Genomic DNA, 60,303 nt, shown 5'->3' with positions numbered 1-60,303 from the left:
TGAGTTGAACCCCTCAAACGTAAGCGAACTTTGTAATCTATAATCAAGTTAAATCTTCTGCAGTGGTCTTACTTGTGGTTCTTGATATCGGCGATGCCATTCTTGAGGTATCCGAGGCGCTCGGCGGGCACGGCGCGGCACAGCTTCCGAATGAGTATCTGGGCGGACTTGGGCACGCGTGGGTGGAAGGCCACGACGTCGATGCCGCGCAGGATGAGCGTGTAGGTCTTCATGTGGTCGCCGCCCGCCGCGCGGAACGGCGGCTTACCCACCAGCAGCTCGTGAACGAACACGCCCAGAGCCCAGCAGTCAACGGCGCGGTCGTGGCCCTTTTTCAATTAATTTAAAATTTTTACAATAATATTCATTAATTACTACCGCTCTGGTGAAATAGTACGTGTTCCGTGTTGGCGGCGCCTAAACACCGACGGTCGCGGGTTCGATTCCCGCTTGGAGTTGACATTTGTGTTTATACAAATATTTATTTCCGGTCTGGTTGTTAGTCTTTATGGGTCTCCCACCGTGTCGGTCGGTCCCGGTTGCTATCATATAAACCTGCTAGCGATCGTTACTCATAGTAGGGAATATATCCGCCAAACTGGCATTGGAGCAGCGTGCTGTGATTCTTCTCCTACATGGGGAAAGAGGTCTGTGCCCAGCAGTGGGTTGTTACAGGTTGAAGCGTATTATTAATTACCCGTGATTGTATCAAGTTTTAAGAAACACCTCACTATCAAGCTTCAGTACAGGCGCCATAAGCCAACCTGTAGTACCGTTACTTTATGTAACTAGTTCATATCAAACCAGAATTGACATATTATAGAGAGGAAAGATTTGTTATGTTATTTGTTGTTGATTGATTATTCATTTTCCTGTTAGAAACCTGCATAATCCACAGTCAACAACACTTTGTTACTGATATGTCACTCAAAATGATACGCATGAAGCGTTTGAATAACTTAAATTAACTGTGTCGGTCACGAAGAGGAAATGAGCTTATAAAAAGTTAATACGTGTGTCTTTTGTTCGTGGCATCATATACTTAAAATTAAATATTGTAATTGTAAAACTATATTTTATATGCAATTGCAAAGCGTGTCGGAACCTAATGAGCGAGTGCCGTTTGCCGCTTTACAGCAGGCGATAAAATGCCTTTACGTAATATTTCATTCGCTCTGTGTGCTACTGTTCGGTATAATGCATGAGAATATAAATTACGTAGGTATAAATTTTTCCATGCTTTGTGAGCAATCTCCTCCAGGCGACCCTCAAACGACTTACGACAAAAACATGCTTGCAAACGGGTTATTGTATTTATAGTAAATGAAGTATTTTACTTATAGGATATGTAATAAACTATATGTAATAAACTATTACTAATATTATGCATTTAAAGTGCATACAACAAGTTTGACAACTTAAGCTTTATATATATATATATATATATAATATATTCTTTATTGTACACCAAAATATAAACAAACAGTAGTAATTACAAAAAAAAGATGTACAAAGGCGATCTTATCGCTGAAGAGCGATTTCTTCCAGATAACCTTTGGGCACAGGACATGATATAGTAGTGACGGATAGGAAGTGTACAATATTCTTAAGGATGAATAAAAATAGTGTATGATAGATTCATTAATTCATACAAATACACATATAAGTACAAATATCCATACATAAATAATCAAAATAATATTAATATACGTGTATAAATGTAAAATATATATTGATAATATAAAATAATCAAAATAGTATTAATATACGTGTATAAATGTAAAATATATACTGATAATATAAAATATGCATGTTAAGATTCTGAATATTATTATATGTTAAGGGACATATAGTGCTTCTTTAGACGTTGCTTAAAACAGGCTGGAGTAGAAGCACGTCTTATTGAAAGCGGAAGAGAATTCCAAAGGCGGACAGCTTTAGCAGTGAAGGAATTAGTATAGAAGGAGGATTTATGGGAAGGAACTTTTAGAAGTAAATTGGAATCAGATCTAAGGGATCGCTCATGGGAATTGCAAAGATACGTAAACCGTTCTTTAAGATATTGAGATATATATATATATATATATATATATATATATATGAGTTACTATTACTACCAATTAATGGGGTAGACGAATAATTCCTTTAAAAAGCCGGACCGGGTCGCTAGTATATAATAAATGAAACCTAAAATTCAAGTGAAGAGATGAATACCTTATTGAGCACTATCTCCGGTGCGACATACTCAGGAGTACCGGCGAAAGTCCAAGTTTTGCTATTTGAAGGTAATCTCTTAGCGAAACCGAAATCGACCTGTAAAAAAGAAAGTCGTTACCTAAGTTACAAAATAAATAAATAATATCAGTTGCATTTCTTTTGTTGAAATTTATAGTTTGAATGACAAAAAAAAAAAACGTTTTGTGTAAAATTTAAATTTTGATAAATTAAGAATGCAATGCACAATTGCCTACGTATAACTTTATAACAGTCGCCTGTTTGATCCTCGTCAACGATAAATGTTAAATGGTAATGTTAATGTAAAATATCTGTTTTTCATGGCTTTTTCCTCTGTTTGTAATGGTCGCGTGTTTTTGCTTGTGTTATGATTGTGGAGTCCTGATTTAGAATTTCCTGATCTTTCTGAAGAACGTTGAAGGCGATTAGATTATTATTTACGAAATAGAAATTGTCCCCGTTATGAAATAGACTTAGTGTTTTTATTTTATTTCAAAGAACATAATTATGCATCAACAATATGACAATAGCTTTTTTATCTGATAATAATAATCATGATACCTATCATTTAAACTTAAAACTCACTAATTTGATGTAGCCTTGTTTATCCAACATCAGGTTCTCCGGCTTAAGATCTCTGTATATGATGTCTTTAGAGTGTAGATACTGAAAAGCTTCGACCACGCAAGCGGCCATGAAGCGAGAGATGTTTTCGGGGAAGTACCGGTGCTTTTGCAGTATGGTCCAAACATCACCGCCCAACACGGGCTCCATTAAGAAATATATGTACTTATTGTCTTTAAATGTGCGATATAATCTGTTGAATACAAAATATAGAAAATAAAATGAATCTTTTTTTAATGTCTTTTGAATTTAAACACCAATTTTTAGAGTATTTAGTGGAAGCGAAGGATACTAAAATAACCTAATAAAATAATAAATATCATTAAAATTAAATCAGTTTCATTGGATATATTAAAAAAATATATATATAAAAGGTTGTAAACTTAAATATCAGTAGCAATCATTAATGCATGTTAATACATGTTGTGAGTACAGTGGCGTATTTTAAGATGCAGCGCACCGGACGAGTAAAGCTTGGCGCCTCTTAATATAAGTGAAAAAGGCAAAAGTAGCGTATGTAATAATGATGTGACATTTTGGACAAAAATCGATAATTTTTAGGCCACCCATTCAATACATTTATCGAGTAAAAGGAAAATATCTGTCATATATTTTTGCGGACCTTGCTTTTTACCTAGAAATTGATCATTTTCACATATCTAGTACGTATGCTCGGCTTGTGCCGCTCCTCACCGAATGCCACTCCGGTCCCTGGCCATTTTGGCCCTAGGGTAAATACACCCTTGCACATGTATAGATTTACGCTTCAGCCTGTAATATCCCACTACTGGGCATAGGCATCTTTCCCCATGTAGGAAATGTATAGATATAGCATTAGTATAGAATAATGATTCCTTAGAAAAGTGGTACTCTGGATCTACTAAAAATTCTTGAAAATAATGCATTTCAATGGAATTCATTAATTAATTTATATGTGTGGTTGCTGAGCCATAAACACATACTTATAAATAAAACTGCGTATCAAAAAATTACAGCTTAATTTTTTTTTTGAGTATAACAAAATTTTCTAATCACATTTTTAGTTTAAAACCTGCAATCGATGTTTCAACGTCTAGGTATACTACTAAATCTCGTTCAAGAAACTCAACAACTACTTTAATATTTCCCCACATCAAAATAGATTCCTCAGTATAATAATATCTTTTGATTTATCGAAATTAATCTGTGTTTTACAGTTATACTTTCGTTAGAGTACGGTACTATTTTACCTGCATATAAATCTGCTATTGCACACCATCATAATATTTTTCTCATTGAAAGCGTGCTCTTGTTGCTGTTGCTGTACCATGTCTACTTTTTTAAGACATTTCAATGCAAAGGTCAGTGAAGGATTACGTTTATACTGAACTAGTTCCACGCGTCCGAAACCACCCACACCCATCGTACCGATTATCTCAAGATCTTTCAGTTCCACAAACTCATATTCTATGGAAAAGAATATTTTAATGTAACTTAAGATGTAAATGAGTAGTTCATAATTATAATGTAAATATAATCTTTAAAAAAAACATTACTTCTTATTATTAAATAGAAGGCAGATATGAAGTAGAACAAGTAATAGCCTAAATGGTAAAACTACCTTCGTTTACGTTGGTACATCTTTATGTACATAACCGACCATGCTAACAAACTATACAAAAAATTTGCTGTAAAACCAAAGACCTTAGCATAGCCGATTTTACTTTGATCATTAAGCTTTTAATAAAAATTAAAATTTTTAGTAGTTTGACGTAGCTAAATAATGAAAGTGCGATAATAAAACAATCTGTGAGACTCATATGACTTCAAATTAGTCATTCTTTAAATATCTTATCTATACTTAATCCAATTTTTGGTATGGAATAATAAAATAATCAGTTTTACCGCTTTTCACAACAGATATCTTCTTCTGCTGGGAAGGTCTTGGGTCTGAATGCCTCACATTTTTCAACTCGTCCAAATTACCCAATAATTCTGTGAAAGGACTGTAAAGTAAAACCACATAATCAAAATTACGGTGACATAATTAAGAGCGGCATTCTAACATTATTACCCGACTGCCAAGGAAGGGTTATTAATTTTGTTTAGGTACATAATACTAGAAACGAAAAATAAATATAATTATCGTCGTAGATTCAAATCTAATATTTAGTTAACTTTAATTAGAGAAATTAAAAAATATATCTTTGGTCGATGATACCTGTGTCCAGCAGTAACAGTATAATAATGTGTATACAAACAAGGTACCCGCGTTCTAGTGTTAAACATTCCACGCCAGGTGGAAGAGCAGTGACGCTGGCCAAGCGACGGTCTTCGTGTAGTAGCGCCTGTTCGCCGAAATATTCGCCTCTTCGAAGAGTTCTTACGCGTATCTCGCCTCCGTCTTCTTCCCGTTTCGTCACTACCACTGTGCCACCACGAATTATGTAGAATTTGTCGCCACGGTCACCTTGTCGCACTACAACGGTTCCAGCCGAAAAGAATTCCTGCCGGCGATCGCAAAGTTACTTTAAAGTCAGTTTTTAATTACTTTGTTGTGATTTTTACAATTAGTATTCGGTACGAATGTATTATGGATATACACTCGGTCGGTGAGAGAATCTTCAATATTCAAAAGTGCCTGACCTAGCTGTACGAAATAAAGACTAAACTAAAGAATATTTAATGACACATATGAATTTAGTACCACAAAATTCAAATCGCTTTTGTGTGTTGTATTGTTTCGCGTTTGTTTTAGTTTTGCAATTAAAAAAGTTATGAATATGGCCTTATAAATTATATTATTCTTAAGTCATTATGTCATTAACCCCTTAAGAATGTACCAGGAACCTGACAATGCTTGGAGTCAGAGAAATACAGCGAAAACAGTTGGTGTAAACAGTACCGCTAAACTGTAGAAAGAGTTTTCTACAGTTTAGCGGTACTCCGGCGTTTCCATGAAACAGGATCCAATCTTCGAAGCCCAGGAACAGGCCGAACAAGATACACAACGGCGCAGGAGGATCACTATATGGCGTGGTAGTTGGCAAACAATTTTGAGAAATCAATTTCTTACGGCTGTTAAAGTAAAGAATCATTAGTTACGAGCTGGAAGAAACGATCACGCATTTTTATTTATTTTACTTTTATTAAAAATAAAATTATTATTATTATAATATTTTTTTTACATTAATCTTTATTTCATAAAGCTAGGTCAGGTACTTTTGAAGATGGCACCCCATCCAGGTACGCAGGTTACTCTGGATGGGGTCCCGGTCCGGGTGGGGGCCCAGATGAGGTACCTGGGTCTCACCCTGGACGAGAGGTGGGCTTTCGGCAAAAACCGCGGCACAAAAGTCACTTTTGTCGTATGAGAGCCCCGCCTAAATATTCTTTTGTTTTAATTTTATTAATTATTATTAAAGTAAATATACAGTTAAATATTTTGTGAATATTTCAAGTGCCTACCTGTTACCATTTATTTTATGTGCACCCCCTTAAATATTTATATAATTTTGTTTTTAGTATTTGTTGTTATAGCAGCATGAGAAATACATAATTTGTGAAAATTTCAACTATCTAGCTATAGCGGTTCTCGAGATACAGCCTGGTGACAGACAGACGGACAAACAGCGAAGTCTAAGTAACAGGGTCCTGTTTTTACCCTTTGGGTACAGAACCCTAATAATAACTAACAAACGGATACATGACGCCAGCAAAGCAAATTTATCAAACAAAAGTTAAAATTTATTACATATAATCAAATTCCTTTAAACATACCCTTTTTAAAAATTCTGCAATCTTAGCAAGTTCTATAGGATGAATGCCTTGTAGAAGAGGTACGGATGACAAGAAACGTATGTTATCTTCCTGTTCCTGGCGGCCGCTGCGTACCATAATCTTTTGAAAAACTCGTCGCTCTAGCGTCCATACTTTCGCGTCCGTTATACCTAAACAATATTAAAATATTTTTTTACTACAACTAGTTTAGAGTTTAGACTATGAGCCTTCTTGAAGGTCTATAAGACACCTAATTTATTCAAAAAAAATTTACTTTTAAGAATAATACTTGTATGTATTAATTGAAAACATCTTGAAATAAAATATTTACGTACATCGAATAGAAGCAAATCTTTTGGCTTTATATAAAATTGCAAGTTCTCCAAATGCTTCTCCAGGACCAAAGTTTTTTACGACTTGACCTCCTTTTAAAACTTCGAACTGTCCAAAAGCTGAAACAAACAGATGACTTCCACTTTCCCCTTCTCGTATCATTAGACTACCAGCTGGAAATTCTTGAGGAATCATTGCATCAACAACTGCAAGTAGTCGGTCCTCATCCATTATATTTTTTAAAAAGTCATTGGCCATTATGGCTTTTTTTATTAGTTCCGCCGATCTATAGAAGATAAAAAAACGTAATAAAATTGTAATTGAATTGTGAATGAATTCTTCATTTCAAAAATAGCTTATTGATATTTTTATCTGATAAATTGACGACTTTTGATCTTGACTTTGTAATAGTTAACGAAAATAACTGATGTATTTTTTAATCATATAGAAACTAGTTAAATTCTGATATTGTTTTTTTCAAATCTTTTTATTAAAAAATGATTTTGAATTTTAGTACTTACTTTTCATCTTTAGCAAACTTTTCATAATTCAAGTCAGTCAGTAGTCTTCCAGATTCCAAAGGTGGTTGCGGTGCAATTATGCCTCGCTTTCTTCGCTCGCGTCTTTCCGGATCAGTCTGAACTAAGTCTGATACAGTCTTTCGGCCAGTGCTACTTTTTCTTTCCTCCATATATTCACTATCTGAGTCCCTGAGGTTGCTGTAGGTGCTTTGAACACTCATATAACTTGATTTCTTACTAGATCCTGAGGGTTCTACTGGTACTGTAATACTTTTTTTGTATTGTGAACCGTTTCCATTGATAACAGTATTTTCGGTTTTTGGAGCGTCAGGAACAGTATTGGGAAATCTCTGGAATCATAGGTTAAAGCGTTGCTTTATTTGACAGTATAACATTTCAATATAGCAAGACACTTGCATATATGAAATTACGCTTCAGCGTGTAACATGTGGCATGTGTGTGTAGGCATACGCCTCTTTCTCATGTAGATCAGAGATTAATCCACCACGCTGTTCCAATGCGGGTTGGCGGATATAGAAATTTCGCTACCGTAAAATTTTGTCTACATATATTGTATTGATTTTGTACGATTATGTAATCGTACAAAATAATGATTTCGATGATTACCATATATAGATCTTACCTTCGTATAGCTGGTTATTTTCTATTTTTGTTATTTTTATTTGTAGACGATACCTTATACATACAAAAGTCATCAATGCAAGAAAGTTTGCTTGTATAAAATTAATTTTTTACAATTGTAATTAAGGGAAATAAAACCTAGTAAGTAGTAGTAGTAGTAGTTAATCAATTTGTTTTAAGATATCTGTACATTTATGAGCAATATCTTATAAATATTCTATTGCGTGGAAAAACTTATATAATTGTATATTTTATTTATGTATTCTGGTAAAGGAATGTACTATATTCTGTAGGTGCATGCATATGTATAAGAAATAAATAGTTATCAACTGTTTTATTAAATATAGTATACAAATATATATTTAATAAGAGCTTTATCTTTAATAACGCCGTCAGGTTTATCGTGAAACATTATCATCATGAAATGCTTTGATTTTTAAATAATTGATGATACACCGCTTTGAAAAAAAGATAGATAATTTTAAAAAGATATATTTGTTTTAAATAGTAATTTGTTTCATTTTATACCTTTCCTATTTGAGTAATTTTAGCAGAAGAGCCGGCAAGATAACGAAAAATTAGCTCTTTTAAAATCAATTCGGTACGAAATATTGATATATTACATTTTTATGTAAATCTTACCGAAACTCCAACGAGCATTTGTTCTGTCTTTTCTTGGTGGTAGTAGCTATAAAAAATAAATATGTGTAACATTCATATGGTCATCTGTAAATAAAATAGGCAACTTAATACCTGTGTACCATTAACCAGGTAAAAGCCGACATAATAAATATTTTAACAAATGTTACATCCAAAATCTAGGAAAATTGAACGCTAGAACTTAGAGCAGGGCCACTGCTCATTGGACGGTGGACGCAGTGAAGCCGGTCCTCCGGAAGTGGGTAAGGCGGCGGTTCGGGCCGCTGACCTTCCGTCTGGTGCAGGTGCTTTCCGGACATGGGTGCTTTGGTAAGTACCTGCACCAAATCGCGAGACGGGAGGCGACTCCAGCCTGCCACGAGTGTGGAGCGCCAGAAGATACGGCGCTCCACACGCTGGAGGCGTGCGCCACTTGGGAACCACAGCGGCGCACGCTTTCAGCGGTTCTCGGACGGGATCTCTCGCTGCCGACTGTCGTAAAGGCCATGCTTGATAGCGAGAGATCGTGGCAGGCGGTGGTCTCCTTCTGCGAAGAGGTAATGACGCAGAAGGAGACCGCGGAGCGGGCCAGAGAGGAAGACGCCTCTGCTGGCCCACTCCGGCGCAGACGTACGGGGGCAAGGAGAAGGCGGTTTGCCCACCTCCTCCCCCCCTCGTAATAGTGGGGTCGGCGGCCGATAGTCGGGGGACTTCGGCCGGCCGGACGACACGACCCTATACGTCTGAGGGGTGGCCTTGTTGTGAGCGAGGCCACCCCACCATCATGCCGGGGCCCGGAAGCTTTGTCCGGGCCTACCGCTGAGGCGAGGTGGCGAATGCTAGCGCGACCCCTCTCGCCCCACCCAGGCGGATGACTGCTAACACGTGGTGGTTTTTAGTCAGTAGGAGTCTGACATAACCCTCTGGCGCCCCCGCGCTGGAGGGTATCCATGATGGATTTTCCCCACGTAAAAAAAAGGGCCACTGCTCACTGCGTCAACAGGCTAGATAAATAGGTATAAGTTAATAAGGTTTTATAAATTTACGGGGATTTATAAACACCAACGAGTAGTAAAGAGCAAACAACAATAGTGACAATGACTGTCACTATTATGAAATGTCACAACAGTTGACAAACATAACAAAGTCTCCCACGAGTATGCGAAGAAACGGATATTAATGTAGTTTCCAAGGTCTAAATGTATAATTTTTCATTAAAATGTTCGGAATAGACCTAGCCACAGATGCTTAATCGAAAATGCTGAGTTATCTGTTTAAAATAAGTAATAAAATTAATCCTCTTTTATTAGCTTACAGAAAAGTCTGCGATGAAATATATAAAGAGTAGCTCACTATATCCATTCTTACTTTTGCTCTCTTAAAGTGCTCTGTACTTTTGGCCAGATTCACCTAAGGTTATATATTTCGATGCTCTGAATCCAAATTTGAGTCCGTTTGGTCCCTACACCACCTATTAATCACTACATAGTATAAAACAAAGTCGCTTTCTCTGTCCCTATGTCCCTATGTATGCTTAAATCTTAAAAACTACGCAACGGATTTTGATGCGGTTTTTTTAATAGATAGAGTGATTGAAGAAGAAGGTTTATATGCATAATAACATCCATAAAATAGTGGAGAAATACTGTTATTTTTGAGGTTTCTAATGTGATGTCGTAAATATTTACATTTTTTTCCGCTTACAATGCAAACGCTTAATATATTGTACACATTAAAAAGGTCGACAGAAAACTCCGCTATGGTATATGTCTATCTCTTATGGATATCCCACAATAACATTTTTTTGTCATTTACTTTTTACTATAAATAATGGCTAATTTTCAAAGCGATTTTAAATAATCCTTATCTAATTAAATACCTTAGATACATTGTTGATTTAATATAGATCTACATGGCCCTTTACAGCATATGATTTAAATGAATATTTTCGAAGATATTACAGATTTCAAAATTGCGGTACGTAGCGTTTGCGGCGGTTCCGGCCGGCTTTTACTCTAAAATGCGTGCGGGCCACGGGCAGTAATTAATAAATCAAAAGTACTGGATCGATTTTAATCATTTTTTCAGTGAATGACATAGGCTATAATTATATTTTATACCCGTGAGAAGCCGGAGCGGGTCGCTAGTACATTATAATTACAGTATTTCATTAGTTATGTTGTTGCTATCTTGTAGGTAGGTATATATTATTTACTTTAAGGGTGGCAAACAAGTGTACGGTCTGCCTTGTGGTAAGCTTATTGACAGTTACCATAGCCTATTGACTTTTGCAACACCAGGAGAAGGGGTGGCTTTACCCCCAGTGTTAAGGTTTAGGCCCCATGTGTTAAGAAACACTGAAAGCCGCATTCACAGGCTGAAATATCGATTACAAATAAAAAAAATTATCGACACAGATTATGATTTGATACATTTTCAATGCACCCGAGAGCTACATGGGTTAGAACCGCCCCTGGCGCTGACGCTTACAATGCTCCTGGCATGTAAAACAATGCTCCTGGCATGTAAAACAATGCTCCTGGCATGTAAAACAATGCTCCTGGCATGTAAAACAATGCTCCTGGCATGTAAAACAATGCTCCTGGCATGTAAAACAATGCTCCTGGCATGTAAAACAATGCTCCTGGCATGTAAAACAATGCTCCTGGCATGTAAAACAATGCTCCTGGCATGTAAAACAATGCTCCTAGCATTTTAAGGGTGTTGCCAGCCTTTTTTCGTCCCACAGAGCTCTGCTAGTTTAATTAACACAGGATCAGAACACTACTAGAAAACAGTATCGTTTAGCCGTGTCCTTCTGTAAGATAAGGTACTTCCTAAGTCGGATAATAATCAATAAAATATCTTATAACATATGTACACACACGGTCGTCTGTTCCGGAGTTGCTATAAAACAATAGATAAACATCGTCGTACACTAATTGTAAGAGTTATACATTTCTGACTCGTGTTTAACAACAAAGTAATAGCAAATAATATTTTGTATATATCTCAAGGCAGGGAATTATTAGGGAGACCAAAGGCTCCAAATGCAATTTTCTCTTAAGGGTTTTGGAACGACAATTTCCTTAGTGACAGTCTGACAAAATAAAAGTAATTATCATGTACATCCATTTTTGGTATGTTTATTTTTTCAGTGAGTTCATGTGACACACCCATATATCGAGATATTTTGTATAGCCAGTATTTTTCATATGGGTAGAAACTGTTTTATGGTCAGAAAAAAATACTAATTAAGTTCGTTGCAGACGCACGTCTAGTGTTAAATAGATCCAAGTAATTTTTTTTAGAATATGCATAATTTATCATCCGCTCACCAAACAAATGAATTTGTATAGTTTGTGGAAACTGTGTGTATTAACGGGTTATTGCGAAAAAGATTAGTAGGTACTCCTAAGAAGATTTTGGCTAAAAGATCGGGACAATCTATAAAGTTACTTGTAATTTTTAAAAGATAGATTAAGTCACTAATTTCACGGGGGAGAATATGGAATTTTTTGCAAAGTTGCAGATAGTTCTGAGTTATATGGCTTTCTTTGTATATTCTCAAGACGTGTGATGTATGTGGCGTACTTAGGGTCACATCCAGCATCTACGTTATGAGTAATAAAATGTTAATTATAAGATGTTTAAATGTACGGTTCAGTTTTAATACATACCTATAATATTTTGAGTGTGTAACATTATGTACCTACATAACATGTCTATTACCTTAAAATATGCCACGTTACTTATTATCACAATTATTCAAATGCGAATTTTTAATTTCTAATGACATCAACTGGTAGATAAGAAAATTACAAACAAAAATTGCTCTTCATTAAAATAACGGTTATCGATTTGGCAGTATCACCTTTTTTACATCGAGGTTCTTTTTATTTTAAGTTTGCATTAGTAACTCACTAATCAGTATTCGATAATATTTTCTTTTGTTTTATTTATGTTATTCTTCGACTTGCATAACCGAGTGATTTTATTGCCGTGACAAATAGTATTCCAGGAATGAAAACGAACAAAAGATGTATTTATTAGCTGTTTGAACGCCGACACTTACAATGGTTTCTCGTCGCTGCACCGAGTCATCGCGCTCTCGCACGGGTGTAGCCAGGTTGAATCCTCCCTTAGACGCCCATTTGAACGGCGGACACAGCACCATATTTACTATTTATACTTGTAAAGTTAACATTACCAAGTACAATGCAAACGCGCAATGCATTCACATTGCGAACTAAGACTGTTTCAATCGGCGCACAAGGAGCCCTTATCGCAAACACAAGATAATCTTGCCATACCGATTGTTTTAATTATTCCGAAGTCAGCGATAATTACTATTTATTATCAAGGAACCTTGCAATCTTATCGCCACAAATAATCTCTTCGCCAAATCAAAACTATTCATAATATAAGTTGTAGATATGTTATTAAAAATACGTTTCATAAATGTTATGCATACATTTATGAAACTATAAATAAACTATTCATTTATTTTTATTTATTGCCATGTCGAATTCCCTCTTGAAATAGTTTCGATAGTGTGATATTTTTACCGATATTTTAGTTTCTTAAGAGGAAAGGATAACGGCTCTTTCTCCATACAAACGTATCGACTGTTTCCTCCCTGGATAATGAGACTAGATCAAATATTTTCGTAACATTGTATTCTTATTATCATAGGGAGTAGGAGTCTTCAGAAACTAGAAATATTGCCTAATTTTTTATACATTTTCAGACACTCACTAAAGAAAGAATACACATATTTGCAAAAAAAAACGAGAACATAGGGACATAGCTGAAGGTTTTAGTTCAATACATAAAAAAAAATGGCGTGTTTTGGGGAGAAAAATAGTCGACTATGAAATGCGGTTTTGGTCAATAATTATTTACCCAAAACGATCTGAGCTGCAGTTGTCCCTTTCTTGTCTCGGGGCGCGGCGGCGGCATACAGCGAGACAGGAACATTTTATTCAAATACCTATTTTTCAAAAGCCCTTTCCTCCTAATTCTTGTTATAACACCGTGAGACAGGGTTAGTTTGAAAACTAAAACACATGTAAATTCATACTATAATTTATTAATAACGTAAATGAGTACACAATGCCAGTGGCTTTAAATGATTTACTTCATTCAACATTTCCCATTTGAAAAAAAATATATATTTACAATAGGAGAGAAAATCAGCTCTGCAATCTATGATAAAAATGCCACAAGAAAATCTATTTCATTACTTTATCACAAATCGCACGAGAAAGATCGCTGTGCACTCGACTCGAAAACATTTCGACAACAAAAACCGCACAGCAGCCAGATCTGAGCTTCCGAGCTAGATTAAAACGTGCATCGATTCTATAAAATGTGCCGAACGGAAGACATCCTTAGGTATAACGAACGTATGTTTTAAGGTATATTTAAAACTTTAAAACGTTTAAGTTTTAACATTATACGTACAACATACAGATACGGAAATTGAGCACGGTAACTAGTATCTAGGTCGCAACCGCGGGACCGATCGCGGCGCGGTCGCCTGCGGCCCGTGCGACACCGAGCGACTGTCAGCACACCACGAGCGCTACATTCTAGTGCGCCGCTGTATCTGCCGTCCGTCGTCGATACATACGTCTATCAGAATTTATGACAATTAAAAAACCGTTAAACTCTAAAGTAAAAGCACGACGCATGCACGGGCCGCAGTTCGACTGGCGTGTTTAAACTTCGCGCTAAACATCGGCCCGTCGATTACGGTAGATACTTGGACACGAAGGCGTTAACATCGACCCTGCTAACATCTGAGTAAACTACGCTTGAGTAGCGTCGACGAGTGCAATTGACGAACAAGTGATACTTATTAACTCGCTAAGTTAACAATACGACCCGAGGGTACAATAATGCGGCGACACGCGGCGCCGCTAACACTGAACAGCCGGCGCGCGCTACTTGATATGATCGCCCGGAGCCCGGCGGGCGGTGTCGAGCGGTATCGAGCGGCGTCGAGTGAACGGTTCCGATTTGATTTAACATCTCTTAAAAAACGAGAAACAATTGTCGATACAAAATACATAATATTATCCTTAATTTAACGATTATTATATTATAATACATTGATCTTGATGATTTCTTTTCAAAATCTTATTGTAGCACACTAACCATTTTGTCAGATATGTCATTTAAATTCAGATTTTTCTCCGAGTAACAATTTGGCTTATAATATGAAACACCTAAAATCTTAAATAATTCATTTCCTATATTTCGATTTACACTTTAATTTCATCAAAATCATCTATAAAAGTTAAAAATAAAATTATAAAATCAGCATCGATTTAGAGAGATGAGAGATCAAGTACACGTGGCGAGTTTTGACCGATAGAGAGAACGCGGCCGGAAGGCCTTTTTAAAACTAATCTTGCGACCAATATACGCTATGTGTACTTGCTTTACAAAACAGATAATCAAAAATTCGATTAACACGTATTTGTGACATTGTTCACTTAAAAAAATATTTAAAATCATAATCATCAATAAGATTCACGTGTACTTTTTTGTGTACTTAGATACAAAATTGCATTTAAAAAAATCAGTAATAAACTATAAAACTAAAACCTTAAAAATAGACATTCATACATGAGTATTTAGCAATAAAGCACAGTATTTGTTCGAAGCTGCAACATGACTACAGTAACGTATGATATAATAATAAATTTTAACCTACAACATAAAGCCAGTGGCACTACTAGGTGAGTGAAGTTATACCAAGTCGGCAATTAGAAAATATGACACAAAGAACTTCTACAGAGAACGTTAACTTACAGTTTATTATTCAGATATACCAAAAATGTACTTCGTAGTTATCACATATAACCGGTAGGAGCAGAGCGAGCACCTTTAAAAACTATACGATTGTGCGCGAAAAGACTAGAAATTCTAAAAGTTTGATATCTACATTGGGACGTCATCAGAAACCGCGAATTTCTATTCGAACCCATTGAGTTTATATACATCGGTAAAAGTGAGCGGCTCGTCTTCGTTACGTACGTAATTAAAGCTATTCATGCAGACGGCACTGCGCTATCTTATGACTCGACGTGAGGCGACGCGCGACCCACGACACGGATACAACACAACTAAAGGGACGAACACGCACACTAACTGTTTGATCGTTCACACCAAACGACCTCGGTTAGCACTTCAGATCTAAGACATGTTTTACATAAAACACAACTATTCAATAGTCGAGCTGACGTAACGATTAAAATTAGCGAATTACTTATAGAATTTTTTTTACAAATTATGTGCACAACTTGTAGATTTCTTAAGTTTTTCTAACTGAAAGACTATTAAATCTAATGAAGGGTAAATAATGACATGCAAAGCTCCGCGAACGTATGAATCGATGGGTTTTTGTGCTTTGGTATAAACGTTGAGCGAATCCATAGATGGTTACGATATTTTACAATCCTAATGCAAACATTAGATCTAAACATTACGATTTCTAAGGGGTTGGACCCGTACGCATATTTGTTCCATAAAATGAAGGTTATCAGATAGCACTGTAAAGTTAAATACAGTAGAAGTATTAAACATAATTACAAGGAGAAATCTCAGTGATATGTAGAACTCCACAGAGTACTCTTTACTTACACACTACATCTAAAGCATTACTCGTCTACGATTTAGTTACGTTAGATTTTAGAACTAACAACCGACGAACGATTCGGTTCACTCTAAGGGACCGCAAACCAAATCCAATCTAATGACAGCGAATTGTACAGCGTGACCGAAATAAATACTTATTTATCCGTCGAGCATTGCTTGGACTTGGACTGTCAAAGTCGTGGAATCGTGTCGCACACGGCTCGATAGAAGATATCTGATATAGAACTGACCAACTTCAGTTCGGTTTGATTTAAAATCGATTAAGGTATACTCGTATAAATATAGCACACTAAATGTTAAAACACATAAGTTCACGTCATTTTTGGCGTGAACTTGTGGCGGCCTATTGTCCAGTAGTGGACTGAGAAAGGTTGCTGTGATGATAATGATGATGATGATGATGATAATGAGGAAATATTAAAACAAAAACTCCAAACGATATTATAAATTGACACGAATGATGCGATGATCCAAACAATGCTCGTTATCAATCTATAATTATATTAGGGGGTTACGATCGAAAACGTAGAAGGTAACGTTTGAAAAAAAATACTTGTAAATAACAACCGAGCAAATGGCACCGCTATCTATTCGCACCACATTGTAAAATATCTTATTAAAATATACTACAAAACGATTAACTACATACCGAAACTATGTAGTGGGAGGTCACAGTGTACTCTCATTTGTAATACAAAAGATTTATATGTAGGATATATTAGGTATAAAATACAGATAAAATAAAACACAGTATCAAAAATAACATTTCAAGATAAAACAAAGTTAGGGGACAGCACACCGTATTTTAACCAATTTAGTATGAAGTCTAGGTAGTTAAATTTATTTAGTAACCAATTCATTTAAATTGTTTTTTTTTTTGCATTCTACACATTATGAAAGCGTAAAAATAATGTATTATTAAATTAAAAGTATGCTGTAAAATTAGTAAAACGTGCTCTAATTCAATATTTACAATTTTCATATGATATGCAAGTGCAAAGCTCACTAAATATATCGTTACATGAAATGTTCTATTGTCAACAGTATGAACGTAACAACTACTCTAGGATACCGTACATCAACAACATGTAGGTACAAAGTTCGCCTGCGCGTATTAGTAAAATAGTAACTCTTACAAATATCTAAAGAACGAACGCACCTCCGATAGCTGCTCGCACTTGTACATGTATTTCCCACATAATTTACAATACAGTTCAACTTAATCAACTATTTCTGTTAGAAATTTTAATGACTTTGGTATTCATAAGATCCGGCCCGAGGCCCGGTGCACTCCGGATTCGGCCGGCGACCGCTAACCAAGCTTACTTAAACTCGTAGTAATCGGCTAGATCTATTATTACTGATACATATAATTAATTTTTGTACGTTTACAAAGAGAGTTCATTGTCATGTTACGTAGAGATGACGAAGTTTTCGTATTCGAGTAATAAAATCCTACTTTGTTCCACTGGCTTAGTAAGGCGCGAATCTGTTGTATCCGCTTCTGTAAACGGCGGTCTGAAACAAACAATTATTCATATTATTTGTAAAAAAAATCGAGATCACTTTATTACAAGATGTAATAGTGTATGTAACGTCATTGTTCTTACCCCATAACCTGTTACTGGTCCGATACCGTGCCCTAAATATGGATCTGCGTATTCTCTTCCATACCTGTACAAAATAAAATTTAATGTCAGGTGGCATGAAGTAGTCAATTCAAAATGGTTCGTGAACAAAGCCTAAATCAAGAGCCCGCGACGATAAGCCCATCGTTAATAACGGACTTTAAAAGTAAGGAGGAATTGAAAACAATTCGACTGTATTTTTTATGTGTGTAGCTCATAACTTTTTATTGCGTGTACTGATTTTGATGATTCTTATTTATTCGAAAGCTGGTGTTTGTCGTGTGTAAGTCTTAACAATGAGTATTATATTATCGTAATCGATTTTTTTTTGAGAACAATCAAAATTATTTTGGAAAACAGGGAGTTCATTTCTACACAGTGGAGCAGTCGTAAGAAGTAGGAAGTAGTTAATTAGTAGTTAATTAATAGAAGTTAATAAATAAAATTCAATTAAGAATAATTATTAATTAATAATATAAAAATAGTTGATTTTATAATTGAAAAAATAAACGGAAATAAATATAATAATAATTATGTTAAGTAACATATTTATAAATATCAATTCATTTTTTTACTAAACAATTTTTTCAATAATATACATTCGTGTTTTTTAAAAGGACCGGACCGGGCACACTCGACCCGGACCAGGCAAGGTATGTAACGCAGGCGATTGATCTGGACCCGATCAGGAAATCTCATCTCATCCCATCCCGATCAGGTTCAGACAAATCTTCTGCGTTACATACGTCATCCGGGCCAGATAGGGCTTGCCCGGTCCGGTCCTTCTGAGGGCACTCACGCGGCGGCGAGGGGCGCGGGCGCGGCGCTGACGGCCGCCGCAGCCGCGCGCGCCGCCGCGCCGTAGTTGGCGGCCGCCGCCGCCGCCGCCGCGTGCTGCGCCGTCGTCAGCGGCGCCTTCAGCAGGGGCGCGGCCGCCGCCGCCGCCGCCGCTGCCGCCTGCGACACCCGACACGGCCAACGTTACTTTTTATTCACAAACGTTATGTTGATTACAATTATTTTGTATGTATTTATGTATATGTTTAATTATTTGAATATTTATAATAAATTTGTTGTAATTTGTACTGTGTGGCTACGGTACTAAAGAATATAGCCACCCCCTCTCTTCCCGTGGGTGTCGTAAGAGGCGACTAAGGGATAACACAGTTCCACTACCACATTGGAACTTAAAAAGCTGACCGGTGGCGGGATAACAATCCAACTGCTAGCTTTGAAATACACAGGCCGAAGACGGGCAGCAGCGTCTTCGGTGCGACAAAGCCAGCACTGCGGTCACCAACCCGCCTGCCCAGCGTGGTGACTATGGGCAAAACACATTCACTATTTTTGGCGTAAACTTATGGAGGCCTATGTCCAGCAGTGGACTGTGATAGGCTGTAATGATGATGAATGATGAATTTGTACACCTATGCTGACGCTAGACCATTTCCTTTGCCCTAAGGTTGCCTGGAAGAGATCGCTTTTTAGCGATAAGGCCGCCCTTTGTACCTAATGAATATATTGTCAATATTTTTTTCTTTCTTTGATATGTATCATTTCTGTTTTTGGTGTACAATAAAGTGTATTATTATTATTATTTTATTAGGTAGTAGATTGATGGAATCTTACGTTGTCCTCATTGATTTTAAATATCACTGTTATAATTTTATATCCATACCGAGACAACTCGTGAGTAAAATGACACTCATCAAATGAAGGTAAAACATGTTTGTAAACTCTATACCTCACAAAGTGACCACATCGCGTGACGACGCGGACGTTATAATATTGCAATTGATGCGATCGACTGACGATACTGTCGCGACGAGTCACGCATTTCGGACTAGTCTTGTATGTAAAAATAGTTTGCGAGTCGTCCATTAATCACGTGAGGCTCGAAAGTTCGGAAAAAAATAACGAAACATCACAAGGAGGGGACTTTCCGTTTAACACGCGATTGCTAACACACTGAAATCTTCATGTCTGTGTAAAAATTTATTTCAAGATGGTTAATTTTTCAAATTTTAATCTCATTATACTTGTACTTAAAGAAAGTATTCTAAAAAAATTAATTTACTTATTACAAAAAATACACGTGATTATTAGGTATAAGAGTGAACTACATACAACCAAAGGAGGATAAAGGGTTAGAAAGTTGCTATAAAACCTCATGTAATTACGGGACAAGCCCTAAAAGTAAATGATATCGATTTGTACCGTAACAATCCAGTATATTTGAACAATGAACCCACAAAAGTCATACCCTACATAGGGTACATAATATGGAGTTCTAATTAAAAACAATAATGTGGAAATGGATTAATTTTGATGTTTCAATATAAATATGTCTTAATACCTACCTGAGACAGTATGCAGATGATACCTTACCGCGTCTTTAATTCCGATCGATGAATTGGAGCGTTTACCGTGAACGTAAGAAGTCTATAGTACTGATTAAATTTTACAGAAGGAAGCGATAATAATGCATAACAAAAATATCCAAAAACACAATTAAATAAACCGTCGTTTATTTACATTATAATCATGCAACGTTCCCGAAACACAGAACTGCAGGTTTGCGTTAAATCGTTACTTGTTCCGCAGCAAATGCTTTCACACACGTTAGCAAAAATATGTATTTGCTGCCGATAGTTAACGACACAAAGTGATGATAAACGATGAGCATGCATTACGTAATCGATAAGAAACAATACTCGCTTACGACACAAACTACAAAGGAACCGCATATTACTCGTGTCACTAGAACTAAATACTTGGTGATCGTTAGTAATCAAGAATGTCGAGTGACGTCGGTGTTGTGGGCTCAATGTTCTACTCGGAGCATGATGCCGTGAGCGCTCGATCGTCAGGTCACTCGCATACGCCTAGAGCTAGTCACCCACCACAGTACTACCGGACAAGGATCAACTGAACGGGAAGCAAGGACCGACGTCGCCACTCCGACCGACGGGACCTCTATATAATAAACAGCAACCAAAATCCCAGCACTCACTCCACAATGATTATCAAACTGTACTAGCGCGGTGGACATGAATTAGAAAGCGACAGAATACAGATATAATATGGCCGCGATCGATCTAGTCGCGGCGTTACCTCGGCTGCGGGCTTCGCCGCCTGCAACAACACACGGGAAGGTCACCGAAACCTTAGGTTCGCTTAACATATTGCCATACTTTCGTTATTATTGCGTTACATTATATTGTACTCGGTAATTACAATCAGAAGATATCGTTATTATTGATAACTATATATAGGTAGGGAGATAATTACCTGAAGTCTGTAGTTGGAGTCAGCCGTAGCAGCTGCAGCTAAGAACGGGTCGTAATACACACTGTGGATTGAAAAATAAAAATTATTTACAATAATTTAATTATCATCCCTTAGAAATGTAATATCTAAATTATTTTACAACCCTACCTTCTTAAACTTTGTTCACCTAAGCTCTTTTTTAAATTAAACTTATATCCTAGATAAACGAATAACGACTTCTGATCTGTGTTCCCAACCTTACGCTATTATAATGAAGTGAGAAAATATTTCATAAATATGAACATAAAACAAAGTAAGCGTGTGTGATGATTTGATGTACAATACAAGTTGAAGGTGCAGTAAATCTTCCATTGATTCATATCCATTCTCAAAGTCTTTACAAATGACGTTCTTAAACTTCTGGACCGAACTTTTTGAATGTTCTAAAAAAAATTAAAAGCACAACAATGTTGATTTGTGATCTAACTCTGATTGATATATAAACTGAAATCGTTGTTATACTCCTTAAATGAGAATAGATAAAATTATTTGTGTAATAAAAAAACAAACCTTACAAACCCGATGTTCAATATTTATTACTTACGAACATGTTATCACTACACCACTACGCGTTAAGCATTACACAAAGTTTAGTGCAGAAGAATTTCTAGCTGTTATTATTCAGAAAAAGAAAATTTTCATAAACGGATTTATATCTATTACTTTTTCACTATCAAATTTTACAAGAAGATAAAGAAAAAAAAGAGAAGAATATCAGTTTACTATTCGATTGGTTAACATTTAAGCAAACATGATGCCTAAACACATTCTAAATATTATATTAAAAAATTGTATATTACAAGTTCAATACTACGAATTCATCCAACAATACCAAAATACGAAACATATTTACAGATAAAGATTGAAGTACGATTACCATTTACTCTATACTTAGGTGATAATTTGTGAAATTGACTACGTACTACAAGTTAATAATAATTAATTTACATCATAAACTTCTATTATCGATCAAGAAGCGTTATTTACTTATAGTAAGGTTATTTCTAGTAATAATTAAAAGTGTTACTTGTTCATACCAATGAAGGCGGAAGGGATGCAGTGGATCATTTAATGGTAATGGTTAAGTGGAAGGTTATCTAAGGACAAGCCTCGCCTCCTGTTTAAAGTGATTTGTATGTGTAATATATTATAAAGCTTTGTTATGTTACTAGAAGGTTTCGGCTGGGTTATAGGAATATGCGATGTAAAGAGGGAAGTCTCGGAAGTACGTTCATAACGTACGATGATGTCCTTCCGTCTTTAGATCGCCGAATCGCACCCATCGCCCTCGCGCTCGTAACGGATTAGTTGTACTTTGCGTACATCCCGTGTCCTTTCATGTTATTGCCACATTTGCCATTATAATGTTTAAGAGGGGTCGATATAATCGAAAGATTCTCCTCATACATCATGCATAATACCAAATCACCGATTGCAATCAACTAAATAGAAGATAAGTACGAATAAACTTGACGCATCCTCATCAAGAGGAGTATTATGTGTGGCTGCAGTTTTTGCATTAGATAGTTTATGAATTAACTGGCAGAGATGCGAAGGCCTTTTGCTAGCGCGTGATTCACGACACAGTCAAATACTAGAACAGACTATACTCGTTGCCACAGCAACAACATTAGTATTCGCTAAAGTGACGTGAGTGAGTGAGACACTAACGGAGAGAGCTTCGAGGGCGGGGCGTGCGGGCGGGTGTGCGGGGATGTGCGGGTGCGGCAGTACTCACGGCGCGTAGGCGTGCAACGGCGAGGCGAAGGCGGCGGCGCGGGGCAGCACGGCGTGCTGGAGGGGGTGGGGGAGCGGCGCGGCGGGCGGCGCGCGCGGGGAGCGGCCGCGCGGCGCGGGGGCTACATGCAACACACATAGGACTACTGCATGCGGGTGCGGGGGCGGGGGCGGGTGCGGGGGCGGGGTACCTGCGTCGCTGCGCGGCGCGCGGCGCCAGCACGAGCGGCGGCGCGGGCGTGGCGGCCGGCGCCGCGCCCAGCCACGGCCACGTCACGCCGGACACCCGCAGCCCTGCGCACACATCGCGCCTCTACACACTGACTACCGACTGCCGGCCCGCCCCATCGGTCGCCGGCGACGCGGAGCCCGCTCGTGCTCTTTAGAGACCTCACGTCGTCGGCTCGTCGACGATGATACTTTTATCGCGTCGTCGTTGGAGCTCCGATGACGACTATATATTTTTTTGATGTCGATAACCTAACAGAGGACCTCGGCGACCCCGAGTCGGTAAAATATTTTTTGTAATTTTAGGAACCGATACCTACTCTGACGACACATTTTTTAAATTAATCTAAAGTGACGTTCGAGAGATATTATTCAGTCGAATTAGATGCAAATCAAAAATGCTAATACGTTATTGTCAATCAATAACCACAGACAACAATAAATCTATATCACTATTTACGATGCACTATAATGCAATTTCAGTAGCTAGAATGAATAATCATTATTCACATGGATTACCGGGAGGACAAGGCCATGCCACATTACAGCACGACTTAAATCACGTAAGAGGAGTATCGTAATGCTGACCACCGTGCGATCGATTAACACATAAGAACCTACAGTCTGATCTAAAAAGCATGGCCGTTAGGGTTGATTTTTACAAATGCTTCGAAATAGATTTCTCACATACAACATCTCATCGAGCAATAGTACTAATAAACCATAGTCCCACCACATAAGTAAGAAAAGATCATGCTCGAATGAATGTTATTATAATAATGTAAACGCGTAAGCTTTGGTCGATGTGAACGAACGATAGAATGGTCAAGGCGTCTCACCTTCGGGCCACTGGACACACACTGAAACAATAAACGTACTCATTAGATTATTGACGTCTCCTTAATATTTCTAGACTAAGAAAGTGAAAACAATCCTAGAAGACATTCTCCACTACGTAATGAAAATATTGATAGTGCAAGGCTGAGTTCGCATTCATTCCAACATAGGGCAAGATAGAGGAAATATTTTCGTAATGAAAGTGAAAACTAAACAAGACCACTAATTCTGTTATTCGGAGATAGTGTTCGTCAGGCAACGGAGACCCCGGAGACAGTCCTCGGTATAATTAAATAATTTTAAAATGAATGAAAACAGCTCATAGAGTTCACACTGACCCGTTACTCAAAGCATTATGCAGTACATAGTGCAGGAATCGTTTTGTGATCAATAAAAACGTAAGATTAAATAATAGAAGTCTTAATCGTTTATAGTTGTTAAGCTGAGAGGGACCCGGCATTAGAAATGTGAAACACAAGGCGTGGGGTGCACGGGTCGGCCTGTCTCCGGTCCGGTATCTACCAGCATTCACCTAGGAGCATTCCAACGGGTCTAAGGCACAATATACATTGCCGAGAAACGGATGGGAAGCGAATTGTAACGAAATCTTATAGGCCTTACTAAACTTTATGTTAATGGCGTAATGTATAACCAATACTATTAATGAAAAAATGTCGCGTGTCTTTGACAGAAATCTCGCACCCTGTATGTGCAGTTAATACGTTACGTTACGCAATTGGCATGAACAGAATGTCTTTGAATTATAAAGAATATCGTTACAAAAATTCGCTTTCGTTTCCTTCAGCGACGTATAAGAGCCCAACAGGAAACACGCTTAACATCAACATGAACAACACCGATGTGTATAAGCTAGCACCCTCACCCAGAGTGGGAATTGTTCCGTTTCTAGCCAGAATATCTGGATGGGTTAAAAGAGAAAATGCTAAGATGCATTATAATATATCAAACTTATGGGTAAATATATATTATTTCGATAATATTTGTGATTTAATACTGCTGGTAAAGGAGTTAAGTGCATCGTTAGTTCGTGGTATACATATTTCTCAATGGTTACATCACGGGACTCGTAAATGGAATAGATTAGATGTCGTGTTCGCTTACCGTTAGGAACTGCAGGCGATTTCTTTGTCTGCACTCTCGCTGTGGCGTTATTAACCTGATATGAGAACACATTGCATGTCAGAGACGCATTATAAAAAATAGACGATAAAGGGGAAAACAATTATTTGATTTATCATAATAAAATTTATTCCAAACATAACAATGATTTTTATTATTTAATTTAATTTTTCTTGGAAAATGAATATAATATATGGATAGCTGTAGGATTCGAACCTATGAATTAAGTAACATACATAAAATATGTTCCCATCAGTTACAATAAAATTAATGGATAAGTTTAACACTTAAAATAAGAGATCTTGTTACTTTACCCTAAAACAAGTACATCATGAATTCAATGTCACTTACAAAGAAATTTAATGTTTTGCACCTTCAATGACAGAGACAGTTAAAGAGTTTAGGAAGGTACTCAAAAAAATTAACTGACAATCAATAAATGTAATTAATTATATGAGAATTAAAATAAAGTTGTGTGGGTGCGGCCGATCGTCGTTTAATAATAATGAAAGTAATATTAAGAATTCTATTGACGAAATTAAACAGGAGAAAAAAACAGAATGACGATATTCAAACAAAAGTTTTGATAGACAAGATATTTTAAGTTTTATTTTAAGTCGTTATAATCAAAGGTGCTATTTTAAAGTACTTTAAATTAGTATGTAAGTGTATTATTTTGTAAGTTTAACGACTTCGTCTGCCAAAATCTGTCGGTAACTTTAACTTGACACAGTCGGTACTCATTCTGAAGTATAAAATGTTCTAAATAGTGTGTGTTTGGTGTCTTACCTGAGCCACATCGAGATGGTAGGGACCGTTCTACATTCTCTGTGAGACTCTCACATTCGATCGGCATATTAAATGACCGTCTAGAGAGTAAAGGGATAAAATAAATAAGGTTTGTTTGCGGATTAGATATGACGGGAACGCATACTTAGTGCTAATACGCGGCCGGGCGCGGCCGGCTAGCATGGCAGTAACTACAGAGCAGACGAGCGCAGTTGCGGTGGGCGGTGGGCGGATGTTAAGTTACATAGTGCTACGGATGTATCATCGAGTCATGCACACCTCTATCTTTCTGCCCTCAACCACGGTGCCGTGTAGACGCTCTCGTGCTCGCTCCGCATCACCACTATTTGCGAATGTTACAAAACCGAATCCCTGCATGCAAGACAGACAAAACATGCATTAAAAACAGCTTCGCTCAAAAAACAACGTGCAACAAAAATTAACATTTATGCATTGCATATTTTTTTATTTAAATATTCTAGTGTAATATAAATAATCGATAGGATATTATTGATTCGATTCGTTGGTAGTTTGAGCGCAATCTAGCTGAATGGGTACACAGAAGCGTTCGGATTACAGTAAATTAATATATAATGTCGCTCGACCTAGCACTTCGATCTATTGGAAAGAGTTTGTATCGTCGTGTAAATACCGAAAAAATATCATAAGGATTATTCGATCTAATATGGATACACTACTATTTTTAAGAAACACTAGTAATCTTTATATGAAGTGTTAGCTGCAATTTGATCTAAAAGTCATCGCTCATGCAAGGGAACTACATTTATCTACGTTTTCTAAGAATATAATGGAATACTTTATACAATCGATTGCCTATCGAATGTAGTTATTGTGCGCAAATAAGCCGTTATTTTTGTGGCTCATTTATTTCTTTATATATTTGCACTTCATATCTGACCTGACCTTATATTACAACGCATGTATGTGTGCATTAATTGTACAGTGCTAAACACAGCAATTTAATAATAATAATAATAATTAAAAGCAATAATAAATAAGTTAGCCATATATTTTTACATGTGATAGGTATTAACATATTTAAATATAACGCTAGGATAATAATATACATAAAACAGAGTAAAATTTCATCTAAATTTGATTAAAATGTTCGACAACATAATTTAGTTCGTGCTCTGGGTATGATACTACTGTCATTACACGGTGATAACCCATAGATACAAAAAGCAGCTAGCACAGCACACAATAAAGTGGAAGAGACGAGTCGTGAAAGTGGCAAACATATCGCTTATCGTACGAGACGCTTTACATATATAAAAGCGTGACAGCTCTATTATTATCGCATGTGTTCTGAGTGCACGGAATTAATTAAAGTGGAACTGGGAAAGAGAAACCAAACAGACAGAAAGAGGAGAGACAGATAACCGAAGGATTTAACATTAATATATAAGAGAAGCCTGTCCTCATTGCCCGGTCGGTGCGATATTAGAAGACGCGATAAACTACGATAAGTCGCAGCTGAACGACACAGACACAGAACTCGATCCGATAGGCGAGGAAGACGCTAATGACATTCAAGATAAGCGAACTAATAATAATTGGTGCACCATTGTCGTTACTTCTAGGAAGTACAGTTTGCGTTAACGATTGATTAATAATACGGCATAGGGTCAGCAAAGTTGACATGCCCAGAACTAATGAATCATTTTCCCTTGTTAGGAAGCGTACGACTAAAAATAAATAAATATTACTTGAAAATCGGCAGAAAAAAATACCAATCTACACACGTGAGTAACATCTCCGAAAATCATATCACCCAAACTGCAACCGCATCGATCCAAATGTTTTCACGACTATTGCAACAAACGGTACAAAACAAAAATGATTATTCGAAAAGAATAATTTGGAAATTAGAAACATTTAAACGCAATGCAGTTTGTGTGATCTTATTGTGTAGTTTTATTAGTGTTGAATAATAGAGCTGTCCTATGAATATGATTTAGAAAATCAGCTGTTATAGTGACGATGCATCATTCTCTCTAATACTGCACATCCCAATGTGAGGCATTGAAGAAAAAAATACTTGGAGCTATTATATCAAAAGAGTAAAATATGTTTTAGACATGAGCGAGCATGGACTACTGTAGGGGCGGTCACCAAACTGACACAAGGAAAGCAGTAAACACGAAAAAGCGTTCAATCCAATCAATTATTGAAAAATCCTTGTAAAATTTATTTTTATCCTTAACAAGTAGGGTTTTACTGTGAGTTGTTTTTTGAGAATCATATAAAGTGAAAAATAAAAATAAAACTGTAAATGATGCCGTTAAGACATTGATACACGTAACTTACTTTCCAGTTTTAAATAATAGTTTTACTCGCTTTTATTCCATTAATTCAGTGCAAAAGTATGTTACATGTATTACATACTATGTTTTAATTGCAGTAGATTTAGAGAAAATATTACAGAATGATAATATACAATGCAATTAGAGATTCTGCACCAAACATTAAACCAAGAATTATGCTATGAGAAAGAGTTTTGTTTTAATCACGATTATTATTGAAACTAAGCCCATTTGCCGTTGAATTTTTGTTAAGCAAGGATAAGTAATGTTGCTTTTAAAGGAATTACACAAGAATCTTAACTTATAATATTTTTCTCAATAAACTAAATTACTCTTTAGTTTGGGCAGCAGATATTAAATTAATGCTTGTTGGCACTAGATAGCTTTTGCCGACTATTACGATGGACCTTTTTACGAGAATTTTTGAAACGCATTTACGCGGTTCATATATAATATACGCAATAGCTATGTAGTGCTAATCATTGTACATTTCAGGAACACACATTATTACATATATATACCTATTATATATTTACATAGAGTATAATAGGTAACATAGTCTGTTCACTGTACTTCATTCGTCCGAATTTACTACACGAAAGAGTGTATTTTTTATTTTTTCTACATGAAAGAATTAACTTTAAAAGTATCACCAAAACAATTAACAATAGAAAATCAATATTTTGTTGTTTATAAAGTATTATAAAAAATATATATACGTCACGATGACTAAATATATGTAAAAGAATCCCTTAAATGTACAAAAGAAGCAATAAATAATTAGTTTAATTTAAACGAATTTCTGAATCCTTAATTACTTATTACTCCTAGTTTCAATTTGTAAAATATCGTCACTAAAGTAGGCTCCGTGAAATCAAACGTTGATTTCAGGGGGCCACTTAGGTCAGTGATCGGTCTATAGCCGCGCTTACCTTCGAGCCGCGTTCGTTGAAGATAATTTCTACATCAAGTATCGTGCCATATTGCTGAAATGTAAAAGATAACCTGTTAATTTCCTTACATCTAAAGGTAGCGATATCGAGACATGCAGTGCGCCGGCGGTACGTACCCCGAACATGTTCCTGAGGTCGGGGTCGCGGAAGCGGAAGGGTATGTTGGAGACGTGCAGGCGCTTGGGCTGCGAGGCCTGCGAGACGGGCACGAGGCTCTTGTCGGGCGGCTGCGGCGCGGCGCCGGCGGCCACGGCCGCGCTCACGGCCGCCGCCGCCGCGTGCGCCGCCGCCGCCGCGCTCGCCGGCGTGCTCTCCTCCGTCGACTCGCCTTCGCTTTGCTGTCGACACGGTGGCGGCGCAATTACTATATGATTTTAACCGACTTCTAAAATGATTGTTTTTTTTAATCGAAAGCTGGTGCTTGTCATGTTGTTCCATTTAAATTCGATTTAAATCTGTGTATTTTTGAGTTATCACCAATAATACGTCTTTACTTGATTATTTTTTAATTGACGGTTTTACAGACTACCTACGTTGTATTACTAATCGATGTATATTAAAGTCGGTTTCAACACAATTATTTGGATATTCATAACCATATATTTTAAAACTAGTTGTGACAAGCATTAGAATATTACAACAAACTATTTGATGTAAAACTTACAATTTTAAACACAAAGCACTTTATTTATACTTTTTAAATTATTTAAAATTAATTATTTCAAATCTATTACTCACAGAGTTATTATTTTGATTATCCAATGAACTCTGCGTGTGTCCCTGTGAAGGTGGCTGGGGTGAGAAATTGTTGGGCGGGAGCGGTGCTTGTGAAGGTGGTCCTTCGCTTTTGACGAGCGAGGGCTGTGGCTGGGCTGTAGAGCCGCTCTCTGTTTTCACCCCGGTGAGGTCGCCGTTGGCTGCGAACTGCGCCGCTGCCGCCGCAGCCGCCGCCGCCGCAGGGAACGGGGTCGCCATCCCCGTGCCCACCATGTGCTGGAAAACGTAAAGAACAATATATGTATATATCATGTTACTGTTCCTTTTTTCTAATAAAATTTGAACACATACACTATTGTGGTATATATAGTATGACAGTGTCAACGGTTGCAGCGATTATATGTTTTCTTTTCGTGAAAATATGGAAATGCTAACGTATGTTCAAAAAATTACGACAAATTCGCTTTTAACAAAGTAAAAACAGAATTTAACTGTAGTATAGTATCACGCCCTGTCACAGCCACGTCATTTGCATAAGCTTTGAGGTAAATGAGATACAAAATTGGAAACAATGTCTAGAATTTATTACTTAGCAATTAATTACTAGTATACGCTGGATTCTTTTTACGTATTTATATAAAGCTTTGTCATACATAAATATCAAAAACGTAGACAGAGAAGTTAGTCAGTCAGTTCACCCTACCCCAATCCACTGGTGGGCACATAGGCCTCCAGAAGTTCACCCCAGACATTCCGGTTTTCCGCAACTCTCATCCAGCCTACAACGGCAATCTCACGTAGATCGTCGATCCAGGGGGTTGAGAACGTCACACACTGCGTTTGGCAATACGCGGTCTACACTCCAGGACACGTCTGCTAAAGCGGCCATCGGTGACTAGGTGTTACTACAGGTGAGAGCTCACTGCCACTTCAACTTGTTAATTCTGTTGGCTATGTCGGTTGCTTTTATTCTCTTGCGAATGTCCGAGTTCATGTCTCAACATACAGTATGTTAAAACAGGCATGACACATTGCTTGAAGACTTTTGTCTTCAAGTATCTTCGAAATGTTCGAACTCGGCAAACCCTGCCAAACGCCGCCCAGCCCAAAGGAATCCTCCTATCTGCTTAGTTGAATTGTATGGTCTAGGTAGGCATAATCTAGAACAACTTCGAGAATCGTAGCATTGATCGATACCGGTCTCGGTGGACTTGGTTGTTAAACATAACTTTCGTTTCGTCCAAATTCACACCGAAAGATGTAGACAATTTTATCTAGATATGACGTAAAATTCACAATAAACAACATAATAGCACAAAGTTTAATCTTACTACATGTTCAGAGTAATGAAATGTTTAATGAAAGCGCTTTTCAATTTTACTTTCAACGAATTTAAAAGTAAGCTTTAATTTACATAGAAGATAGAGGCGTGCTGTGACATTAAAACAAAACAATTACTGTAGTTATATTGAAATTTTAAAGTCAAGTAAAGACGCATTATGAGAGATAACTCAAAAATTACTCATCAGATCTCAATCAAATTTATATGGAACCAACATGAGAAGCAACACCTTTCGATTACAAAAAGAATCATCGAAATAGATCTCTCTCTCTATTAAGAAGTTGTGAGGTCGGTAACACACATTAAAAAAAATACAGTCGAATTGATGGCTTTTTTTTAAATCAGTTAAAGATACAAAACAGGAGTTTTTTATTTATTTTATTGAAAGTTGAAAAAATATTTGTACCAGCTTGGCAAAAATGAATAGAATATTTTAAAATTAATTATAAACATTTCTGAAAATACTTTTACCTTGAAATATTTTTCTTCTTTCAAGAGCGCGCCTAATATTATTAAAGTATCCTTTGTATTCAACATAAAATTAAATATTCGAGCACTTTGCTAGTAAATAAGTTTTATTACAACTCCTCGCTCGCTTTTATTTTGAATCCGAATTGTCTTCGGATATAATAGGTATTAAATTGTGAATACGACCCTTATCCCCATTAATTTGATATCAAAAGCGTAAATGTGATGTAATAGTAGTTTGTAATATACTTTAAAGTAGACCTGTTTTTAAAGAAACACTTCAATACAAGTATATCTTTACTCGTATCAATAATGGTTTAACACAATTAGAAAGAATAAAAGAAAAGTGACCTTCAACATGTATAGTAAAATAATGCAAATCCTCTAAATCTACGTTTTGTTGGTTTAGTTATATTTATAGACTATGATTGTACGTTGTATCAAATGCGGTGCGCAGTGCCGTTGCGGAAACGAGAAAATTAGGAAGTGGTTATTGGTCGCAATTGCGTCGAGTTCTGACCGCGCCTGGTTCAGCCTAGGTATAATTTCGCAATTCAAAGCTTCTGAGTTTCAATTCTAAGACATCATGTAGTTTGAAAATTGTAAGAATCCATACATACTCGTACATAATCTATTGTCAGTAAATATATTGTTTCTTTGAACCAATAAAAGCCTCTTGAAATTTCCGCGAAACTCAATTTAAGATTAATACCCCGATAGAATACAACAAAGCGTTCGGTACACAATAACTGTAATTAAATATACTTCAATAAAATGAACGAAAAGGCGCCCTCTTGATGCTATATACATGAATCAATATAGAAGCACGAAGCAATTAAACATAAAGAATTTACAAGAAAATTCCACAATGGCAGTAATATCCCAAAGATTAAAATGAATACATTTTCCATGAGTAGCAGAATTTTACTCTCATTGTGTTTCGTTTACAATAGGTCGACAGTGTGAAAAGCGTCTATGAGACTCATTTTGAAGGTATAGGTCAGTACAGTCAATAGCAGCGGGTGGCGGGTGGTGTTTTGAAGATATTAATAATCACACTCACAGCTAAATCGACTCACTTACGCTGCACACAAGGTTTTTTGAACAATTCGAACGATTGGTGTTATGCTAAAACTACACGAAAACTACTAAATGTACTAGTACTAGTCTAGCCTATGTACGAGTATATGTCCTGTAACATCACGTGTCATCTACTAATATTTTAAAAATATAACAAGAATGGTCATTGTTTGTAATCGACAAAGCCTGAAAACAAAAAATCAATAAACAAAAAAATATGAACTACCTTTAGTAATTCATTCAACCATTACCAGAAGTGAGGAGGGCTTATATTAAATTTTATATATTTCGCATATATTTTATTAAAAAACTCGATAAAGTGATATCTTCGTCTTGTAAAATCATTCGATATAAACATAAGAGGAAAACAATCTGGAGCAGTCTGAGATATATTTAGAAGAATTTCACGAACACAGCTGCAATTTATATACGACACTGGAGAGACCGCTCTTCTGTGGTAATGAAGAGCTCTCGTGATGTTTTGAATTCTTATTGTCCACCTTGATACCTATACAAGATATTTACTGCACAAAGAACTTTAATAAAAGTGGATCGGTCAAATATGAAACAAACTACGTACTGTTTTTTAATTTTTCATTATGTGGTGTCTAGAATGTTCTTATTACGAAACACAAATATTTTTCCTAAATACCACAAGTTTGCCGCCGGATAAATAAACTCAAGAGTAGTAAATAGCATGTAAACTAAATTTCTTAGTAAAAGTAATAACTAACAAGTGTGTGCAGATAGGATAGTAAAGATGAAAAGTTACAACGATCATTACACATGCGGCGCGCCGCGGCCAGTCATATCCGGCATGTTGGAGCTGCCACATAAACAAACTGATTTTTTAGAGCGCCTCTGCTAATCGTCGAACATTCAAACTATGACCCTCGTCTTTACTTCAAAAAAACAGATGTTTGAGACTACATGTTTATCGTTCCTTCCCCTAAAAGACTGAAAGGATGTAAGCAATCGAGGGCTATTTTTTATTCAAAGTTCATAATCATTGGGTCAAATGTTATTCTGAGAAATCAACTTCACTTATCGTAGGTACATCGTAGGTAGATGAAAAATTAGTCCAGTAAATACGCAGAAATAACACAAAAAGTACAAGTCAGATCATGATAAAATTCAAATAGGACCCCATAACAAGCACCAGCTTTCGAGTAAAAGATTAAAAATGGTGGTTAATGACAATTTAAATAAAATATTATCATAGCATTGACGCGTGATAGTAATTATATTTAATACACAAATATAATGTATATGTGTTTACGAGGCCGAAGTCTCCGTTGACCGTAGGGTCATACAATCACCTTATCAAAGTTCGAAGACAAAGATGTAATAAATAATAGCATCGTATTATTTTAATGAGCGAGATTCGAATAAATATTTTACCAACAATAATATATTAAAATAACATATAGTATTAACTAGTACTTTAAACATCTGTGTGTAAAAATTTATTACTTGCTAATTATCGATGTAACATGGTGTTTTAACTAAATGACAATGCTTCACGATTCAACCTTTAACATCCCACCGTAGGCCATAGGCCTCTTTCTCCATGTTGGAGAAGGATTGGAGCTTAATCCACCACGCTGCTCCACTGCGAGTTAGCGGATATATTCCCTCCTACGAGTAACGATCATCACTTCAGCCTATCGCAGTCCACTGCTGGACATAGGCCTCCCCAAGTTCGCGCCACACATCCCGGTCTTCCGCAATCCTCATCCAGCCTACACCGGCAATCTTACGTAGATCGTCGGTCCAACGGGCCGGAGGACGTCCCACACTGCGTTTGCCAAGACGCGGTCTCCACTCTAGGACCCGTCTACTCCAACGGCCATCGGTCCTGCGACACAGATGACCAGCCCACTGCCACTTCAACTTGCTAATTCTGTGGGCTATGTCGGTTACTTTCGTTCTCTCGCGGATAGTCTCATTTCTAATCCTGTCTTTGAGAGAGACCCCAAGCATAGCCCGTTCCATTGCACGTTGTGCGACTTTAAACTTGTGAACCAGTCCCTTGGTCAGTGTCCACGTCTCGGCTCCGTATGTTAACACAGGCAGGACGCATTGCTCGAAAACTTTTGTCTTCAAGCATTGCGGAATCTTCGAAGTGAAGACTCGACGGAGTCTGCCAAACGCCGCCCAGCCCAACCGAATCCTCCTATCGGCCTCCTTCTCGAAGTTGTTGCGGCCTAGTTGGATAGTATGGCCTAGGTAAATATAATCCTGAACAACTTCGAGAAGGGTACCATCGACCGATACCGGTATCGGTATGACTTGGTTGTTAAACATAACTTTCGTCTTATCCAAGTTCATACAGAGACCGACACGTCGGGAGGACTCGTTTAGGCCGGCCAGCATTTGGCCTAACTCATCCAGCGTCTCCGCAAAGATGACAATATCGTCGACGAAACGAGTAACGATCGCTATCAGGTATTTATGATAACAACCGGGACCAACAGCTTATCGTGCTTTCTGAGGCACGGTGGAAGACCCACAAGGACAGACATCTACACCGGAAAGGAATATTAGGTCCTTACATATGAATTTGTCGTTTTGCCGCACTTTGATCTCAAATATTTGTAAATTGAAGCTAAAGATTCGGCACCCGAAACGCTGCACCTATGTGTAGGCCAGGCCATCCTTAGAACCGTTAGTAAAAAGTTAGTAAAATCCGTTATACTGTTCGTTAATAAAGTTCTTACAGTGATTTTTTAAATATGGTGTCATATAGTTTGTTTTAGGTTTATTAATATTCATTATATCTATTTCAATTAAATTTACTATTTGAATATTGCTCAACCACGTGTGAAGTGAGAAGAAAACCAAGGAGTTATTTTTATTGACCTTAACATTTTTTAAAATATCGTAGACCTAGAGATCTACGGTAACAACGGCTTACGCTTTCTTATCCACGAAGTTATTAAATTTAAAGATATAAAGTTGTCTAATATTTGTATGAGTGAGCTAATGGTCACAGATATTGATTTCAATAAAAATTTACCCGCTAAATAAAATCTTCTGAAACAAAGAGGTTGTATACATTAATCTGATTCCATTACGTGAAACGGTGTACTCCTATATAAAACATGAAACGAATCATCATCGAACGAATTTACAATATAAACACAACAAAAAGTTATCTTCTATTGATAAGTACATGATCAATAGAAGATAACTTTTTAACCGATTTCCAAAAAAGGAGGAGGTTCTCAATTCGACAGCATTTTTTTTTTAAATGTATGTTACTTCAGAACTTTTGACTGGGTGGAGCGATTTCGACAAATTTTCTTTTGATCGAAAGGTGGTGTGTGTCATTTGGTCCCATTTAAATTTATTTGAGTTCTAACAACTACTTTTCGAGTTATATCTAATAATGCGTTTTTACTTGACGCTTTTTTCGTCGACCTACGTTGTATTCTACCGCATAACTTTCTACTGGATGTACCAATTTTGATAATTCTTTTTTTGTTGGAAAGGGGATATTCCTAGTTTGGTACCATGATAAGGAAACTAGGATCTGATGATGGGATCCCAGAGAAATCGAGGGAAACTCGAAAATCCGCAATAACTTTTTTCTGGGTATACCGATTTTGATAATTTTTAATTTAATCGACAGCTGGTGTTTATCATGTGGTCACATATAAATTTTATCGAGATCTGATAATTACTTTTTGAGTAATCTTTGATAACGCGTAGTTACTTGACTATTTTTTCGTCGATCTACGTTGTATTACACGTCGATGTAATTGAAGTCGGTTTTTTTTCGTTTGCGAGCAAACACAATTATATGAAACATTTTTTTAAAATTGATTTAGTTTTTTGACTTCACGAATGAATCTAATATTTACGATATAAATAAAATAGCATTTTATTATGCCCCAGAAAATCTGTGTGTGAATGTTAGTTGCGTCGATGTAATAATGAAGTCGGTTTTTTTTTTCGTTTGCGAGCAAATACAATTATGTTTCGTAAAATACTTAAAATTGAATACAAATAGCCTAACAGTAAGTAGTACACAAAACAGTTTTAGAATAAATGTTGTCCAAGTTCATTGCCCTATTGAAATGTCTATATAGTTTTACTTTGAATGCGTTAACTTTATTTGCATGTACGTAGAATATAACAAAACAGAAAAGAAATCTCTAGCACTAGTGTAGTGTATAATCGGCGAATAGGTTTTATACAATTCGCCGAAGAACTATTTAATTTTTAAATCAAAATCAAAAATAGCTTTATTCAAATAGGCTCCAAGAGCACTTTCGAATTTCGAATTCATTTTACAAATTAAAAATTTAAAAATCAATTATTATATTTGTAGAAGTAAAGCTACCATCAATTCGGAATGTAGATTCTGCAGAAAAGAATCGGCAAGAAACTCCGCACTTACTCCTTTGAAAAATAATATATAAACTGTGTTTTAGTACAAAATAAATAACATGTTGCATAAAATACAGCGTCACTAAGTTCACACATCTTTATCAACTATGTTATCCTGCACCGAGTAATAAGCTTTATCTATTATTTTTTTTTTAATAAAAACTTTAAATTTATGTTGAGACAATTCCAAAATCGTTTGTGGGATTTTATTATACATGGGAAGAATTAAAGAATCAATATCTAAAGATTCATAAAGCGAACAGTGCAATCATTCTCTTACCTACTCTCTTAACTACTACTTACTCTACTTAAGTACCTAAGATTAAAACGTGGCATTTTAACTCTATAGAAATCATTATCAATTTACGAGTACCTTTTAATTGTTTATTTTATTTATTTATTTATACTTTATTGTACACCACAACTACATTTTAAACAATAAACACATTAAAAAAAAACATTTACAGACAGTGAAGTACAATGGGCGGACTTATGGCTATTTAGCCATTTCTTCCAGACAACCCAACTGTTTATTTATGTGTACCTATGTATATATTCGAATTATAAATTACCATTTAGGATGTTATAATTAGTTATTTTACTTGTATATAAATATAAAGGTCTCAAATTAATACTTTTGTATTTAAATCAATATAGCGCATCGTAATGACCTCTCGAAAATAATGATAAAAAGGCGCAATGGTATTAAACAAAAATAAATTAAGAAACGTTTTCTACGAGTATGTTTTTATAAATCTGTAAACATTATCTATACAAATAAATAAAATTGGAGAGTGTCTGTTTGTAATATTAAAATAACCATTTTTTACTAAATGCATATGGATGTATTTTTGTCTGTCTGTCTGTTTGTTCACGTGACCTTCACTGGCAGATAGCTGATGTAATAAGGAGTAACTTAGGCTACTTTTATTTTAGATATTTATTAATATAACTCAACAATAACTTTTTTGTTAAATTCCATGCGGACGATGTCGCGGGCACAGCTAGTCATTAATTATTAACTATTAAGTATTATGCATGTATGTATGTATGTATGTATGTATGTATGTATGTATGTATGTATGTATGTATGTATGTATGTATGTATGTATGTTTGTATGTATGTATATATTTGTATAATATGTTTATGAATTATTTGCTCGTGTATATAATATAACGATTGTCACTAACGTTATCTTATTTTTCCTCCCTTTTTTTTTCTCTTAATGTGAATTTTACTAATACATACTCAATTTTGCACACCTACAAACGTCCGCTCTTGTACGTCCTAAGGTTGGCTGATAGAGAATGCTTTTTTTTGTACAATTCTTTAATGTATTGTGCAATAAAGTAGTAATAAATAATAAATAAATAAATATCATTTGTACTTTTATACCGTAAGGAGAATATAATACACAAGCTAAGAAAATTATGTCCACATACATTTTCCTATATAGCAATACTTGTCTTAATATAATTTCAAATCTGTAATTGCGACACAAACATGTACACTTTAAAATTACTTTTACACACAAAATATATTGAGTTTAGAATTATATTCGTAGCATAACGTAGGTTACCTAACAAGATAGATCAATAAATAAAGTACACATAATGCAACTTCTATCAAATTATAACTAAATATAAAATTTAGATACATTGAAAGTATTAAATGCTGTCCTTTTAAGGCAACAAAATAAAACTCAACATGTCGCATGTGTCACAATGCTCACAATTAGATAATTATATCACGAACAATTAAACGTAATTGATCTTAAGTGAACTACAAATATAATGCTGGCGTGGTCTCCGAGGAAAAAGAACTGTTATTTGTATAGTGATGTTTTATAATTATATGCTTGCCATATTTCTATTCACTCAATACGTGATTTAACAAAAAAGGGAGATTAAAGTCGTTAGGATGTGAGATATCTCATGAAGTAGGCACTCGCATCCCATATGTGATAGATGTCACGAAATTACCCACTCAGACCGAAGTAATTAATGTCACCACAATAAACGGCTAACCAGCAATAAACGCACGTAAAAACGTTTTCGGTGTAAATATTTTTTTTTCTGTTTCAAAAAAAATATTTAACCGGTGTCAAATTTGCCGAAAAATATATTGAGGTTGGTTATTTTTAATACATTTCTTTCCATTTTGTGAAAACATCTTTTTGTACATAAATATTATTATTAGACAAGAAGAAATTTGGGTTACGTCAACGTTGCGCCTAGAATGTGCCAAGGAATGTCAAATTGCGCCCCCAGTCATTCTTGTCCTGTCATGTCGCAAGCCCTGTCTTACATTCGTAAACACACTCCCGAACATAGAGGGCATATGAAATACAATGTTTGAGCGTACGTTTTTAATTTTTGGACAATAGTTATGAAAATGACAAAGACAAAGTGAAAGACTCGTTTTTTCACTTTAATAATGACCATGAAAAAATATTTTGATGTCTTTTTGGCTCCACAACTTTGCAGAAGTTTAAAATAAATGTGAATAAATTCGTCGTAGCTTTAAAAGAGAGTACGATATAACAAACCGTCGCCCGGAGCTTATGAGGAGGGATTTATTATTCACAGGTATACAATAAAAATAGTGATTTTTAAGTCCACGTAACAGAAAATCAGATTCCATCAAAGCTGAAACAAGTCAACTCAAGGACGTAGAGCTTCAGTTTCCGCAAAATTTCTTTAGGTGAATATAATTTCGTATATTAATATTCAACAGCAGAGCTACGTGACTAAGGGAGTATTTACAGTGCTTGGCGAAGCGCGCAGCCTCAGCCGTAGTAGCGGACTACCACTCGGAAGGCAAGACTGTGGCTATGCATATGGATGATTTCGTAGTACACGTTCTTAATATAACACTAATAAAACTCTATATTAACACCGAGCTAATTTTAAAGGGCTGCCAAAATAAAAATTAAAAGACAGAATTGAAAAAAAGAAAGATTATGATGTCACAACTTAAATACTTAAAAAAAGTTTATTTTTTTCTACGGCCTTTAAAGTCTTATAGAAGGCATATAGTAGGTTTTGATGTAACTCAACATTCAACACGGTAGTAATAGATATTGCGAATATAGTTTATTTTTGTCACAGCGAAAAAAAAAACTGAAAACTAAGCAGTTCCGAAGCAAACTTGATTTGATAATAAAATAATGTTCTTATTTAAATAATTGACTGTAATTTTACAAGTAAATATTAAAGAAATACGATGGAATTTTTTATTATACCGTTATATTTATTGCGGAGGCAATTCCTGTTGTATTTACTTAAAATTAATATATATACAACCGTAAAGAGTGTAAAAACAGAGCCGGAAACGTAGTTTTGTTTTAAATAAACTAAATATCATTTACAAAATAAAAATTTAAAATACAATTCGAACTGTTAACATAACACTAGTATGTGGCTGGCTGCGCAATTGTGAGCACAATTGATAAATTAAACCCTAGCATGTTAGTTGCCTGCATTGAATACCATATCCCTATTAACAAGAGGAATGTTGACACAATTGAACGTGTAGTCCACGTTGAACTAATCCAGTGACGTAACGTTAATATGATAAAACCAGTCCTAATTGGCATTTCGCATCACTTGAAACATTATTGCTATATTTGCAAAACAGATGTTTCAATTTTTAAGCAGCATTAAAAAGAATGGTATACGTTTTTAATAGGTACGCTTTTGGAACGGATGTGTTAAAATTTAAAAAGTTAGTAACCAAGAATTACTGTACCATCGAGGTGCAAAACTAGTTACGTATCCTGTTCTAATAATACTAATAATACCGTTTAGAGAGATACAACATATTTATGATGTTATCTATTTGATGATAGGAAAAAGAAGGCGGTTTCGACGTATTAGGAGGTTATTAATAATTTTAAGATATTTATTTAAGTGTCTTTTAAAAATATCATACACTATCGAATATTTATTACTTGGCACAAATACCGTTCATTGGCCTAATATAAAAAAAGTCTTGCACGTAGACATGATTGAAGTGATGGATATCAAAACCTAGTAACGGTGTTCTTATAAGTGAAAATGACATTTTTATAACAAAATAACTTTTTTTACCACTGGGTATTAATATTCAATTTCAATTCTCTTTTTCAATGTAAGAGAAGGATCGGAGCTTAATCCACCACGCTGCTCCACTGCAGGTTGGCGGATATGTTCCCTACTATGAGTAACAATCGTCATCAGGTATTTATGATAAAAACTAGGACCGACGGCTTAACGTCCTCTCCGAGAAACGGTGGGGAGAGCCACAAGGACAGACATCCAAACCGGAAATAAATATTTGTACTAATATATAATATATTGTATTTGTAATAATACAAATGTCCATCACGAGTGGGAATCGAACTCGCAAATCGGTGTTTTAGGCGATTACTCGCACCAATACACCAGAGCGGTTGTTGCTTTGCAACGCAATTGCTTTACTTTTAAATAATACCCATGTGTTTTAAGGATAGTGAAACTACTTATTGTGTCATAAATAACAATACAATAAATACAATTTTCATTTGGATTTAACTGTAATTTTTATCGACTATTTCGTCAAATTTTTTACCTTCTAATTTTACAAGCTCCTGGCTTAGGATCTTTCTTTAACTCTAAAATCCTGGAAACATCAAAATCTCCCACAAAACTCACAAACTTTATACAGTTTCAACCCAATAAAGTGAAAACAATTGTTTTTTTTTTTTTTTAATCAAAGCAATTTGCAACGTATATTATTCACATATGTGTATTTATTTAATGACATAATCACATATGTGTAACATGAATATCTTAGGAACCACCACAATCTTCAATCCCTTAAAAAAACATAAATGACAGTTTAAGCCATCTTTTAAAAACGGACCGAGTTAATTTGTACACACAATATTAATACAATTAAATGCTAATAAATGTATCATTAAAAAAATATATATACTCATACTACTACTATACGCGTACTCGCAAGTATGATAATACTGATATGAATAAGCCTTCTCTTAGTTGGAGAAAGAGGCCTATAGCGGTGGGATGTAACAGGCTGAATTGTTGTTGTTCTTATTATTGATAGGAAATACATAACCAAAGTATACGCTGTTATCCAAAACTTGAATTTATTTATCCGAATTTAGAAAGCATTTTTAATAGTTATTAGTCGTCTATACAGGATCCTCCGTGATAACTAAAATTTGAATCTAATCTAAATAAAAACCAATTTGATTACGACAAAACGCGTTTTAACGAAATAAATAGTCTAATACTACAGCGTTTTTTTTAACACGTTATAACGAAAGTCGTCGTCGTAACGTCTCTTACAATGCATAATATATATAATGCGTTTCAATAGTTCGATAAAGCCTTTAATATTCCTAAAAACGGTCCGTTTTATTTACGGACAAGACATATTCCGAATATAGCAACCGGGACTTTATGTACTTTAAATTTCACACTTCTCTACAATTACTCTACTACTAACGCGAAAGCCATTCACTACAACAAAGAATTTGTCAGTATTTAGAAGTCAATTACTGATATAACGATCTTTGTTGTGAGTTTACAAAGGGATCCCATAAAGGTGCTGAAATTTGTATTTAAGAGACTCTCGAGATCATAAGCGTTTGTTTATTGTTGTAAGTCAAACACATGTTTAGCAAGACTCCTGATAAGTATATCGTATCTATATCGCAAGCCAACATCCTGTATTGACAAAAATATTTTTTTTATAGATATGTTGCTGTTTTGTATAATAAGTACGTATGGTACAGTATAATAATTACTTTTTCTTATAATGATTCATGCAATAAGCATACATGCATAAAATAATTTGTAAAAATATATATGTTTGTAATAAACGTATTATTTGCTATAATTAAATACATCAAATAGCTTGTTTTACTTAAAGTTAATGGAGAACAATAAACTGTTTTGAATAGAAAATTCTAGTATAGCAGTCATCCCGTATAAATGCTGCTTAGTGTAAAACACATATAAACAGTTGAGAGTTTGTGAAATATGCTGTATAGTATAGTTTTGAAAATATAATATTACATGATAATCACAGTTTTTAAAAACTTTAGTTTGACGTGGTGTCAGTATTGGGCCTATGTAGCGATGACACCAGTTGGTTTCTGGTGTAATAATATAATAAGTACCTGGGTGACTGAGCTTAGCTCGGTATTTTTTAGTAAATCGTGTTTTTTGGAAATCATATTTAAATACGAATCAATACGAATAAAATATAAATAATATTTTCCGATTTTATTATCCGATTTATTAGTAATAAAATATATGAACTGATTATTTAAATAAAAAAATCATGAGTGCATTTGAGAGAAAAAAAAGGACAAAAATAATCGATCTGGAGACAGGAGGATTTGAACCGTGGTCTTCTCGGTCGATCCCGACCGGCCGATTTCCCACTTGATCTATAATAGTATTAGATATGATTATAAATTTTTAGTTCATCAACGCGATATTTTAATATTCCAGGGCGGTACAATATGGTAATATTGTACACCAATTATGGATTCTTTTGTAGGAATACAATATTTTCATATTTAACTAAAACTTTCGATATTACTGACCATCTAGGATTCTAGACTTAAGACTCGTATTCCGTCTTCGTAAAACAATCCCCAAAATCTATATACATACCTATGTATTGAAAAAAAAAACGATGGATTTAAGCCCTACAGGTACTTAAAATAAATGATTAAACCCAGTATTATGTTTGTTATGTTACTTGTTGTGGCTAAACAGTATATAAAACAAAAGGATATAAAAAAAGCTTTTTAATTAAATCCAGATTATTAAAGGCTTTATGTATAAAGTATTTATGGGACGATCAGCGTTGCTCACTTCGCGTTACCTACAGCCCCAACAGGCGGCCCGAGCCAGGCAATCTCTTTGAAAACGAAGCTAAGGGTGTGTTGCCGACTCTATTTTATGGTCCGCCGATCCCTTTAATTAAGTCTTTTATAACGATCCTTGCTAAATACTATTCGCTACCTTTTCTAATAATTTCTCTAGAGAACATCTATGGATATATAATATATGTATCATACAAAGTTAAACATATTTTCAAAGTAAATAACATAAAGCTTAAAGTTCAGAGTTTATCTGGCTAAAACATCACTATCTGCATAATAACACGGAATTTTTAAGTAATTATTCATAACTATATACTGGTACTAGCTGTGCCCGCGGTTTCGCCCGCGTTGAAATTAGTGTGTCACAAAGTTTTCGCGGCAAACTTCCAGTGAAACTCTCATCAAAATCGGCTTAGCCGTTCCGTAAACCTTCCTCTTGCCAATGGTGGAGCCCTCTCTCCAATGGTGAAACCGCATGAAAATCCGTTCAGAAGATTTTGAGCGAATCGATCACATACACTTTTGGGGACTTTGATTTATAATACACTAACTGTTGCCCGCGACTACGTCCGCGTGGTTATAAAGCTATGCATTACTATTAAGATGTTTAACGCAAATTATTTTTTTATTTCAGTCACTTAAAATGCTTATCAAACTAAGTAACTTTTTAAAAGGCAGACTTTAGTATAATTTAATAGCTATTTTTATAAAACCTCTCTATACACCACATTTTTAGTTTTATTTTCAGGCTGTATATGTTCATACAAACTATCAACCCCAATTAAACCCCCTTAGCAGTGGAGTATCGTAAAATCCGTTCTTAGCGGACGTCTGCTAACTATAATCTACCTCCCTGCCAAATTTTGTCTTTGTCCAACCTGGATGGATAAACCATCCAGCGGTTTTTGAGTTCTCGTGATGAGTGAATTCTCCTGAAAGTGAACCTTTCTCTTTTATATATATAGATTACGATGCGTTATTTGGACACCATTGTTCACTGAGGTAGGGCACAGCAGGAATTTCCTGCTCAAAATCTGGAGCAGCCCGACTGGGGTAGTACCTCGACCTTACAGATGATCACAGCTAAATAATACTGTTTTCAAGCAGTATTGTGTTCCTGTTGGTGAGTAAGGTGACCAGAGCTCCTGGGGGGGGATTGGGTCGGCAACGCGCTTGCGATGCTTCTGGTGTTGCAGGCGTCTATAAGCTACGGTAATCGCTTACCATCAGGTGAGCCGTACGCTTGTTTGCCGACCTAGTGACATAAAAAAAAAAAAAAAAAAAACCTCCTAACCATCTATAGAGCATATATTTAAAATTTCAAGTCTCTTACTTCAAAAACATAGGACTTTCATACAAACTTCCGACCCCCGTTTTATCCCCTTACGGGCCGATTTTCGTAAAATCAGTTCTTAGTGAATGTCTATGCCCTATAAGGAGCCTACCTGCTAAATTTCAAGTTTGTAGCTGTTATAGTTCCGGAGATTTCGTGATGAATGAGTCAATCTACCATCCCCCGTTTTAACCCCAAAAAAAAGTTGCTTTCTAAAGATACATTATTGGGACACCTTCTCATTATCTATAGAGCATACATTTTAAATTTCAAGTCTCTTACTTCAAAAACATGGGACTTTCACACTAACTTCCAACCCCCAGTTTACCCCCTTAAGGGTTGAATTTCGTAAAATCCGTTCTCAGCGGATGTTTATTCCTTATAAGGAGCCTTCCTGCCAAATTTTAAGTTTGTAAGTGTTATAGTTTCGGAGATTTCGTGATGAGTGACTCAACCTACCATCCCCCGTTTTAACCCCAAAAGGGAATTGATTTCTAAAGATACATTATTGGGACACCTTCTCATCATCTATAGAGCATAAATTTTAAATTTCAAGTCTCTTACGTCAAAAACGAAGGACTTTCATACAAACTTGCAACCCCCGTTTTACCCCCTTAAGGGTCGAGTTTCGTAAAATCCGTTCTTAGCGGATGCCTACGGCTTATAAGGAGCCTACCTGCCAAATTTCAAGTTTGTAGGTGTTATAGTTTCGGAGATTTCGTGATGAGTGAGTAATCTTTCGCTTTTATATATATTATAGATATGGGATTTTAAATAAAATTATTTGTTATAGTAGAAGTATAGTTAAAATATCGAATTTTAGAATCCAATATGGAGTATTCTCTAATTGTAAGATACAGTGAGGTTTATTTTTCGAGTTTTTTTTTTTATTAATGTTATTCTTTTTGTCATCAACTTTATAATTATTTGGTAAAATGTCCAAACCGATCTGGTACTTATCTGTAACATTTCCTGGTATATATTTTTACTTTGCAGTAATTTTTTAAGTAAAGTAAAGTAAGTAAGTAATTTTACTTGTATGCAGACGACCTACAGATTTATGCGCATTCTAGGTTAGATGATATTCACCATACAATTAACTCAATTAACTCCGACTTAAGTGAAATTGTTAATTGGAGTAACTCATTTGGTCTAAAAGTAAATCCTGTGAAAAGTCAAGCTATTATTATTGGCAGCCACCATTTGATTCGTCGTTTGGATCACTCTCTTTTGCCATCAGTTATATTTAACAACAATGTTATTCCTTATAGTTCTGAAGTAAAAAATCTAGGTATTATTTTTGACCAATTTGACCTGGAATTCACAGATTATGGAAATTAGTCGTAAAATGTTTACTGCTATTAGTTCCATTCGTAGATTACGAAATCTTTTGCCAATTCCCACCAAGATTGCGTTGGCACAATCCATCCTTCTTCCTATTCTCGACTATGCCGACACCTTTTACCTCGACCTCAGGGAAGATCAATTAAATAAACTCGAGCGCATTCAAAACCTTTCTATTCGCTTCATGTTTGGACTTAGGAAATATGACCACATTTCTGAGTTTCGCAAAAAGCTCGGGTGGCTCCCAATTCGACTTCGCCGGAATACTCACATTCTTTCACTTCTCTACTGCGTACTGTTTAATCCAAAGACGCCTTCCTATTTAAAAGAGCGCTTTGAGCTACTATCAAACTGTCACGATCGGTCTCTTCGATCGGATAATAATCTTATTCTTAAAATTCCTTCTCATACTTCTTCTTTTTATACTAACTCTTTTTCGTTACAAGCTGTTCGGTTGTGGAATGCTTTACCCGTAAATATAAGGCGGGCACAATCATTAGACACTTTTAAAAGTTACTTAAAGAAACACTATTTAAACTGATGAGTCACGTTATAAGTTTATAAATTTAATTTACTACAAATATTACTGACAATGACTTTAGCCGGTCCTTCCTCTCTTCTGTCGTATGTATATTTGTATTTTCATATTCTTTAATTTTTATTTTTATATATATTTGATATATATATATATATATATATATATATATATGTATATGTGTATGTATGTGTGTATGTGTATATGTATATATATGTATGTATGTATGTATGTATATGTATATATATGTGTGTGTGTGTAATGTGTATATGTATGTATATTCACGTATTATATGTATATATTATGTATGTACACCTCCATGCCGTCTAATTCTTTAGTCATGTCCTTTTCATGCTAGAGGTTGTCTGGAAGAGATCGCTCTTTTAGCGATAAGACCGCCTTTTGTACATGTCTATATTTTCTTTTACGGTGTAAAATTTTTCTCTGATAGTGTACAATAAAGAGTATTTGTATTGTATTGTATTGTAATTTTTTGGACATACAGTATGATTTGTAAATCTAACGCATATTTGACGAACAAAACAAAAAAAATGAACACATATAATAAAAATAAAAGAACTTTAAGAATTTCTTTGTTTTCTATATGTAACTAGTTTTAGTAGTATGAAAGTATAGTTCTTATACTTGTTACATTAAATTTAATTACCGACTACGTCAAAGTCAAGAAGGAGGGTTATAATTTTAGCAGTCTATGTACATATGTTCATCTGTTCTCTCATATCTCCCAAACTACTTGTACTTGACTAAAAAGGTATTAAACAATGTTTTAATTTAATACCTTTTTAGTCAGTATTTTTTGGCGTAGTGGGGTTTTAGTTTTAAACCTTATTTTTATCTTGTTTTCGTTGTCTTTTATGTACTAACTTAAAGTACGCGCAAAAACTAAGTTCCAAGACCAGTGTAAAGTGTCAGTAGGCCATTCCTTCCATGTTCTAAGAAATTTTCACTCACATAGAACTGGTCCGTGTTGTCTAGACGCCAAAGTAACTCTGAGCTGACTTTCTCTAATCCAAAAGTACTGCAGAACTAATATAAAATTGGCTCTCTCAGCCAAAACATATTATTGTGTCAACGACTTATATTTGAAATAACCTTGCTGTACATTATAATTTACGTGTTTACTGAGATACCACAGCGACGTATTAAGGTTAATGACACATATAAATTAAGGTTTTGGACAGTGTCCGGGCATACACCGTCGAAGTAGTAACTAATCCTGGCTGACGGGCGAACCGCGTCCCTGAGACCATCACCTACGGGCAATATTGATCTTATTTGAGCTTGATTAACTCGGACGCTGTCGACGTGCTAATAATATCTCAACTCTGGCACCGATCCAGGAGAGGCCTTAATGGTACTTCGATACACGACAAGTTTTAAAGGTTACCTAGCCATCACATCCGTTTTATATAGCAAATTACTTGCTAATTAGACTTTTGATTAAACAATTAACATAAATCACTCATGGTCCCTATGTAAATTTACTACTCTGTGAAAGTACCTTTATTAATGTTTTAGATGTAATTACATAAGTTGAACATGTAACTTAACCTTGTTGAGTGTTGATTCACGTCAGATTATTATTTATCATTTATGATTACTCTTCCGGTACCATGAGTCGTTGCTAGAAAATTTGGCCTTTGGCATTCCATAATGAGCAAGGCTTTTTAAAACAAAATATGGTCAATCTGGACTATTTTAGCTTTACTTTATAAATGTCGTAGACAAGTTTTTTTAATGAAACGAGTAGTCAATAATACCCGGTACAAAAACTACTACCTAATATTTTTTAATCTTATTCATGATACGCTTCCCTTGGTATGCCAAAAAGTTTCACGACCCCCTAATTACTTCTTTTTATTCGATATTGTACGTCTGTAGCACACATTTGCGTTAGAGATCAATTCAATTTCAATTCAAGAATTTCTAGTTAGAAATATGTTATATACCTATTTTGTTTTATTAAATATATTTATTATTGAGTTCCATTCTGACAGAAACCTTGGCCAAAACAAAAGATAAATGTATGTATATGTATGTAAATGTATTTGGTGTACATGCATGTGAGTATATGTTCATGTGTATGATACACAACATTTTTGCGCCCCATCCCACACTTCTTATTTAGTCCGCTGCCCAAAGGTTGCCTGGAAGAGATTATTAGAGTATTAGCGATAAGGCCGCCTGTTGAAACTGATGCAAATTCTATTTTATATATCATTTGTTATGCTGTTAAAACCTTGTATTAGTGTGCGAAAGTGTAAATAAATAATAAATAAATAAAAAACAGCAACCTAAGTGTACGCAGAATCGTTTAAACTTGCAAACAAATGCAATTCACTGGACCATTTAGGTCCAATTTACTACAAAACATTGATCATTTTTCATTTAATATTACAATGTTAATATACAATGCAATTCCTAAGGGATATCCTTATTCCCGTGACAATCTGAGAATGCGTTTACATTTGAAACGTGTGTCGCTTCTTAACGAGACTTCTTAGAAACTGGTCTTTTGATATCGATAATAATAAAAAGTTTCTAACTTTTCATAACAGCTGTTAAAAGCGAAAGTAGGAATGTGTAAAACAGTCTCGGTTTACGGTTTCAATAGCAGTCTGAAACTTACAGGTTGTGGTCTCGGGGGTCAGGAGTTCCGACAATTCAAAGTTTACCAAGTTTGAATTTATCCTTCAACAATTTTAGACTCAGTCTTCAAGGAATTATGTCAAAACTTTTGCATTACTCATAACAAACAATTACCAAAAGGATTTACAAATTGAAATATACCATACAACGCTAAGAGAAATGTTAGCAAGACGCATTAATATTAAATTAATATAAATAAAATAATATAAAAAATGAAAATTACTCTATAATATTACGCTATTACGATGAAGTAATAAATTATACAGAGAAATAAATAATTATGACATTCAATGCAACTCTAAAACTAGAATTTTTTTAAAAGGCCAGCTACTAATAAGGAAATCAACTGTACAAAATTTAAGCCTTTTTAAAAGCCTTAGTTTTATGATTTTAGTTATGTACTTAAGTTTAGATTTCGTTTCGTACGAGACCGTTAACCTTAACAAAATGATTTTTTTTTGTCATAGGATTCAAATTTATAACTAGTACCTACTCCAAGTTTAGCAGTAAAATAAGCTATTCATATGCAGCGTAGTCAAGGAAGAGGTACAAATAATAATCTACACATAGAACACGCTCTTCTTTCGCATACTTTAAAGTTTCAAATGGCTTATCGACAAGAATCGGCAAGGTTGATTCGAATTCGAAACAGGTGCGCGTTCGAAGACATCAGTAACATGCCTGTCATATAGAAAAACGAGCTATACAATAACACGATTATACTGGAAACGTGAAATACTTTACTTCATGGTTTGTGTTGACGTTATATCCTAGGTAGTACGAAAAAGGTGAAAATATATAAGTATATGTGCAATTATTTACTTCTCAGATTATAACCAAGAAACCGTCCGTTCGTTATAGGTAGGTACTATTTTTTAAAATTTTAACTAATATATTTTTAATAATATAAACTATATAATTTTATAAACGTCTTTAAGTAATAATAAAACAACAAATTAATTAAGTTTGTTTGTCATATCAATCTAATCTTAGGAGTCAAAATAAACAAAATAAAAAGTATACTAGTACGTTTCTTTAAGTCGTTAAATAATCCGGTAAGTCACGAACCTAACCACATGAGTCCACGAGGTTCATCTTACTTGTATTTTAAAATAATTGTTTCTACGTAAAGGATAGTGATAATTAACTAAAGAGATAAAAATTAATAACAAAAACGTTTTTACTACACAAATAATAAAATTCATTGTAAAACAGAAATTATTTACATTGTAACTGATTATAGCATCATATTTTTATAAGTAGCATAATAAACCTAGACGCAAACGGCAAAGAACAGATCGAAATAGAGGCACTTTTTATGTTTCTTGAAATATGATCTTTTATTATTATTTGAGATAACATACCAAATTTATATAAATATTTTAACAGTAATATAATTAAGAAATGTAAGCAAATAAATAACTAAATTTGTAAATTTCTTAAAAGGTAACAAACCGACCTTAGAAACTTAGGGTTGTTTCGAAATAAGTCATGACGTAATTAAATTCTTACAAAATGCCGATTTTCTTACACGAATAACGATGAACAATAAATTAATATATAGACAGTAAATAAACAAATTATAATTATAATAAATCAAAAAACCAAAACAACATTCATTTTTTAACATTTCATAATTATGTCAACTAGTTAACATGATGATTTAGATTACGAAATAGATAATATTACCTATTATCGCTTCAGCCTGTAATATCCCACTGCTGGGCATAGGCCTCTTTCCCCATGTAGGAGAAGGATCAGAGCTTAATCCACCATGCTGCTCCAATGCGGGTTGGCGGATATATTCCTTACTATGAGTAACGATCGCTATCAGGTGTACATGATAACAACCGGGACCGACGGCTTAACGTGCTCTCCGAGGCACGGTGGGGAGACCCACAAGGTCTGCACAAACACCCAGACCACGGCAAACATCTGTATGGCCAATACAAATGTTTGTCATGTGCGGGGATCGAACCCGCAACCGCCAGTGCATCAGCCACAAACCTGCTGTGACCGTTGCGCCAACGCGTCGTCAATATTACCTATTACGTGGCATTAAATCATTATACCAACTTACTGGTTAAAAAGAATTAAATATTAAAGTTGTCGTTGATCATGTCATGACTGCGTTCTTATTTGATAAGTTGATTGTGAGTTATAAATACAAAACATATTATGTTGAGCACATATATTATGATATGTTATTGTTGTTATTTTATATTTAGTTATGATAAAATAAAGCCAAGTGACGTTTCCAATTAAGTTACACCTACATTAGTAATAATAGAAGTATTAGTTCTAGGATTGCCATCCAAACGTTATAAATACAATAATAATTTAAATGTAACAAACACGTGTGTTTTTATCACGTACTCAATTTATGAAATACATAGTTCGTTATTTTTCTCATTTTATAATTCGCAATACCACAAATACAAGAGAACATTTATTTACCTTTTTTTATAAATGGCAACCCTAATTTACAAATATATGAGTTGCTTTAAAATGTACATATTATGTTAATTAAATACACGACATACGCATTACATATCAAGACATGCATCGCATTCACATGCTTATAATAACAAATTTTAAATACCAGTAGGGTAGGTGTTCCTGTGTCGATGACATTGCCGTTACTCACCTGAAACAAATAAATCAATTGTTACTATTTTAGAATAACGGTCTGCAAACAATCAAGTCAGTTCAACAACTGCGTTTGTTTAAATATTAAAAAACGTGTAATGGTATCCATTAGTGCGATGTATATTTAATTACTGAGAAAATAACGTATTAATTTCTCTTTTGCATCATGTATTCATTTTCAATATTGTTTATTATATAACCAATTAAAAATTAAAATATTATTTGTATCGTTTACGGTTATCGGTTTGTATGTTGTAGAATACATTAAATATACATTTCATTTCAAAAGATAATAGTCAAGGCCGTTATTTAATTTGTACTACGCACACGATTGAACGGTGCATTTTAGCGTACGCTATTGCATTACTGGGCAATCGCTGTGGTTCGACGGGGCATCGCTTCGGCCGCGAGCTCCAACTAGGCTGGCACCCGCCCAAATATTTTTCGTTTGCCCGCTAGAGACCGGGATAACTTGCCCTATTCACCTGAATCGGAATACATTTGCATCGCGCTGAATTGAGAGAGCGGTAAACGATAGCTATCAAAATCCCCTCCAAGTCACAATTGCCTCTTTTATATAGTTATTTAGCTCTAGACGCCATTAATAATAATAATAGTTTATTGTAACGTCATTTGATAGGTAACTTAAGTTATTAGCTAAAACAGTATAATATAATGTCTGAATATATTTATTAACACATAACTAGTAAAGATATTCAACAATTGAACCTTGAACCTACACTATATATCTGTACAAAAAAAATAAAATTGAAGTGTCTGTTTGTATTATTTAAATAACCACTTTTTATTAAATGCATATGGACGTATTCACGGTACGTATACCAAAATAACATTTTTTACAATTTTTGTCTGTCTGTCTGTCTGTCTGCTTCTTCCGGCTAATCTCTGAAACGGCTGGACCAATTTTGAGGGAACTTTCATTGGCAGATAGCTGATGTAATAAGGAGTAAGCTTAGGCTACTTTGATTATAGAAATTTATTTATTTTATACTTTGATTATAGAAATTTATTTTATAAGTCTGCCAGCCGTTTCAGAGATTAGTCGAAACAAACAGACAGACAAAAATTGTAAAAAATATTATATTGGTATATTTACCGTGTATACATTCATACGTATTTAGTAAAAAGCTGTCATTTTAATATTACAAATAGACACTCCAATTTTATTTATTTGTATAGATTTTGTAAACGTATTTTATGTATTTAACTTATAGTTTATTATTTTATTTGATACGTTCTGCAAACAATCTTAATAATATTTGGTAACTTTGTTTCAGAACCCGTAAGCTTATTTATTTGAAGAGATAGCGATAACCACCTTTATTGTGTATCTAGTGTTATCAAAGTTTCTTTTTACTTAACTTTGTATCACTATAATACTATAACTTATTTGCGGTGTACAACAAAAAGTACTATTATTATTAACGACTAGCCGACTCTTGCAGTTTTACCTTTTTATTTTTAATGGTTTATTCTTAGCTTTATATGTCATAACACGATGTTCATAGGCATAGACAGAAAGATAAAAACTATTTTATTCGGTCTAAAATATTGTTGTCTGTTTTGTTCAAAATATGACTTCATTATGATTTCACTACAATTTTTAATTGAGTAACAACTCAACTTTTATAGATTTTAAATGGTTTATCAAGATAAAGCTATACCAAATTTTAAGATAGACCTTCAGGATCACAACTGTGATCTCCATATCCACTTTCATGTTTTGATTGATACTACCAAACATACAGAAAGTCAGACAGACAAATCTTCTAAAAGTATTTGTTTTGGCGTGTATAGCTCTTATAAAGAAGTTAAGTATTTTTTTTTTTCTAAATATCTCCCATGAACAGGCATCAGCTGATTAGTTTAATTATTTTTTTTTTGACTATAATTGAGTTGCTTTTTTTTTATAATTCCTCTCAAATTAATAGTAATAAATATTAGTTTGTTATAAAAGGGAAGTTGTCCATAAAAAGTCAACAATTCAATATTTAAAAGTACATCCGTAAGTCGTTTATATACTTTTACAAATGAAAGTATACACATTATGTTATAATAACAATCTATTTAAGCTTGCATAGGCTGTATTTACTATTTGCACAATATTTAACGTATTTCGCAATAACAACGAAGAACAAGCGAAGGTAAAGTAGGTAACCATAAACCAGTTATGTTTGATTTATACGATGACAAATAACTGGAAAGTTAAACTATTAATGCAAAATTTTTACTTCAAACACATAGCGGTATTGTTATTTGTACATCATTGTATACGCTTATAAGTAAAATAAATATGTAGAAGAGCATAGTTAGTCGATTGGGATTTTGCAAATCTTCATTCATATAGTAAGTTATTAATACCGGCACCAGATGCAGGCATCTCTTGAAAGATGGAGTGGGGCACTTCATAAACATTACTGAGATAATTTGACGCTACGAGAAATTTCTATTATGGAATTTACTCGTACAAAAATGGTTTAAATAGAAACATTATCAACAAATAAACTTGTATATTGAGATCAAGCGAATTTTATCTGCCGTAGTGCCTGTAGTTACATATTTACCTATATGGAAAAATACTAAATTAATTGGGAAATAGTTATTGTGTTTGCTCGCAAACAAAAAAAAAACAGACTTCGATTACATCGATAAGTAAGACAACGTACGTAGACGAAAAAAATAGTCAAGTAAATACGCGTTATCAAAGATTATTCAAAAAGTAGTCAGCAGATCTCGATCAAAATAGGACATTAAAACAAACATCACCTTTTAATTAAAACAAGAATCATCAAAATCGGTATAACCAGTGAAAAATTATAATAAAACGTAGGTACATGCATAAAAAATACAGTCGAATTGAGAACCTCCTCCTTTTTTGGAAGTCGATTAAAAAGTAATAAGGAAATAGTTAAATGGTCGAATAGGCATCATCATGCCTATCGCATCGACATCGGTGCCAGATCACAAAAATACTCACAATGTAAACAAGTTTTAGTATTTACAAATATACGGTGGTGGTGGCGATCACTGCTTACCACAGTCGCAATTATTGAATATAAGAACTTTGGTTGCGGTATCTGTGCTTTTGCTTACGTTTGCGCGCGATTAACTTGCCAACAGCCAACAGGTATTTACCAACTGGTTCGCCTTCAAATGCCACATGCAATACTATGAATACGATACTGTTGTACGTACTGAGTTGATATCTTCAAATAAAGCTTCCAAAATAGTTGGATATTGCACAATACAGTCAACAAAATAGCGTAGATCGTGTATGCATCTATTATAATTACGAATTTACATAGCTACATAATGCAGTGTCCGCTAATACATGAGTGTAATTGTTTCCTCCTACAAAATTTTCATAATGAAGTTCTAAACAATACGACGATGGCATGATAGTGGAAAACTCTACATCATCGAGTTCGTATACGTAAAACTAATAGTTGTGAATTGTTATATAAAAATTACTGTTTCTTAATGTTCAAATGATGAATGATGACGAAAAATAAATATATCTATATGAGCTATATATGTATTATAAATATATATGTATCCTACTTCTACTGAAATATTTTAATTTTCTATATATTTGTTGTTATATCGTTTTATGAAAACATATTTTTATTTATAAATAAAAATTAATTTAAGGTATAAATAAATTTATTAACTACCTATTAAATACCTGAATATGTTAACGAACTGCCCAGAAAACTGCAAGAAATGTATAATTAAGGGTCAACAAGTCGACGGCGCGAACTCGTTGGTAGGCGAGGCCTAAATGAATGCTATTTCACCTGACATAGTGTGCGAACGGGAAAGACTCCGAGAAGAGCAGTGAGAAAATATCGCGCGCGTACATGTGACAAGCTAGCAAATGCGTTTACGATCTCATTGACGACCTCCGTAGCGCGGTGGCTAAACCGCCACCACTATGAGTCTCGTGAGTTCCGAGTCTGGGAATCCCATCTGGGATCCATCTGGGAGTTAATATGTAGATTTTTTATTATTATTAGTATATAACTGAAAAAAAAAATTGCGTGTACATACATTTTGGCATTTCATTTTTATTTATATAAAGATATCATAATATAAATAAATGAAAAGAAATAGATTAGTACGTATTATCATAGAGAAATAAATAATAAATACCTAATAATAACATTACTGAAATAATCTCAATCTCAAAAAACATCAAACAACCAGTCACATTATTAGCATTAAATCGCCACATGGTAACCCATAACAAGACTGCTTACTTTAGATGTTTTTTTTTTTATTTTATTTTTTGAACACCAATGACAATAAAATAAAAAACATAAAATAAATAATTTGGGGCGCAACGGTAGGTAGATACCTATATTGTAGGTATAAAGCGCGCGTCGGCATCGGCGCGGCTCATTTTTTAGATTATGATTTATTATTAATTACCTATTTCTTTTCAAGATATTTTTGAGATATGAGCTATCACTTTCACAGTATACAACAAAGTCGCTTCGCGCTCTCTGTTTGTCCCTATGTATACTTAGATCTTTAAAACTACGCGACGGATTTTGATGCGATTTTACTACATAGGGTGATTCAAGAGGATGGTTTATATGTATAATACATGCATAATATAGTAGAGAAACACTGATAATTTTAGAGGTTTCTAATGTGATGTCGTTAATAAACACATTTTTTTGCGCTTACATTGCAAACGCTCGCGCTGGCTGAAGAACCCTACGAGATGGATCAAAATATTGTACTACAGTATTGTAGATCTTAAAAAGATCTACAAAAAAGTCCGCGATGGTATATGTCTATCTCTTAGGGATAACCCACAATAAACCATTTTTTATCCTTTACTTTTTACGAGAAATAATGTCTTATTTACGAAGCAATTTTAAGCAATACAGCATTAATTCTTGTTCCATTAAGTATCTTCAATACACTATGCATTTAATATAGATCAATATAGCTCTTTACAGCATGTAATTTAAATGAATATTTTCGAAGATATTACAAATTTAAATTGCAAGGACATAACGGTTGCGGCGGTACTACGGCCGGACAGCCGGCGGCGCGTGCCAAAATAAGTAATAATAAAAACAATAGCAAAGACATTCTGTAGTACATTTAGTATCAGCATTGCACCCGTGCGAAGCCGGGGCGGGTCGCTAGTAATGTATAAAATATTACTTACCTACTAATTGGTGATAGTTGAAGTTGATTTATATGATTTGAGGAGTAGGAAAAAACAAAGGAAATAATTTTTGTACAACGTAATCTGTATTAGTATTATTTATCTTTATTTGTCTTCCTGTCCTGTGTATCTCTTTTACTTAGTTTGCAATAAAGATTAATTGTATTGTATAATTATTATATTTATCAGATCTGATAGGTAGATTTCGAGATTTCAGTTCCAGCCGAACTACTGATATTATGCTATACTTGTACCAAGTATAATATAATATTATGAAGATATTCCTGTGCTTCATTTAGTCTCAAAGTGTCAAAATTTTCGGAAGTAATGAGACTACTAACTATACTAAAATAAAGAATAACCTCCCCTAGCAATCACACTAACTAAAAGCAAAGGCTTGTGTTATGTTACCATGTACCTAGTGAACGAGTGGTGATCCTAGAATATTCATACATAAATACATACACACCTAGACTCGGAATATACATACTGGTTAAACTTTAGATTATGCTCACTAATCCCCATAAATCGACGGTCCATAATCTAAAGTTTTTAGCCTAAATTTTTTTTGTTGCGCCGTGCGGGATCGAACCTGTGGCTTCACGAGTCCCTCAGCTGGCGACTTAGCCACCGCGCTACGGAGGTTGTCAGATGTATGTAGCTAGTAAATAAATTAAAGCTACATAGGTACGCTGCGGTAGGTACGCATTGTCTACAGGATCCTACAAGGATTACAAATTAGGTACAACTAAAGGGAAAGGGAATTTACCGCAATTGTAAACCATTTTCTATAAATCACGATAAAAACAAAATTTCGATTAAATTCTTTTTTTTCGTAGTATTAGGGAAAGCGATGATTTATATAAAACCCTAAATCTCTTGCTCCCAAGTGCCCCAAAGATATCATTTAGGTAAATAGTATAACTAATAAATATAGTTTTTAGAATAATTAACTTCAGATTACTTTCTAGTTCATTTCCTTGTAGAACGCAATAATAATAAAAAACACAAAATATTTTTCACACTACTTATAAATTTCGCGCTAACACGAACAATCAACCGCTGCAATGAATAAGAGCATTCATGTTTACGTAAATACGTCTGTCTACCTTTGATGTACCTACTGCCGCGACACGCGACAACGACGCGACTGTTGCCTATTTCTTGTCAAAAAAATATTGTGAACGGTTTAGCAAGGACCACCAATTGTCAGCGTATACCTATATCAGATTCGCATTCGAGGCTATGTTCACAGCATTCATAAAAATTTGCGAGTCTTTTAAACCTATTTAGTTATTGTGTAAAATGTTGCTGGCAGGTTACTAAGAACTTAGTAAACGACTAGAAAAGGTACTTTACTTATTGACAACATTGATATGTAAATAATTGTGTTTGCTCGCAAACGAAAAAAAAACCGACTTCAATTACATCGACGAGTAATACAACGTAGATCGACGAAAAAATAGTCAAGTAACTACGCGTTATCAAAGATTACTCAAAAAGTAGTTATCAGATCTCGATAAAATTTATATGTGACCACATGATAAACATCAGCTTTCGATTAAATTAAAAATTATCAAAATCAGTACACCCAGTAAAAAGTTATGCGGATTTTTGAGAGTTTCCCTCGGTTTCTCTGGGATCCCATCATCAGATCCTGGTTTCCTTACCATCGTACCAAACTAAGGATATCCCCTTTCCAACAAAAAAAGAATTATCAAAATCGGTACATTCAGTAGAAAGTTATGCGGTATAATACAACGTAGGTCGACGAAAAAAGCATCAAGTAAAAACGCATTATTAGATATAACTCGAAAAGTAGTTGTTAGATCTCAAATAAATTTAAATGGGACCAATTGACACACACCACCTTTCGATTAAAAAAAAAAATTGTCGAAATCGGTCCACCCGGTCAAAATTTCTGATGTAAAATACATAAAAAAATACAGTCGAATTGAGAACCTCCTCCTTTTTTGGAAGTCGGTTAAAAACAATAGATCAATGATTGACAAGCATTAATTCCGCCGATAATCTGTCACGCAGTTTGGTGGATTATAAAATTGTACAGTATTTGGTCAAATAAAGAATTTATAATAATAATAATTATTATTATTATTATTGATTGTTTTATAGAGAAACAATATACAAGTCACTTCCCTTCACTGTACTAATAATAGCGATTAGCGAGACAAAGTCAAAATTCAAACGCAACGTATGTTTCACTCAAAATGGGAATTCAAAGTAATAATAAGACAGGCAGCAGAACAAGACATTGTTTAATAATAAT

General features: G+C 34.9%; 2 protein-coding genes across 2 annotated transcripts in view; both read right to left on the bottom strand.

Moving 5' to 3' along the window:
- Positions 1–13,157, bottom strand: part of LOC123653832 (cGMP-dependent protein kinase 1-like) — a 14,357-nt gene extending 1,200 nt beyond the window's left edge. The window contains exons 1-12 of the mRNA XM_045589812.1: positions 12,789–13,157; positions 11,244–11,436; positions 8,757–8,802; positions 7,473–7,822; positions 6,954–7,237; positions 6,619–6,788; positions 5,107–5,345; positions 4,744–4,844; positions 4,089–4,305; positions 2,821–3,052; positions 2,215–2,313; positions 73–329 (exon numbers count right to left, since the gene is read on the bottom strand). Of these exons, the coding sequence (XP_045445768.1) occupies positions 73–329; positions 2,215–2,313; positions 2,821–3,052; positions 4,089–4,305; positions 4,744–4,844; positions 5,107–5,345; positions 6,619–6,788; positions 6,954–7,237; positions 7,473–7,822; positions 8,757–8,802; positions 11,244–11,436; positions 12,789–12,930 (2,330 nt within the window). The 5' untranslated portion in view covers positions 12,931–13,157. The remainder of the gene's footprint in view (positions 1–72; positions 330–2,214; positions 2,314–2,820; positions 3,053–4,088; positions 4,306–4,743; positions 4,845–5,106; positions 5,346–6,618; positions 6,789–6,953; positions 7,238–7,472; positions 7,823–8,756; positions 8,803–11,243; positions 11,437–12,788) is intronic.
- Positions 13,158–17,122: 3,965 nt separating this feature from the next.
- LOC123653831 (RNA binding protein fox-1 homolog 1-like) lies at positions 17,123–55,246 on the bottom strand. Its single transcript, XM_045589811.1, is given in 14 exon segments — positions 17,123–17,939; positions 18,032–18,098; positions 18,837–19,006; positions 21,164–21,184; positions 21,341–21,401; positions 23,118–23,262; positions 24,160–24,204; positions 25,304–25,358; positions 26,390–26,482; positions 29,370–29,423; positions 29,507–29,728; positions 30,129–30,383; positions 52,764–52,808; positions 55,193–55,246. Coding segments are annotated over 14 exon segments (1,332 nt in total). The 3' UTR covers positions 17,123–17,894.
- Positions 55,247–60,303: the final 5,057 nt, after the last annotated feature.

The sequence above is a fragment of the Melitaea cinxia genome, chromosome 5, assembly GCF_905220565.1.
Source record: "Melitaea cinxia chromosome 5, ilMelCinx1.1, whole genome shotgun sequence".
In the NCBI taxonomy this organism is placed as follows: domain Eukaryota; kingdom Metazoa; phylum Arthropoda; class Insecta; order Lepidoptera; family Nymphalidae; genus Melitaea; species Melitaea cinxia.
This window is presented reverse-complemented; position numbering and strand designations above follow the sequence as displayed.